This window comes from Parambassis ranga, chromosome 22 (assembly GCF_900634625.1).
Source record: "Parambassis ranga chromosome 22, fParRan2.1, whole genome shotgun sequence".
Lineage (NCBI taxonomy): Eukaryota > Metazoa > Chordata > Actinopteri > Ambassidae > Parambassis > Parambassis ranga.
In genome coordinates, this window is record NC_041042.1 from 1,122,550 (window position 1) to 1,193,362 (window position 70,813).

The 70,813-nt window shown below is 48.2% G+C and overlaps 4 protein-coding genes across 4 annotated transcripts in view; all 4 read right to left on the reverse strand.

Moving 5' to 3' along the window:
* Window positions 1-3,012: 3,012 nt before the first annotated feature.
* On the reverse strand, window positions 3,013-4,609 carry foxg1a (forkhead box G1a). Its single transcript, XM_028395549.1, is given in 2 exon segments — window positions 3,013-4,444; window positions 4,446-4,609. Coding segments are annotated over 2 exon segments (1,596 nt in total).
* Window positions 4,610-13,729: 9,120 nt separating this feature from the next.
* On the reverse strand, window positions 13,730-38,652 carry sptbn5 (spectrin, beta, non-erythrocytic 5). Its single transcript, XM_028395519.1, has 76 exons — window positions 38,548-38,652; window positions 38,215-38,443; window positions 35,930-36,016; window positions 35,715-35,822; window positions 35,553-35,637; window positions 35,338-35,471; window positions 35,039-35,259; window positions 34,763-34,901; window positions 33,969-34,103; window positions 33,805-33,893; window positions 33,560-33,713; window positions 33,254-33,457; window positions 32,765-32,971; window positions 32,518-32,683; window positions 32,189-32,325; window positions 31,894-32,106; window positions 31,658-31,810; window positions 31,368-31,498; window positions 30,990-31,241; window positions 30,572-30,647; window positions 30,274-30,485; window positions 29,627-29,882; window positions 29,395-29,534; window positions 29,192-29,291; window positions 28,721-28,891; window positions 28,473-28,637; window positions 28,276-28,365; window positions 28,059-28,195; window positions 27,789-27,975; window positions 27,600-27,709; window positions 27,307-27,397; window positions 27,113-27,229; window positions 26,846-27,003; window positions 26,640-26,772; window positions 26,415-26,560; window positions 26,214-26,328; window positions 25,867-25,977; window positions 25,599-25,778; window positions 25,318-25,521; window positions 25,081-25,230; window positions 24,900-25,004; window positions 24,630-24,818; window positions 24,395-24,550; window positions 24,124-24,315; window positions 23,945-24,040; window positions 23,737-23,858; window positions 23,556-23,670; window positions 23,361-23,474; window positions 23,037-23,158; window positions 22,791-22,953; window positions 22,312-22,500; window positions 22,089-22,166; window positions 21,839-22,011; window positions 21,669-21,759; window positions 21,444-21,590; window positions 21,230-21,367; window positions 20,992-21,159; window positions 20,804-20,892; window positions 20,473-20,659; window positions 20,327-20,395; window positions 20,093-20,236; window positions 19,789-19,985; window positions 19,499-19,703; window positions 19,214-19,393; window positions 18,980-19,135; window positions 18,676-18,893; window positions 18,409-18,598; window positions 18,155-18,331; window positions 17,970-18,077; window positions 17,138-17,896; window positions 16,993-17,061; window positions 16,682-16,765; window positions 16,498-16,589; window positions 16,289-16,405; window positions 14,747-14,943; window positions 13,730-14,593 (listed from the first exon to the last, which is right to left on the reverse strand). The coding sequence occupies exons 2-76, from the start codon at window positions 38,347-38,349 to the stop codon at window positions 14,445-14,447; spliced, it is 11,544 nt and encodes a 3,847-aa protein (XP_028251320.1). The 5' UTR covers window positions 38,350-38,443; window positions 38,548-38,652; the 3' UTR covers window positions 13,730-14,444.
* Window positions 38,653-45,303: 6,651 nt separating this feature from the next.
* On the reverse strand, window positions 45,304-60,730 carry ehd4 (EH-domain containing 4). The gene is made up of 8 exons (XM_028395550.1): window positions 60,276-60,730; window positions 57,256-57,432; window positions 55,353-55,450; window positions 50,826-50,992; window positions 50,619-50,752; window positions 50,433-50,544; window positions 48,628-48,792; window positions 45,304-47,622 (listed from the first exon to the last, which is right to left on the reverse strand). Exons 1-8 carry the CDS (start codon window positions 60,503-60,505, stop codon window positions 47,065-47,067), a joined length of 1,641 nt encoding a protein of 546 aa, XP_028251351.1. The 5' UTR covers window positions 60,506-60,730; the 3' UTR covers window positions 45,304-47,064.
* A 1,774-nt stretch (window positions 60,731-62,504) lies between these two features.
* The window catches only part of coch (coagulation factor C homolog, cochlin (Limulus polyphemus)), a 9,116-nt gene continuing 807 nt past the window's right edge, over window positions 62,505-70,813 (reverse strand). The window contains exons 2-15 of the mRNA XM_028395548.1: window positions 67,721-67,762; window positions 67,607-67,651; window positions 66,623-66,779; window positions 65,984-66,117; window positions 65,835-65,906; window positions 65,665-65,721; window positions 65,449-65,596; window positions 65,248-65,351; window positions 64,914-65,140; window positions 63,672-63,786; window positions 63,460-63,603; window positions 63,225-63,381; window positions 63,062-63,156; window positions 62,505-62,960 (exon numbers count right to left, since the gene is read on the reverse strand). Coding sequence (XP_028251349.1) covers window positions 62,788-62,960; window positions 63,062-63,156; window positions 63,225-63,381; window positions 63,460-63,603; window positions 63,672-63,786; window positions 64,914-65,140; window positions 65,248-65,351; window positions 65,449-65,596; window positions 65,665-65,721; window positions 65,835-65,906; window positions 65,984-66,117; window positions 66,623-66,779; window positions 67,607-67,651; window positions 67,721-67,754 — 1,662 coding nt within the window. The 5' untranslated portion in view covers window positions 67,755-67,762 and the 3' untranslated portion in view covers window positions 62,505-62,787. The remainder of the gene's footprint in view (window positions 62,961-63,061; window positions 63,157-63,224; window positions 63,382-63,459; window positions 63,604-63,671; window positions 63,787-64,913; window positions 65,141-65,247; window positions 65,352-65,448; window positions 65,597-65,664; window positions 65,722-65,834; window positions 65,907-65,983; window positions 66,118-66,622; window positions 66,780-67,606; window positions 67,652-67,720; window positions 67,763-70,813) is intronic.

The following is a 70,813-nucleotide window of genomic DNA, read 5'->3' on the forward strand; positions in this document are numbered from 1 at the left end:
TTAAAAACACATGTATGGAAAATAAAAGCACCGATTTAAAGCTCTCCTTTGTATTTAGGAGTATCTCTTGTGAATTAAATTAAAAATAAATAAATAAAATCACCTGGATTTATTTTTACATTTTATCAGATAAAACACAATCTGTGAAAAATGAGTGTCTGCAGGCTGAAGGTCAAGGGTCAGACCTTTGGACTTTGGGGCGATAATAAAGACACAAAATGTTTTTATTGTAATTATTTTGAAATTTAAATTTAAATTCTAAATTTCGTATGAATATATTTGGATTGAAACGAAAGGCAGCATTTTTATTTGATGTTATTTCAAATTATTATTAAAATAAATTGAGTTTCCGGAAAGAAAAGCTCAGCTGCGCCGTGGCTGTGAATGAAGATGTCCTGAAAACAAACACCCCGCAGCAAAGATCCGCAGACAAAGAAACATTTCTGCACCAAACTCTGCGCCTGTTTCATTTCTATGTGAAATAATGAATAATATTTAATTTAACTGCAGAAAGACACAAAGAGGAGCTGCGAGGAGGCTGCGGCGGCTCAGCTCACAGCTTCTCCTCAGCCCGCAGGGCCGAGTGTGAGGTGGCGACTGCAGCATCAGGCCGCAGATCAAACTCTCAGCAACAAACATCCGCAGGATCACAGAGAGAAAGCAGCGGAGCTGACAAGGAGGCTTAAAGAGCGCGATCAGCCTCAGGATGGGACTTTCTGCTGGAGAAAGACAAACACTTTAACACGAGCCGCAACACACACACACACACACACGTCTGCAGATGGAGCGAAGTGAGCCTGAAGCAGCAACAAGCCGCCAGATTCCAGCTGGAATCAGGCAGAAAATAGTCCCGCACCTGAAAGGCACAAACGACAAACCTGCGCGTTTACGGGCAGAAAACAAACAAACAGCCACCTGCACCTGCAGCACAAGAGGACAGGACGCCCCCAGCCTGACTGTGAGAGGAGAGGCACTCAGAGGAAATAAAGTCTTCACAAGACAAACCACAGAAATGAGTCCTCAGAGCCGCAGACCTGCATTCACAGGACGAACCTGCACATCTTCAGCACAAATGTCTGCAAAACGTTTCATCTGCTAACAAAAGAGCAGCCAGGAGGCCCGAAAACACCGCGCGCAGAGCCCACGGACACGCGTGGCCTCCGAGTGGGAGCGCCTAAATTCACACATGATGTAAAAACGGCGCAAACATGACATTTCTGCACACAAACCCGGAGGCCGCGCGCCTCAGATTTCACTGCCCCAACCTGAAACACAAAAAGACCCTCACACACACACACACACACACAGACACACACAGCCAGGCTCCAGCAGCCTGAACGCGACCTCTGGTTGCATCATTTGACACAGTTTTCCACACAGACGCGCGTAAATCTTCGTGCGTAAAAGCTTTACGCACGGACGCTGCGGCGTTTTTTTCCTTCCACTGTGCGTAAACAAGAAAAAACAAAACAGCCATAAAGACACAGACAGAGGACTCAGGTGGGCTCTCTGATCAGCTGGAGGTGGAATTTCATTTTAGAAAGAATTCAAATTAAAATGTTTTGAATGAGTGGGAAAAAAGACAAAGGGATTTGCGTTATTATGAATGTAACCTATTCTTTTATTTTTTATGATTAAAACATTTTTTTCTCTTTTTTTACTTTTGTAAGCGACAAACACGGGAATAAGAATAAGACCACAATAGTATCACAACCATGAAAAATTGTTTTTAGAGACGACAATTAAAGGACAATCATTCCAGTAGTATTAGATAATGAGGCATGTCTTCTTCTGTCCGGCGGGTTTTTACATTGTTCCTCCTTTTCTTTAAAGAAAAATTACAAATAGACATTTTCTCTTTCTTTTACTAATCATACAAAACATAAAATAAAAGAAGCAGCAGCGTGAACGTCCGCTCTGTTTTTTTTTCACGTTTACAGTCAAAGAATCAGATCACAGGCGGCACTGCGGAAAACATCCACACAACGAGACGTTTAAAGGCTCAGAGAGAAAAATCTCAAGAAATCCACCCAATAAAAAATGAAAGCAGAAAATAAATCCAGCTGCAGCTAAAAAAAACTAAGCAGCGCCACAAACGCCTTTTAAATTTGAGCTTATTTAAAATAAAATAAAATAAAATAAAAGCAGCGATAAAAATCTCGTTTCAATGGACATTTCCTGCAGTGGAGGCGGCCTCACCCACTCACCCACTCACCCACTCACCGGGCCTGTCACGGTCTGCAGCTGAATACTGACTCTACATGTCCTAAAACTGATTCTTTGGTCTATAAAAAGTTCATCAACAGTTCTGATGGAAAGAAAAAGCAGAAGCAGCCTCAGGCTGCGGGTGGCGTTAAAAACAAACATCTGACTGTGGAAATAAAACAAATGAGTCTTTACATGATGAAACAGACTCAGACTCCGCCGCTTCTTTCAGCCGCATGATACCTGATAATACTGCAAACATGCGGCTATAGACACATTATTATTATTATTATTATTATTATTATTTTGACCTTTTTTAAATCTCAGAATTAGACAAACCTATTTTAAATACACATTCTATAAAAGTAATGCCTCCAACAACAACAACAGAAAAAAATCAGCCTACAGCTCTCATCATTCTCTCTGTTCACCTCACATTGCACGTCGCTGACGGACAGTACTATACAGAGACACGGCCCGACACTTACAGGAACAGACAGTATGTACACAGAAAGTAAAACTGCAGGAGAAGATGGAGCAGAAGAAGAAGAAGAAGATAATAATATTAAAAAATACCTGGAAACTTCAGGGCTGCAGTTTCTCAGTGCTGCTCTTTTTTGTTTTGCGGGTTCTCCTCTTTTTTCTATAGCAGGTCGTTTATAATCATTTTTTTTACAATGTAAATGTTCAGTGTAAAATGTTCAACTTACAGGTCCAGTCATTTTCAGATTTTCACTCCTTCAGGGGTGGAATGGGAGGATGGAGGGGTGAGGGGTGAGGGGTGAGGTAAGGTGAGGGTGAGGGGGGTTAGTGTATAAGCGGGTTGGAGGTCGAACCCTGGTTCTGATGCGTAAAATAGTCAGACAAACCCCCGGAAAGTCCCGAGGAGAAGGCCGGGAGGGAGCCGGACAGGGCCGGCCTTAGAGAGTCACAGGGCAGCGAGGAGGAGGACGGAGCCTGCGGGGAGTTGGAGGCCGAAGCCCGGGCGGCCTGAAGGGAGCCGCCGCCGCCGCCGGCCTGCGTGGTCATGGAGGGGTGCGGGACGTGGGGGAAAAAGTAACTGGTCTGTCCGGCCAGCAGGTTCACCGAGCACGGGTTCAAGGAGTAAGTGGCCCCGGAGCAAGGCACGGAGAGGCCGCAGGGCACCGCCGAGGCCGCCAGGGCCGCTGCCGTCAGGTGGTGCGTCGCGTAGGGGAGATCCCCGCTGACCAACCGGTCCATGCTGAGCCCGTTGGACGAAGGGAACGACGAGTGGTTGTTGCTCATGTTCTGGGTCAGCATAGTGCTGTAGGACATGGGGTGCGCCGGGTATCCTGAGGAGGTCCCGTTGTAGCCGAGAGCGCTGCCGGCCCGCGGGTGGTGCAGGGAGAGGAAGGGGGACATGGGCCAGTACAGGGAGCCAGCCCGGTCCATGAAGGTGAGCCCGGAGGTCAGCCGGGCCCCGCGCTTGAAGGCCAGCTTGGCCCGGGACGTGGTGGAGCGCCGCCGGAGCTTCCCGGTAGTGCCGCCGATGAAGACGTCGTCGCTGCTGGGGTCCAGCATCCAGTAGTTCCCTTTGCCCGGGTCGTCGTAGTGCCGCGGCACCTTGACGAAGCACTTGTTCAGGCTGAGGTTGTGCCGGATGGAGTTCTGCCAGCCCTGCTTGTTCTCCCGGTAGTACGGGAAGTTCTTCATGATGAACTCGTAGATGCCGTTGAGGGTGAGCCGCTTCTCCGGGCTCTGCCTGATGGCCATCATGATCAGCGCGTTATAACTGAAAGGAGGTTTTTCGTACTTGCCGCTTTTCTTCTCTCCGTCCTTTCCTCCGGCGCCTCCGTCCCCGTCCTTCCCGTCCTTCTTCTCCTCCTGCTTCTCCTTCTCCTCCGGGCAGTTCTCCTGGCTCGAGGAGTCACTTTTAGGGTCCGCTTTGCTGTCCGGCTGCACGGCCGGGAGGGGAGCTTTCTGCTCGGCTTCGTCCGCGCCTCCGGGCCGGTGGTGGTGGTGATTCTGGTGGTGGTGGTTCTGGTGGTGATGCTGGTTCTGGTGGTTGTTGTTGTCGCTTTGCACGGCCTCGGGCACCAAACTGTTTATACTGAACGACGATTTAGGAATCATTTTCACCTCTTTGCGCTCTCCCATATCCAACATCACCGGGCAATGAGGGGGGAAAATGGCAACGACCAAAAGCGACGAACACAGCTGGGTCTCAATCTGTCCTGTCTCTGCCTGCGAACCAGGACGGGAAGGAAGGAAGGGGGGAAGATAGGAAGAAAGAAAGTATAGCCCAACAAACTATTTCATGTTCGGTTTGGGGAGAAAAAAGGAAACACACACACACACACAACACACATGTACACACATCGATAGGAGACAGATAGCTGCAATTAATTAGGGAGCCACAGCCACTAAAGCAAGTAAAAAACATTGGTTGGACCTTTCCAGTCCTCAGCCAACCAGGGGAACATTAGTATTAAATATTAAGGCGTCCTCTGCGCTTTCAGCCAATCATGACGCACAGGGAAACACACACATCTACCAATGCCGTGCACGCTGCAAAAAGTGCCCACCTCCAGCAGGCTATTCACGGCTTCACGAATCAGAAGGAAATCTTCATTTCATCAAAATAAAGCAGAAAGTCTGACAGCACACAGTCTGTTTGTATCGCGTCTTTAACGCGGCGGCGGTGGGGGCGCAGGTTCGGTGGATTTCTGGTCAGTTTGTCCTGAAAGTAGCGACCACGACCCACATTCCGGGCCGCTCAGGAAAACAGAAACAGCTTCATAAAAAATAAAATCAATTCATTTCGATCCTAAATATTTTTTTCAGACACGTGTGTGTGTGTTTGTGAGATTTGTTGAATGAAAATGAGACTTTCAGAGTCTTACACACCCAAACGCTGCTGCGAGGCGGACACTTTTTGCAGCGTGGAAAACACACTCGCCCCTATCAACACTCCTCTGCCTTCCCCTCATCCCTCCCCTCGCTCGCTCGCTCTCTCCCCCACCTAAACCAAAGAACCGTTGCTGGAAAACACACACCGTGCATGCGTAAACCCAAATCCCCGCCGCTCCTCATATTTACACTCCTCCGATTCAAATATTTGCCCCTTCGGCGTCTCCAAAACTGTTTACATCCCCGAGTCGGAGGGAAAATAAACAGAGGAGAGGGGATCCGGAGGGCACGCGGACACGGTCAGGACACGCGGGGCTGATTTGTGTGTCAGATCGCAGCAGAGCGCGCGGCGCAGAAAGGCTACAGGGCTGTTTCTCCAAAGCGGCTTCTCCGTGCGTAAAGTGCGCGTAAAACTGTGCGCCTGGGAGGCGTAAACACGGTGTCATGTCAGCCTGCTGCACCCAGGAAGGCTCCTGCAGTCACTGACTTCGCTCCTGGCGGAGTACACAAGTGCAGAGAGAGGCAGAAAGAGACTCAGGGAGCGCGGGCCGGAGGCCGCCTGGGGAGGCGCGACCGGGTTTACACCAAACACACGGAAACCAAGATGTGGCGCAAAGATCGTTTCTGTTACCTGTGATATTTAAGAAAACACAAATTAAATATTAAAGTGGATTTATGTCTCAGATTCTTTTGGAAAACACTCGTAGTCTCCAGGTTGTCTCAGTGTGACTGCGGCAGGGCGCGCTGAGGCCGCGCGGTGCACATTCTTCAGCCTGAGGACAGTTTAGAAATAAACATTCATTTATAAAAGTAAACACAGACACTTTGTGGGTGTCTGACTTTATTTACACTCAGTAGATTTACAGTTTCAGCCGGACAGACTCTGGCTCTCAGCCTGCGAGGAGAAATCTGTGAAATAAAAACAAAACCTAAATGAAATTAAAAATAAAACAGGATACTACTGCTGCCAAAACCATCTACTATTAGTCTGCTGTTGTGCAGCACAGACACACACAACGTGCGCGGTGACAGAGGAGTTGTGTTACAGCAGCGCGGCGGCGCAGCTCCTCACTGATTCAGCGTCTTATTGATGAAATGGATCCAAACGCATCACTGATATCAAACTACAAATAAGAAAGCAGCATCACAAACACGCGCAGGCTTCAGCGCGTCATTCCACCTTAAGTCATCTAAACAGGAGCCAAGCAAGTCAGCATGCACGCGCACAACAGTTGCTTTAACACGTTTAAGGTGGTATGAGAGGCTCCCAGTCATCCGATTCTTCATCATTTAACATCAGCGGAGCAACAACAACAAAACTGCAGCGCGCCGTGACGCAGAGGCGGCAGACCGACTTTAACCAGCCTGACATCAGACCGTTTATTCCTGAAGCGTCCTCGGGCTGTGGGGACGCGCACGGAGCCCCTCAGAAACAGTTACCTTATTTTGGAGAAAGTGAAGAGCGTGAAGCTCAGGAACATGTTTTTATTTTTATTTTTAAATGTTTCTGTAAAATGAGACTTTTAGATTTATCCTGTCTTTTTATCAGAAACGGAAAATGTCCAAGTTTACACGTGTAAAATGATCTCGTTGTATTTTATTATCACTTTGAGCTGTAAAAACCACGAAACATCCACATTTTACTTTCAGGCTCTAATAAAATTAAATAAATTAAGATGATGCTATAAAATATTTTTGTCCAATTACGAATTTGTTTCTGTGCGTAAAAACGCGTAAAATGTGCTCCCGGGACCACGCGTGGGTTTTTCCCCCGTGGCGCTTTTATTTTGAGTTGAACTTGTTTGTTTTTCTGTGACAGTGAACTAAACACACTGGTTGTTTACTGTTGTTGTTGTTTTTGTGAGGATGTGAGCGGAGCCTGGGCCGCTCGTATGTTTCCCTGTCTGTGTGCGTGGAGGTAAATTCTGCTCGTGTCTGTCGGGCTGTGAGACTCAGCAGCATCCAAACAGACCTGAGGAGGAGGAGGAGGTGGAGGAGGAAGAGGAGGAGGAGGAGGAGCTACAGAAGGAGAAAAAACTCCATCCAGCCTCACAGAGAGACAAAAAGCTGCATCAAAAAAAGGAGAAATGTTTTGTGGTTCAGAAGCATCAGAGCAGAAAAACACTCACAGGTTTCCTCCCAGAGACAAAAGCAGCAGGTGGATCCATCAGAGAGGAGAGGGGAGAGAGGAGGAGAGAGGGGAGAGGGGAGAGAGGAGGAGAGAGGGGGGAGAGGAGCTCTGCGGCTCACACACATCCACCACAGGCACCCTGAAACCAAACAGACTCCTCGGCTTCACTGACGCTCCTGAGCCACAGACCAGGCTCCGTCCATGTTCTGTTCAGCTTAACATGACATAAATAAAGACGAACCAGACTCCTCAAAAATAAATATGTCCTGGTTCACTTCCGCCTCAGCAGCCGGACTCCAAGGTCCACACACACCTGACTCCACTCACTTTCTGCGAATTTTAGTTGAAAAGAGAAATCAAACATTTTCTTTGAAGCAACAGATTAACGACCAGAACACACACACACACACACACACACACAGACTCAGACACACACACACACACAGACTCAGACACACACACACACACACACACACACACACGGAGCCAAACCAAACCATGGGTTTCGCTGCTTCACCGTCACTGCTGTTACACTGGAGTTCAGCATTCAATCTACACCAGAGCCCATTTATTACAATAATATTAATATTAATAACAATAACAATAATAACAACAACAATAATATTAATAATAATAATATTAACAACAATAATAATAATAATTTTAATAATAATAATAATGTAACATTTTGAGATCATTTGGAAAATTCAAAGCTACAAACAGGAAACTATTTTTATTGCAAACAGGCCAACAATCCCTCAGGACTGAACCGGACTCAGGACTGAACCGGACTCAGGACTGAACCGGACTCAGGACTGAACCGGACTCTGTTCATTTTCTTGTGGCTTTTAAATCATCTAGTTCCAGTGTGACTCTGATCCTCATTCAGACCCGGACAGACCGGCCTGCATTCATTCAGTTTCCCCTCACTTGCTGACAGGTGAGCGCCTCTTATTTTGGACCGGGGTTTAAAATCAGAGTCCAGTTCTTTTCTGTGGAATTTAGACTCGGTGCAGTTTCTGTTATTTTTACAACATCTTTGAATGAAACTGTGGTTTGAACCAAACAAAGGAAACTTCATTTTTGACAGAAACTATTTTTATTAAAGTGATTTAGAATTAATTCAGCAGCTGCTTTAATTTAAATACGCGACAAAGCTGATGAATTCTATAAGGAATCATTTTACATTTGGAGCCTCCAGATGTTCCAAGAAACAAATGTAATCTGCTTTATTAGCAGATCTAAACATCTGATTTAATCACTGGGTGCAGATAAGTTTGAGTGTTTTTTACTCCACACTCACTGAGAATGTGGAAGAAAAGTGTGATTTTATCAATGTTTATTTTTATTGACCTTTGACCTGCAGCAGAGCGGTTTGGAAACAAAGACGGATTAAGATCAGAAGTTCTGGGTTCTGGTCCACGGTTGTTCTAACTGTTCACACACACACACACACACTTTCCTCTGCAGCCTCTGATCAATACGGATCAATGAGGATGAATTTATTTTATCAGGAAAAAAGTTCAGCGAGGGCTCTGATACATAAAAAGGTTCTATTGGAGTAAATCCTGGTCTCCTGGTGGTGATCTAAGAGTTCTTTAATTTGGTCCTTGTTCTGGTCTTATTACTAAAGGGTCCTGTTCATGTTTGAGGGGGCTGCACAGGTCATTGATTGACGGCAGGTGTTTGAAAGGACGCTGTGTGGATTCTTTCTAAGGGTCCTGTGGTTTCAGACACTCCTCAGGAGTTCTCAGGCCTGTTCTGGGGGTTTTCAGAGGACCCTGTTTGAGCTCAGTGGATTTTAAGGTGGAATCCTGGGGCTTCCTGTGAGGTCTGTGGCATCGTTAAGATGGTTCTACGAGCTGCAGGAGAAATTCAGGAACATGCAGGAACTCCTGTGAGGGGCTCTACCCTGCAGGTCTGAGGCTCCAGCAGCTCTGGTGTATTTTAAGGGTTTTTCTGGGGTTCTAATGATATTCATGGAGGTTCTAAGGTGTTCCTAAAGGGACCTGCTTGTTGGGCTGTTGAAGGGTCTTATCACTTTATTACCAGGTTTCCTTCTTATAGATTAAATTCCCACATTTCCCTTTAAATAATCACATTTCTTGTTTGACCTCTGACCTCTGACCCAGCAGCCTGTTCTAAGTGTTTCTTAAACCTGCACACCGCCGGTAAGCTGCGGAACTCGCCGCCTCAGTCTGAATGTTTGAACACATGGAGCTTTCCCATCATCAGTGTTCCTGTCTCTGAGCTGAGCAGGAGGACAGGGGGCGCCGCCCGGCGGCGGACGGCTGAACTGCAGCTGCACAGAGCCGAGCCCTCCATCACTGATCCCGTTTGATCTGATTTGATTGATTTGGTGAAAAGTTCACAGCAGAAAGTTCTGAAGATGACGCGACGTGTTCGCGGAGTTCTAGTCCTCCTCGGTGTTCTAACCCACAAACGGCTCGCACGTGTAATGAGGACAATGCGTGATAATCAGCTCCAAACCCTGACAGAGTCTCTGTGGGCGTGCATGTGATAAACACTGAAGAAGAGAAAATAAACTTTATTTTTATGATTGAATAAAGCCTGGCAGCAGCCAGCGGCGCCCCTGAAATCTATAATTCTCACGCAGTGTTTAAATGTTCAGAAAATAATCTTTTCTGTTTAGTAAATAATTTTACAGAATTGTACTGAAGATAAATCAGATTTCTTCGATCTAATGTAATTTATTTTGAGCTGCTTAAACACGACAGCGACCTGAAATAACAGACTAAAGATTTATAAATTATCAATGGGTGATTTATGTTCGTTTAAACTCCGCAAACCTGCACCGAAAACAGCCAAAACATCCGCGCGCTGCGCGTCCGCAGAGGCCCGAACCCGTCCGTCATTTTCTGTTTATTTATAAAAATATTAAACTATAAATCTGCTAATTATGTGTTTCATCAGAGCTAAAATAAGCCGCACACGCCAGGTATTATTTTAAAAATAAAGGCGGATTAAATGTGGTCTTTGTTCTGGGAGAGTCCCCCGTGTGCGCGGAGCTGCCGGGATCCTCCAGCCCGGCTCGGCTGCGGGGCTCCCGCTGCGGCTCTTTTCTGTCACCGTGAGCTGAATGTTGAAGCGGGAATCAGACGGAGGCCTGCGGGGACCAAAATGAGTCCGGCGCCGCAGAGAGTGGCCGGTAACAGAGCACGGCTGATGGCCAGGCAGCGCATTTTTGTTCAGATCAATCCTGCCGCACAAACTGCGCCACGGTGCCGCAGAGATGCGCAAAAACCACCAATAGAACCCTGATCTGTAAAACCGGAACACTTCATGAGGACTGTTCATGTTGGGGCTGAAGATGTTCTGGTCTGGCTCCGGGCCTGCGGCTCCTACAGCCTGTGAGGTAAACGCAGCCTCTGATTGATTTCCAGCCTTTAACACGAACTCCAGCTGATCAGCAAACACAAATGAAAACATGACGAAATCAAAAGAGGGAGAAATCCCGCCGCGGGAAAATCATTAGCTGCGCAGGCGCCGCGGGGTTAATGGTTCAATCAATGTCAAGCGCTGAAAATAAACTTCTGAACCGGACAGCGCGCCGGCTGGAGGCCGCGGGTTCACGCCGAGAGGACGGCGCGGGCATTCCTGCGCCGACAGCGACACCGAGCGGCCAGCGCGGGGAACTGCACACAGGAAGAACTATAACACACCACCAGAGCTACTGCACACAGGCGGACCCACAACACACGGAGAACTACACACAGGCGGACCCACAACACACGGAGAACTACACACAGGCGGACCCACAACACACGGAGAACTACACACAGGAGGACCCACAACACACGGAGAACTACACACAGGAGGACCGACAATATATGAAGAACTACACACAGGAGGACCCACAACACACGGAGAACTACACACAGGAGGACCCACAACACAGAGAACTACACACAGGAGGACCCACAACACACGGAGAACTACACACAGGAGGACCGACAATATATGAAGAACTACACACAGGAGGACCCACAACACACGGAGAACTACACACAGGAGGACCCACAACACAGAGAACTACACACAGGAGGACCCACAACACACGGAGAACTACACACAGGAGGACCGACAATATATGAAGAACTACACACAGGAGGACCCACAACACACGGAGAACTACACACAGGCGGACCCACAACACACGGAGAACTACACACAGAAGGACCGACAATATATGAAGAACTACACACAGGCGGACCCACAACACACGGAGAACTACACACAGGAGGACCCACAACACACGGAGAACTACACACAGGAGGACCCACAACACAGAGAACTACACACAGGAGGACCGACAATATATGAAGAACTACACACAGGAGGACCCACAACACACGGAGAACTACACACAGGAGGACCCACAACACACGGAGAACTACACACAGGAGGACCCACAACACACGGAGAACTACACACAGGAGGACCCACAACACAGAGAACTACACACAGGAGGACCGACAATATATGAAGAACTACACACAGGAGGACCCACAACACACAGAGAACTACACACAGGAGGACCCACAACACACGGAGAACTACACACAGGAGGACCCACAACACACGGAGAACTACACACAGGAGGACCCACAACACACGGAGAACTACACACAGGAGGACCGACAATATATGAAGAACTACACACAGGAGGACCCACAACACACGGAGAACTACACACAGGCGGACCCACAACACACGGAGAACTACACACAGGAGGACCCACAACACACGGAGAACTACACACAGGAGGACCCACAACACAGAGAACTACACACAGGAGGACCGACAATATATGAAGAACTACACACAGGAGGACCCACAACACACGGAGAACTATACACAGGAGGACCCACAACACAGAGAACTACACACAGGAGGACCCACAACACACGGAGAACTACACACAGGAGGACCGACAATATATGAAGAACTACACACAGGAGGACCCACAACACAGAGAACTACACACAGGAGGACCGACAATATATGAAGAACTACACACAGGAGGACCCACAACACACGGAGAACTACACACAGGAGGACCCACAACACAGAGAACTACACACAGGAGGACCCACAACACACGGAGAACTACACACAGGAGGACCGACAATATATGAAGAACTACACACAGGAGGACCCACAACACACGGAGAACTACACACAGGAGGACCGACAATATATGAAGAACTACACACAGGAGGACCCACAACACACGGAGAACTACACACAGGAGGACCCACAACACAGAGAACTACACACAGGAGGACCCACAACACACGGAGAACTAGGAGGACCGACAATATATGAAGAACTACACACAGGAGGACCCACAACACACGGAGAACTACACACAGGCGGACCCACAACACACGGAGAACTACACACAGGAGGACCCACAACACACGGAGAACTACACACAGGAGGACCGACAATATATGAAGAACTACACACAGGAGGACCCACAACACACGGAGAACTACACACAGGCGGACCCACAACACACGGAGAACTACACACAGGAGGACCCACAACACACGGAGAACTACACACAGGCAGACCCACAACACACGGAGAACTACACACAGGAGGACCCACAACACACGGAGAACTACACACAGGAGGACCCACAACACACGGAGAACTACACACAGGAGGACCCACAACACAGAGAACTACACACAGGAGGACCGACAATATATGAAGAACTACACACAGGAAGAACTATAACACACCACCAGAGATACTACACACAGGAGGACCCACAACACACAGAGAACTACACACAGGAGGACCTACACACAGGAGGACCCACAACACACAGAGAACTACACACAGGAGGACCGACAATATATGAAGAACTACACACAGGAGGAACTACAACACACCACCAGAGCACTGCACACAGGTGGACCCACAACTCATCGAGAACTACACTGTGCTGTGCTGATGGGGTTATGAGGGCTTCTGCAGGGTCCCTTTAACTCACAGTCCTAAAGGTCAGTCAACCTGTAGTAAACAACAAAGCTCCTTACAAAGTTAAAATAAAGACACAGAACTGAAGAAGCCGCTCGGGGGAGTGGAGAAACGTCTTCAAAGACCATCCTTGAGCACAGCTGCTGGATTTAAAGTCTTGGAAATGACTATGACCTGGATGAATGGTCCACAGACACAGTGGATCAATCATTTTTCATGTTAGAAAAACAAATGTGTGCCTGAGTCTTTTTGCTTTTTGTGTTTGCGGTCCCTTTGTGTCCCTTTGTGTCTTTGTGCAGCAGGTCTGAGTCCATGTGGACACTGCTTTGCGTCTTTCTGCAGCTTGTTTGTGTCTCAACAGTAACAGAAGTCTGTCGACACTCATCAGTTTGTGTTGACTTGGCAAACAGCAGCAGAGAAACAGCAGCAGGACGGAAGTTGATGGAACATGAGAATATTTTATTAAATCACATCAGCGCGCAGCTGTACAGCTCAGAGCTTACAGTAATCAATAAGATCAATAATGAGGCGAACGTCTTTGTCCTGATGTCGAACAGCAGCAGATAAATGACGCAGTGACGTCAGATGTTTGTGTGAATGACTCGACTTTAATTTCATTTCTTCACGTCTCAATCGGACTCATTATTTTTAATGATTCTCTTATTGATCTGATTGAATGAGGAGACGATGAGTCTGAAGATGTTTGGATTTGTTGCTCATTAATAAATAAACCAGCTCTTTAAAGCGCGGAGCATCGTCTCTGCAGAGCGACGTCTCCATGAATCTTTTCTGTGGCTAAATGTGACAAATTTGCTTGAATTGATTTGCCGTCAATCACTTTGTGTGAGCGAGTGTCACTTTTCTAAATGGAGCAGAACTCCTCAAACTGTTTAGAGCAGATTCTCATTAGCGCTGATGTAAACACGTCATTAGCGTGGCTGCTTCAGGACTTTACAGCAGCGATGACGGCTGCTTCCTGCATCTGGACACACATCGACGGGAAGCTTCCTTCTACTAGTTTGTCTCAGGTGTCACCAAGTTTAACCAAAGAAATTTCCGTCAACTCTGAACATTAGCTTGTTGGGTGCTCGGATGAGCAGTAGGTGGCGCTCCATTCAGTGCAAACGTAAGGCATTCTGTGAAGGTGCTTAAAGCTTAATCTACATGGCATAAGAAGACTGTTAGTAAACCTGATGGTGACGTATCCACGGTCAGTCAGGCTCTACTTCTTGGTAAAAAACTTCCTGAAGACGCTCATCCTCGGCTTGTCTTTGGTGTCCTCTGAGAGCTGCTGGGTGGGGTGCCGGGAATCAGGGACAGGCGGAGGACGAGGAGACACTGATCGAGGCTGGCCGTGGCGGCTCATTCTGCCTGCAGAAAGACAAAAACAGACTTCATCAGGTCGTTAGCATGACAGCAGAGACTAAACATGCTAACATTAGTGTGCGAGAAAGATGAACATGACACCCTATTTATAAGAGCATCAATAAAGAGGAAGAGGAGGAGCTACATGCTAGTCTTCACCTGTGATCCTGCCCTCCCCTCCCTCGGGGTAGGCGTGTTGGTCGTAGTAGGTGTGAGGGGGCTTCGGCGGAGGTTGGCTGTCTGTGGACGATTGCCTCTCCAGGCTCTCAGGTCTTCTGTCTAGAGGACTGGTTGAGGACAAATCCTCCGGGGCATCAGCCAGCTTCTCCAAACTGAGGTTGGCAGATGACGCTCTCCTGAACAACAAGATGCTAATGTTAGCTTTTGTGAATCTTTCACACAAACTGTACTCAGACTCAAATCACAGTTTTGGCTGCTAATGCGCCACAAAGACACACAGCAGTTATCTTGGTTTACTATAGCAAAGCTAGTTATTGTATTTAATTGTTCAAAGCTAATTCAAGGGAAACCACACCTAGAAAGCTAGCCGGTATGCTAAGCTAGCAAACTACAAACATGAGGTGCTACAGGTAGCGTGATGCCTGGCAGGTGGAATTGTGGGGGTTTGTGATGTCATCAGAATCCAGCTGCCACACAAAGTGAGGGGTTAACTTAGCAGAAAGTGTGGAAGCTTTACATAGAATATCTTATTAGTCGGGCGTCCATCCAGCCTGACAGAACAAACCAGCTCCTGCGTGAACTCATGACTTCAACAAATAGTGGCCGCTAACTGCTGAGAAAACCACAGCGTATCCTTTTTACATTTCTATTCTAGCATGGGTTAAATAAACATACTGTGTCTGTCCTGAAAAATTCACTTCATTGCTGCAGCGCTGCAAACGAAACCAGGAGCTGAATGGACCCATAGCTGCGGCCTGCGCCGCCGTGCGTTTCTCCACCATTGTGTGCCCGCTGAATCTAATTCACCTTGTCAAAGTATCTCATTAAAGAAAACTCCTGCTGGCAGGGAGTTTCATTTCTTTGGCCTCTCGCCCACCCGCCCGGTGCCCGGTGCCCCCCCACAGTGCACAGTGTGAGCAGGTAGATGTGGAAGTCAAAGTCAAATTACCTGACGCAGTTTGAAGGAAACTGCTTCGGCCTGAAACTCTGTCAAACACGCCGCCTCAGCCGCGCTCTGTTCATTTCAGAAGGCTGAGGCAGAAATAGTATGACCACAAATATGTGCACTTGTATTCCTGCTGCTGTTTTATTGTTCACGTAAAACACTCGCGTAATGTTGATTTTAGAGGGAAAATAAACCAGAAACCTTCACATTCTACATGTATGAGCTTTTATTCAAGTTATTTATTCATGATTTTGGTATTATATACTATAATTTAGGATCTTTGTTAACTTGTTGAAAGTGGATGGCCCAATATGTGCATGATTGAAGCACGGTGCTGCTAGTTTCATTCCTGCAAACTGTTGAGTTTAACCTCTGATCAGCTGTTTGGAGAACCGCAGAACTTAGTGAGGATTCTCTGATCCTGAAGCACAGAGGTCAGACATGTTTTCTGCTGTACAGACAGGATTCATGACTCTTAATGATGTTTAAACATCTGTCTACTTGCTGAACTCGAATATTAAAAATAAGGAGGGCAGCGCCTCTAAAATGAGGAACGCTCTCCTGTCTGTGCTCACCCGGAGTCGTCGGAGTCACTGCTGGCAGACTCGGGGCAGTTCTGGAGCTTCCTCACCCAGACCAGCTGGAGCTCCCTGCTGGATGCTGCAAACAGATACTGACTGCTGTCCTGCAGACTGAGGGACACAAACACAACACTGCGTTAGTGTACAAAGAAATACCACACCAGAGAAAAGAAAGAAACTCATAAACTGATTTGGATTCTTACATCACTTTGAACGTGTTCTCCTTCCTCCTGTAGTATACGTTCTCTCTACAAACCGCTCCGGCTGTGTTGATAGGAGGCCACCTAGAGGTTCTCTGTGGAAGTGCATGACACAGTCAAACATTATTACGTGTGGCAGATGATGGAAAACATTGTTAGTCATTAGGCAGCTGAGTCAGTGTGTTGCCTTTGCAGCAGCGGTGGTGTCATTAAACAGGCTGAGAGTCTCTCCCTCCAGAACAGCAAACACCTCCTCCCAGTGTTCCAGACCCTGAAACCACAGGACGGGGACTGTCAGCTGATACTTCTGTTTTTTAAATATGACACTTTGCTGCCTTTTTTCTGTCAACTGGTAAATAAACACATAAAATAAAGTGATAAAATATGGGACCTTTGAGTTGACCCCTGTCTGTTCTTGAAGTTCAGTTTTTGAATATTAGTCAAACCTTTTCCAGCATTTTTGTTTTTGGTACCGATGTGTCACTAAAAGTCTCCCACCTTGTTTCCTCCTTGTTTCAGCTTGATCTCCAGGGTCCCCTCCATCCTGACCGGCCTGCACGCTGTCACCTGACGGTTAGCACAGCTGTGAGAACATGCGGCAGATGATAATGATTCAGATAACATGAATAAATCCGTCGCTCACCTCGTGTGCAGGGTCCTGCTCTGCTAGATCAAACTTTTGCTGCTCAGGTGGAGATGGAGAAGCATGGTCAGGTGATTTGGCATCCTCCTCTGTGATTGGTGCAGCAGCCAGTGGGGAGTCAGGCGGTGGTGGAGATGGGGAATCAGGATCATCAGGCTGCACAGCTCGAGTGTGTATCTCTCTGACTGGTGGAGGTGGTGGTGGTGGTTCAGTGGGGGGAACAAGCCGTCTGATTGGTGGAGGTGAGTCAGGTGGTGTGGTGGGCTTCTCCAGCTCAGGGTGAGGTCGGAATGTCCGCTCCGTAGGTGATATTGTGGGCTTCGGAGCTAGAGGAGGTTTGGACCTGGGGCGAGGGTTTTCAGGTGGGGTGTGAGCAGATGGGGGATAGGAAGGAGAAGGTGGAGGAGAGGAGTAAGCTGATTCTGTGAGAGGAGCATCAGGATTCAGGTTTGAGTGTCTGGTTCTCCAGGCCTTCACGGACAGGCTGGGACTAACAGGGGGGCTGTTAGATGAATCCTGGCTTATTGAGGGGCTTGGAGGGAGGCCGGCAGAGACGGTGAGACCGTCTGTCTTCTTGTCCAGCAGGGATGGTCTCACTGTTCTACCACTGCTGACTCGACGTACAATGTCTCTGGTGGAGGAGATCCGTGGTGTCCTTGGCTCTGCTGGTTTACTCCTAAGGGAGGAAACTCTGGCTGGAGGCCGTCTGTACTGGAGGTCAGTCTCCTCGGCTCCATGTAGACCCAGCCTCCGCTCCCTCTGATGAAAACAAAAACATTTAGAAGAAGAAAAACGTTTTTTTTTTTTAGATGTTGAAATGTTACCATCGAACCTGCGTTTTCTTCTTCTGCAGAGCGATGAAGCGGTCGCTCTGTGCCTGGATCATGGCCTCCAAGTCCTCCTGCCTCTTGAGAAGCTCCATGACATCAGACACAGAGTCCTGAAGGAGAGAAAACAACATTTTTTTTAAAAAGCTGTTTGCACTTCAACCCACAGTCACCTGCCTGCAGGACGTACACCGTAGTCCTTGGACATGAGTGTGTTTTCGTAGGAGTTCAACCAGCGCTCGGCCTGCTCCAGCTCCCTCTGCAGTAGTGAAATCTCCAGTTCCTCCTCATACAGCAGCCTGGTGTCCTCCCACAGCTTTTCCACTTGTAGCTCCAGTTCCTCCAGCTCAGAGATGCGCTCCTCCACCTGTAGGAAGAGGATTTTAGCTGTTAGTATCATCTGTGCTTTCTTTCACAGGTTAGACGTCCATGTGGCTCCATCACCTCCTGAGACATGAAGTGTCGCTCATCAATCAGCCGCTGCCCTTCATCCTTCACGGCCTGTGATTTGATGAGCTGCCTGTCAATCTGGACACGGTACTCATTGTGCTTTTTGATGAGTTGCTCCAATTCGCTTCCATCCCCACTGCGAGCCTCCCCTCCCACCAAAGACAGCATCTCCCTCAGCCAGGCCCTGGAACACAGCACAGGACCTTTAAAGATCTTCACATCCAGCCCACACAATGGCTTCAAAACGTTGACAGAACCTACATGAGTTCGGTCCACTGTGCAAAATATTTCTGCACATCTTCAGCCAGGTCCAGTCGCACCCGTCGCTGGGACACTTTGTTCTGGATGCTGGTCCAGCAGGCATCCAACTCCTCCAGCCACTGAGTCAAAGAGGATCGGGCCTGAGGCTGCCACCTGCTCAGAGCCCGGCCCTCCTCTCTGCTCCTTGTCACCTCCTCAGAGATCAGAACCAGGTCCCTCTGATGGGAGACATCACCCGCAGCATGAGATGTATTTCTGCCCCTGCATTCTACTGTGCTTTCAACCTTTGGTGAGTGTTTCTTACCTCCAGAGCTTCGTGCTGCCTCAGCAGGGTCTGGATGGAATGCAGGTCGTGACCCTGATCCTCAGAGTCCAGCACAGCCTCCTTCTCAGCCATCCAGCCTTTCAACTCGTCCACATCGTGCTTAAACTGATGAATCTTCCTCGCCGACTGCAGATTCTGGAAGACACATGAAAAGACCATCACTCTAACTGATTCTAACCTCTGACAGGCGGCAGCTCATCCAGAAGCTCTGACCTGTTCTCTGGTCCTGATGCTGCTGTTGAGCTCATCCCATAACTTGCCAAGTGCATCGTCCCTCCTGCGGGCCTGCCCGTCCTGCTGCAGCCCTTGGCTGAGTTGCTGCACGGAGGTCAGCCGGCTGCGACCCAGAGTGGACACCTCTGAAACCAGAACCTCCAGCTTCTTCTGAAGGACCTGCAGGTGGCAAGAAGAGACATGAGAGGATTCTCTGTAGGCAGCTGCACTACAGATAAAACATTTCCAAGAAGTTTTCCATCAGGAAATTCACAGGATACACACCTCTACATCCTCCAGGTCCTGGCCACAGTCCTCAGACTCTACCACCATCTTCTTGGAGGTCATCCATGTTTGTAGCTCTTGGGCCTCCCTCTCAAACAAATAGAGACGGAGTTGGTCTTCCAGAGCGGCGCGGCGAGATGCAGAAAGTCTAAACATTGTCTCAAATTGTTCGAGGACAGCTGGAAGAGACTCTGCAACCAGGCCGCTGAGACAGAGATATATGTTTCTGTTAAATGTCAGAATAAAAGCCCCAAGATTAAAAACCTCCAGGATGTCCTGAAACCGTTTACCTGCTGGGATGACCGAGATGCTGCAGCGATGCTCCGCTCTCCTGCAGCCTCTCCACCGTCTTTCTCTGGTTCTCCAGCTCCACGTCCACAGTGTCCAGTTTCCTCAGCAAAGCCTCTGTCGTCACCTCGCTCCTCCCACAGTCACGGGACTCCAGGCCTGCCTGCTGCTCCTTCAACCACAGCTGCAGCTCTGACACCTCCACACACAGACACACATGTTGAATACATCTTTTCATTTAAAGAGGAATGAAAGAATGCATTACAATATAAATGGATTCAGTCCAGTCAACTCATCACCCGTTACCTCAGTGAGGAAGGTGTGGATGCTGAGCGCCTCCTGCAGACGCTTCCCCTTCTTGTCCGCCTTTGTCATCAGGTCTTCATGGAGACTCTTCAGTTCCTCTAAACGCTCACGGATGTCATGAGAGGCAAAATGACGACCCCTGACCTGAGAGGGTCAATAAAAACAAGTTTCACTGAGCGTGTGCGACACCAGACTGTCACTTAAAAAACTGCCTCAAAGCTGGCGGCTCCTCACCAGACTGCGCCCTGCCTCCTGAACTGCCTGGACCAACGGAGTGCGGCCTGAAATCTCCTGCACCAGAGCCTGAAAACATAATTGATCTATTTTATTAGACAAGAATACATTAATGTTAATCTGATCAATCCTAAAGCTGTGGTTACATGGTGTTTGTGGAGCAGCTGCTGGCTGCTACTCAGTGAGCTGCCGCAGTCTGTAGCAGTGACGGACGGCAGCCTGTCGGTCATCCAGGTCACCTCCTCCTCCAGGTCTCTGTAAAACTGGAACAGAACCTGCCAGGCCTCCAGGGTTTCCCTGCGGTGCTGCATGGGATCTGCCAGACTGTTATACCTGAGTGGATGCAATGATGTTTATTTCCACTGATACATTTTTTTTTTACCTACAGTCATTGGTGTTGCAGCGGATAGGATCTGTCCTGTAAAAACCAGGCTTACATATATAGTTCATAGTTAGCTAGATTTACTCTTAACAGACCTGTTGATGGTGTGTGCAACTCTGGTCTGGATCTCCTCAGCCAGGAAGTTACCCTGAGAGTGCAGGCTCTTGGCCGTGTCCATCAAAACCTGATTTTAAAAAAAGAAAAAAAAAAGTTTAGAAATAAGCACACCTGCATAGAACATTTACACAGCGACATTTTGAGATATCACAGCAGGACATTGCACCTGGATTCGGTCTCGGAGTCCATCCACCTCGTGCTCCAGCCCCCGCAGAGCCTTCAGCAGCCTGCTGACTGACTGCAGGTCACTGCCACAGTCCTCATTGCTAAGCTCCCTCTCCACTGATCCCACACACTGCTCCATGTCATCCAGAGAACGCTGGAACTGCAGCGCCTGAAAACACAAACAACGGTCAGAGTCTCTTAAAGATACGTTAGGATACATGTTAAGAGTGAGTGTGTACTTCGTAGGCCTCTTGAAGCCTGGTTTTCTTCTCCTTGCAGTTGTGGATCAGGGTGTCCCAGCTGTCTGTCAGCTCTCTCAGACGTGGTCGAATCTTTATTTCAACCGACCGAGAGTCTGACAGCAGCTTCTCTCCTTCCTGTAAAAGCATACAGAGACACATGGAGGGTCAGATGAGACACACAGGTCCAGTTTAAACCTCACAGAACACCCACCTTGATGAGGCCGTCCACTCTGTAGCGATTGGCGAGGATCTCAGCCTCAAAACTCTGATGTTTCAGTAGTTTGGCCTGAAGGTTAGTTGGTTCCTGCCAGCTCTCGTCCAATGCCACTGCATTACGCTCATTCAGCCACACACATACCTGGAGAGCACACACACATTTAGACCTGAAGAACAACAGACGGACTGAGGCGTGGATAACAGTGTAGCAGGGTAGTACCTGGTAGCTGCTGGATAAGAACTGCTGCAGCTGTAAGGATTGATCCAGAGCTTTGTGACGAGTTCTGCTCTGCTGCTGCAGCTGACTCCACCTGCACAGGTAATGACACACACTCACAGTGAGACACACACAATATGTTTTCCAGACTGTAAAGTTAGTGTGCCTTTTACCTGGTGGCGAGTGCTCTGCTCTTGTTTCTGATATTTGCAGCGTCATAATGCTTCTGTTGGATCATGTTCTGGGCCAGTTTGTCTACCTGGTCCAGCTGGTCCGCCTGAGCCTCCAGAGCTTCCTCAAACTGAAGCTGCTTCCTCTGCAGAGTCTCCACCTCCATCACTGAACCCTGACAATACAAACACTACTGTTTAAAATGGTTTTTCACAAATGTTTTCACACATCAATCAATAAAATCATCTTTACCCCCAGGTCCTGATTAGCCAGAAAAGCTTCGCTGTTGCCGAGCCAGCTCTCACACTGCTCTACTGAAGCCAGGAAGACCTGCAGGATGAAGAGAGAGCAAGTGTGAGGGGGTAGGTCAGTGTGAAGGTGTGTTCCCATTAATCCTGCAGAGGTGTTATGAAAACAAGATGTTTGAGGATTAGTCAGCTGTATGCATGTATTCAAGGTGGCTTCTGAGTGTCACCTGCAGGAGGCAGGCCTGCTCCAGGGTCATGTTGCGGTGCAGCCAGGCTTGGTCTAGTGTGGCTTTGGCTTCCTCCAACTGGTTCAGGGCCTTCTGGATCTCTGGGTTTGAGCCGTGACCAGAACGGATCAGACCCAGACCAAAGTCCCGGACGGAATCCATGCGCTCAGCGCGGGCATCAATCTCCGTCTGGGAATAAACAACAGAATCTCTTACATAGTTTACTGTTTAGTCCTCTGTTTTATCCTTCCAGCCTGCAGGTGGAGCTAAATATTCACACCTGTACTACATTTAACTTTGTACATCTGATTTCTATCTGAATATCTGTGTGATTCTGCACAGACATATCAGAGTTCTCTCTGCTTGTAGCCATGATGATGCCATTTGCCCAGAGGAGCAGGACTTGCAGTGATCAGAAGGGAAAATTTGTCCTTATAGTTAAGAGGGTTTACTTTCCTCAATTCCTCCATGATACTCACCTTCCAGTCCTGATGTTCTACCATAAGCCGGTCAGCCTCGGCTCTGGTCTTGGGGAGTCCCTTCTCTGCCATCTCTGTGCTCTGTTTGACACCCCAATCCAGCAGGAGGCGCTGGTTGGCCTTAAAGAGCTGCAGCTGGTGAGCCTCCTGCAGTTTCTCCTTTCTAAAAACAATAGCAGTTCCCAACGTCAAGGAAAGATTCATTTTCACACAAACTATTAGAACATTGAACATTCAAAGCACCACCGTTGTTTGACGTCTTTGTCCAAAGTCTTCACAGCGTTCTGCACCTCCTTCTGTTTGTCCGTTAACTTGTCACTCATCACGGATTCAGCCTTCAGGTGAGCGGAGACGTCTCGCTCCAGAGACTAGCGAGGTGGGAGTGGTCATACTGTTACTCATATGCAAATGAAACAGACTTATTTTTATATTTTAATGTCTTCATTCTAGTTAGAAGATACAGCGGCATCCCTCTTTGTGCGTGGTCACCCTAGTTACAGTTGTTATTATAACAAACCCCAAAAAAACAAACTGCAAACACATCTGACAGGACGTGTCATGTTTGCTCACCTTCGCCCTCTCCTGGATAACGCCAGCCTCTCGCTCGGTTTCCTCATGGCGTCTGATCAGATCCTCTACAGTCTCCACATCAGAGCCACAGTCCCGATCCTGTAGCAGCAGCATCTGAACACAGAGGAGAGAAGAAGGGTTGTTATATCAAATATAGACAGATCTGCAGCAGGACGTTGGTGTCTGGTGACTGACCTTCTCGTTCGCTCTGTCTCTGACCTCCTCCAGCTCTCTGATGAGACCATGCACCACTAACGCTGCCTCCAGCTTTTTCTTGTAATCACTGAGATCTCCATGAAACTTGCTCCACCTGGAAGAAATGAGACCGTTAACACAGATCACTGAGAGAAAACAGAGATGGCTGTGAAAATGTTACCTGTCGTTGAGCTGCTGCCTCCTCTGCCGCACAGTCAGCAGCTCATCAGCACTCTGCCTCTTCTCCAGCCGGCCTGCCAGTCTATTGATGGCGGTGATGTGAGCGTCGTCCACTGTCATATTCTGCATATGACATATTGGCTGTTACTTTTTAACAGATTGCTTTGTGCTTCTAAATACTGAACATGTTAATTCCGTGACTTACTCACCCCATCTGTGCTTCCCCTGAACTCGCTGAGCTTCTTCAGCAGCTGGACTCCATGTTCATAGTCCTTCCCAACATCTCCAACATTAATCATCACCTCCTGAAACACAAAGAACAGTCGTTAGACAGTCCAACATATTCAGACCCAGATAAATCACTGTCCTCTGTCCATCCATCTTGTACCTTATGTCTTATCCATGCCTCCACCTCCTCCACCTTCTGAAGGAACTCCAGGAAGTCTCTGTTGTCTTCCAGAACTTTCCCACGGGCGGCCACAGCCTTCTTTAGTTCCTCCCAGTGTAGCTCCAGTGCTGCTGAGCTCCTCTTTACCTCTTTGGACCTCTGGTAGTGGAGGGAGACCAGCTCGTCCCCAGCCTGGGGTTAAAGGACAGACTGTCTGACTGAACAGCATTTTGTCTGGAGGTCAAATTGTCATGTGTTGTTTCTATCTCACCTGCAGCACTGAGCTGATGATCTTGCTGTGAGCCAGGATTTCAGCCTCGAAGACCTGGTGTTTCTGCAGGAGCTTCATCTTGGTCTGCAGGTTGCTGAGGTCGGCTTTGCTGTCCTCTGCCATCTTCTGCATCCGCTCAGACACCCACTCCTCCGCCTGACACATGCACAGAAGCAACCAGGCTCAAGGTGTGATGTAAAAAATCAGTTCTGCTTTGTTATTTTGGGAAGGTTACCTGTGCGACATCTCTGTTGAAGATGCAGAGGAGCCGGGAAAGTTCCAGTTCCCGTCTGCGTTGGACTGACAGGTCTTTGATCCTATCACGTCTCTGGAGGAGAGCTTTAAGCCTGGACTGGACCTGCCCACTCTTCTCTCTGCTGAGCTGTTTCTTCAGATGGTTGGCCAGCTCTTTTAGAGAGGACAGCTGGTCCACACACAGAGAAAGATTAAACATTTGCAACGTGTAAAATATACAGGAGATTTTTAGAGGAGGAAAGCGGCAGACCTTGTCCTCCTGTGAGCTGAGCACCTTCTCAAAAGCTTCATGCCTCTTTATCAAACCCTCTGTCTCATCCACTGTGTTTCCCAGAGTGCTGTTCTGCAAGAGGATCTGAGGACACACACAGAGGCTTCATCACAGTGACACAGTTGTTGTGCAGTCTTTGAAAAACAAACAGAGAACGTACCTCTTGTGAGCTGGACGTTTTATCCATGCTGTTTAGATCTCTGTAGAAGACTTGCTCTAGGTGGACATTTTCTAACCAGCTCTGTTTTTGCTTCCACATCTCCTCCAGTTTGTCCCTCTCTGCTTGCAGAGCTTTCAGCTTCTCAGACACCTGGAAGACATCAGGTCACACCAAATTGTTTTGGTAAATCTCAAGAAACTTGATGGAGGTTTCCCAGTCCTTGCAGCACATCCTCACCTCCTTTCTGTTGCTCCTGTCCTGCATCTGCAGCTCTTCTCCCATGTCCAGAGCCTGCTGGTAGGTCTCCTGTCTGGCCTCCATCTCAGCCCACAGCTGCTGGTGCTGAGCCAGCTGGATGTCGGCACCTGACACATCACTGATGCTCTCCTCAGCAGCCATCGCACCAATCAGCTGGCTGCACCACAGGAGGTAGTCTTGTGCCTAAAAAAGAAACAACAGAAAGATATGAGAAGTTAAATTGCTAATTAAATGACCTGCGGACCTCTGCTTGTGCTCACTGTGTTGAGGAAGAGGTATCGCTGGCAGGCCAGTTTGAGCTCCTCCTCTCTCTTCTCGGTGTAAAGTCGTAGCTCCTCCCACCGATCCACCACTTCCTGCTGCACTCTCTGAAGGCGGAGCTTCAGCTGAGGTGTGCAGAGGTCCAGGACAGCATCAACAGCGTCTAGCTGCTCCTGCAACTGTAGAGGAGTTTCAGCCATCATGAACTGAACTCTCAGACTTTTTGGTAATAAAATGGCCTCCTCCTTTTTAACCACATTTTGTTACCTGCTGCTCTGTGGTGGCTAGCTCCTGTAGCAGAGCCTCATGCTTCTTCAGCTGTGACATCACACCTCGCCAGTCCTTTGCCACATCATCAGGAATTCGTTTTTGTCGCTCCTACAGAGAGAGAGGCATCTTTAGGGCTTGATGGGAATATGAATCACTGAACTGTGTCCAGCAACTTGTTCTCCCAGTAGCACCACAGAGTGGAGCCTCTTTTTAACACAGGGGTTCTCAACCTTTTGCAAGCCAAAGCTGGTTCAGGCCTCCCACCTCTCTGTGTCACCCAGGGAGAGTGTCCCGTTAGATGACAGTTAGATGTGTGTCTAACTCGATCGAGAAACGTTGGATACCTGGATGAGTGTCAGCGCATCACTCAGGTCTTGATAAAACCGGTGGCATTCCTCAGCTCTCTGCAGTTGATCCTGACGCTCCCTGGCCACACACATCAAGTCCTCCCAGTATGCACTGCAGAAGCATAAGTTTATAAAGGATGAAGGAGGATAAAAAACAACCTTCAGCAAATAGAGAACTTTGTGTCTGTACAAATGTACTTTAGCTGCTGCTGCGTTTTCCTAATTGCGGAGCTCTGCTGGTGTTTGTCGCGGATTAGCCGAGCAGCGAGGTCGCTGCAGCTCTGCAGTCTCTCCTCTCCAACCTCCAGCTGCTTCAGGAAACCTTCAAACTTTCCACGAAGCAACTGTAACATCACACAGACACACAACCTTACAGCTGTCTTCATCTATATACATTAACACTGAATCAGTGCGTAATGAGACCTGAACATGTTGGTAGTCGTTGCCCAGATCCTGGGACTCTGCCGTTTGTCTCTGCTGGTTCATCCAGTCCTCTAACTCTGTAGACTCTCGTGTGAACTCGTGCAAATGAAGGACTTCCTTTAACCTCTGCCCCCTGACAGGAGACATGTGGACAGTTGGACACACAGGCACATCGACGGGCTGGAATGGAACTGAAACGTGTCTACCTGATAGCAGCCTGGTGCTGCAGCTCTTGGTTCAAACTGCTGAGGCGGCTGTAAGGTCTGTTCAGCTCCTCAAGGCTCCAGTTGTGAACAGCTTGTTCCACCTGATCTCCCAACTCCTCCACCTCCACCTCCAGCACCTCCAGCTGACCCTCCAACACCTGCAGAACCAGTAAGGGAGGGTTTACTGAACCTGCCTCTAGACCTCATGTTTTGTTTTTGATGTGTCTTGAGCTATTAATTAGGCAAACCACTCAGCATGTGCCGCACCTGGTGTTTTGTGATGAGGCCCTGTGTGGCCAGCTGATCTTTGCCAAAGTCTTCAGTGTTCACCAGGCCAAGCATCTCTGTGAGTCTGGCCTCCAGCTCCGAGCAGTCCAACAGCAGCTGGAGACGTTCAGAGAGTGTTACTAAATGCAGTTCTTACAGGCATAAATAAACAGCTTTGTCCACGTTTGTCTCACCTGCTCCCTGGTAATGGCCTTGCTTAGGTGAGCTGCTCTCCTGTTGCAAGCCTCCTCAAGCTCCTCCCACTCTGCACTGAGGTGGCTACACCTGCGGGTGTGGAGCACAGGAACTAAACATTCAGTCAAGGAAAGGCAGTTTTGATGTTTCAATATCTGAGGAGCTGACTGTCCTATAACATAACATACACTGTGGAAAAACAGGGACAGTCGACTTTTGTTCATTAAGTGGAGTCTGATCATTACAATCACTTGTAATATCAATAGATAGTATCAAAGAAAAATTCTGGCACCTCTGAAGCACCTCCTCTCCATCAGATCTGCTTGACTTAGCCAGGCTGTGACCCTTCTCTAGGACATGGTTCATGTGTTTCCGGTGAGCGTTTACTTCAGCCTGCAACTCCTGCTCACACACACACACAGACGTTAGCTCTTATCTAGGGCACCGACATGTGAGTAAAAAAAAGAAATCCAGCTGGTACCTTGTGCTTCTGCATGAGGCTGATAGCTCCAGCCAGAGATTTGTCATATCCTGTAGATCCAGAGGCAGGAAGGTGTTCAGAGATCCAGCTGAGTTCCAGGTCCACATCATGAAAAAATCCAAACAGCAGCACCGATGCCTCCAGCTGTGCTCGGCGCTGGTCCAGAGGTTTCTGCAGAGATTTGAACCTGCAGCAAACAGCTTGTAAGGTCAACATCAGCCAGAAAAGTCAGCAGTTATTACAACACTCCTGTCCTGCAGGGTAACTTACAAAGTGAGGTACTTTTCCGTCTCCTGGAGGATCCGGTGGGAGTCAAAGTGGTTAGAGGCAATGTGTTTGGCCCTGCTGACGATGGAGTTGATCTTCTCTGCCAGCTCCTTGGCCTCCTGCTCCAACTGCTGATGCTCCTGTCCACACAAGCACAGATGATGCCCACGGCTGATTCAGAAACTGAAGCTAAGGTCTATCAGTGTTCAGCAGCCCTTACTTTCAACAGCTGTCGGCTGGAGCGAAGGTCATGACCTTTGGCTGCGTTGTTTAGCATCCACTGGATGGTCTCAATCTTGAGCTTTGCATCCTGAGATGGAAAAAAACTTAAATATATCAGCATCATCATTATGATCATTAAGTGAGCGAACCCGCTGGTCCTGTGTAATTTAAACTATATTAGGATGGAGACCTCACCTGCAGCAGCTCCATCAGCTGTTCCTGCTGTCCTGCCTGCCTCAGCTTGTCCCCCCTGTCGGCCATCTTCTCCTGCAGTCTTCTCCAGTGACTGGCAAGCTGAGACAACTTCCTGCTGATGCTCCGACTGTTGTAGTGCTCTTCAGCAACCATCTTCTCTCCCAGCTGAACACACAAGCAAGCATTTCAGGGAACAGCACACTAAAGTCCTCTTTAGGTGGATAAGTCTTACTGCTGCTGCGGTTTACCTGAACTAGTCTGTCCAGCCGGACCTGGTTGGCCTGCATCTCCTTCTCTGCTGCCTCGTGTCTCTTCAGCTTTCGGAGGATGTTGGTGGGGTCGCGGTACGACTTGTCCTCAGACACCTTAAACTTCTCCTCCATCCACAGCAGCAGCTCGTCTGCATCCCTCTCAAACTCCTGCAGCACAAAACAACAGGACATTAACGATTCTGCCTCAGAATCAACTTCAAAAACTTTAAAATATGCTCTTTTGAACAAGTCCATCAATAGAATAGAATAGAATAGAATAGAATAGAATAGAATAGAATAGAATAGACCGTATTAATCCCTTTGGGAAATAGAAAAAATAGAATATAGTATAATAAAAATAAAAGATGAGAGGAATTATGTACAGACGTTGCACACCAGCATAGATGGTACAGATGGATTATTGATCATTGGTCAATTGTCACATTGGTGTGAGGATGATAATAATACCTGGTATTTCTTAGAGTCAAGCAGCAGAGTTCTCCTCTGCCTGCTGCTCTCTTTCAGTTTCCTGCTGCCCTTGTTGATACTTCTGCTCCGCTCCATGATGCTAAAAGAAACTCCAGTGTTTTAGAGGTAACCACCTGATTTTTTCAAAAAATGTACAGTTTGGAAAAGCCTATGTGAAATAAAGTTCCTGTGGTTTTTCTCACTGTTTTGCTGCATAGTGTTGCTGGTCAATGAGCTCTCGGCCTCGCTCGGTGAAAAGATCCACTCGTTGGTCCAAAGCCTTCAGGAGACCCTCGAGCTCCTCCTGTCGGCCCAGCAGGCTGTGCACACTGTCCACAGAGTCCTGCAACAACAAACGCTTACAAAGTTAGCACCTTCACCTTTTCCAAAAACACGACCTCTGGCTGAAAACAAGCAAGAGATGAGAGTCTTTACCCCGACATCTTTGACCTTCAGGCGGGCTTCGTGCCCGGACAGCGTCGCTTCAATGCGGTCGCCCTCCTGGTTCAGCCGCTGGAGCTCTACGCCCTGTTCCAACCGCTGCTTTTTACTGGCCCAAAGTCTGCCCAGTTTGGACCAATCAGCACTGAGTTCATCCAGGGTTTTTTGGATGTCAATACTACCCATCTCCATCTTTCCATTGGAGGAACTGTGCAGAAGGGATTCGCCCAATGATTCAACCTCTTCCAGCCTGAAATACAAACGCAGGGAGGAGTTACAGATAAAACAATATTTATTATACTGATTAATAAAAACAATGAGTAAGGCAGCTTAAATAAAACATCCAGCTGACATCTAATGTACTTCATGACATCAATAAAGGCTTTTACAGCAGCTTAAAAACAGCATGCATTCGAATTATTCAATTGTTTTTTATATGTATAATTAAAAACCATGCTATTCAAATGATAATATCAACACAGAATTTTATGTTGTAAAATTATTTTTTTTTGTAAATTTCAAACATCAGAAAATGGACTGAATGTCAGCTTATTTCACAGTTCTTATTACTACTGATTATTAAGTATGTGTATGTTCAGTTTTGATAATATGTTATATATATATATCCTCCTTCCCTTTACCTGCTCCTCTGCACCTCCATTTCAAGCCGGAGTTCCTCATGCTGCTCTAACAGAGCCACTGCTGAGGCCACGTCACCAGCTATTTCCTCCTGCAACAGGCGCTCCTGGACCAAACCTGCCCAGTGCTGCAGCTCCTTGGCCTGCTGCTGGAAGTTCTGCAGTCTGCGGGCCTCCTCCAGGAGGCGCTGTCTGTCCCCAGCCTGGCGTTTAACCTGAGTGACGATATGACAGAAGAATAGTTTCTGGGTTTCCTTTATATCCTTTAGATTTTATTCCTTCACAGCAGATCAAACCTCACCTGCTTCAGCAGAGCCTCCAAGCCTCGAACCTCCTGCATGATGGCTGCGCTCTCTGCTGGACTGCAGTCCTGCTTCCTGCAACACCAGAAATGACATCAGGGAGTACATATGCTGCATTCAAGGCAGATTTTTCAACATTCTACTTGAACAAAGTCCAATCAATAGTGACGCCCTTAGACAATCAACAGCTATATAAAGGACAGCTGCCAATATTTAATCAAAATAATACAATTATAGTAAAAAACAAGACGAATCTCCTGTTTTGGATAAGAGAACATCTCCCCACTGCCAAGCTGCATGGGATCCCCATCAATACTTTCTTAATGAACAAGAAAAATACAGAACTACGTCTGAGGAAATATGTGGGGAGAAACATTCCGATAATACATTTTTACAGTGTAAAAATAAGAACCGCACATCTTGGCAACGCTCTTCAGGTAGGCAATCTTTCCCTCCAGCATCTGGATGTCTCTGAGGGCATGAGCCTGGCTCTTCTCCCCGGCCAGCAGGGTGAGGGAACTGCAGTCCACCTCCACAACATTGAGTTGGGACAGCTGACCCTGGAGCTGAGCTTTAGCCTCCTCACAGCTGTGCAAGAAGGACTGGACGTCCGCCGTGCTCAGCAGCTCATGACCCTTCTCATCCTTCAGCTGCTGGATTCGATCCCATCTGCAGGACACAAAGATCCAGTTTATCACAGAGATTTAATCTTCTAATCTACGTTTATTCAAAGGACAGCAGGAGGCAGTGTCTGTCTGTCGTGGGGCTGCTGTTCTGTTGGTATTTCTTTCCTACCTGTTGGAAACTCTCCTCTTTTGGGCTTGGATCTCTTTCTGCTTACTGTGTCGGTTCTTCACCAGCTCCTCTGCCATTTTGACGATGTCATCCAACTGACCCCGCCCGCTCGCCAACTCGGTCAGGAAGTTCTGAAACAGAAAGTCGCCTGCCTTTATAAAATATTAAATTTAAAGTATCAAAACGACACTACTGAACAACACAGATGTGAGAGTGGATCCATCTAAACATCTGTCAGAAAGAGAAGAAAAAGGAGGATCATTTCTTGTGTCATTCAGGGAAGTCAGCACCTCGTATTTGGCCTGAACCACTCCCAGATTGTCGCCATCAGTGTTGAAGGTGTTTAAAATGTTCTCCTTGTCCTCCATCCACGACTCAAATTCCTGGCAGCTGTTGTAAAATCGATGGAAATGCAGTGTCTCCTCAAGACTCCTCGTCTTCGTCTGAAAACACAGTTTCAGACAACAAGTTGGACTTCGAACACAAATCAGATTTAGAGACATCTCCCACGCTGCCCCTCGCTCACCTTCACCAGGTTGTACAGGGAGTTGTATTCCTGGTCCAGGCTGGCCTGTGTGCTCTCCACCGTTTCTCTCTGGTACTCTGGGTCTGGCAGCCATGTTGTTTGGATCTCACTTGTGCCGTGGCGCATTGAGCGGCTGCGCCTCGGGTGATTTGGCTTCCCACTCTGGATTTCTGCCAAGCCATTGGTGGAGACAGGTGGGATGGCGGGAGGAGCCTGGAAAGGGTGGTTCAGAAAGGTTTTCTACTTTCATGCCATGAATTTCTGATGTGACTGAAATGTTTGTTATTGATCATACAGTGACTGGCAGCAGAGTCAAGTAGGTTTTGGGGATGAGCTGTTGGTTTCCTCGACTGTCTCTGGCCAGAACTCGATCCTCATCCGACTCGGTGCTTACTATGGTCACAAGCTCATTGCGATCCCATGGAAACTGACCTGAAATCAGTTCAAGTTAAAGGTTGTTTGAATTGCATCCGGTACAGTTCTCAAACAAACACTTTTATCATCATCATCTTAACAGGTTAACAATAAGGCACACAGAGATTTCAGACACTCAGATATGTGTGGCGGTTATTTCCCATCATGCATGCTTTCAATGATGATGCACACAGAGCGCACCTCCAGTACCTCTGCTGTATCTGAAGCGGACTTTGGCCATGTTCTCCACCTTCGGAGGTGGGGACCTCACAGAGCTCCCTTCACCCCTGACACTGGGTGGTGATGTTTGCGACCCCGCCTCCTCTTCCTCAGAGGATTCACTGTATTGGACCATCTTACTCTGCTGAGGCTCCACCTACACAGGAAGAGAAAACATTGTTTTTACAGCTCAGATATACAAGACCAATATCTGTGTCTGTGGTGAGTCTGAACTCACAGTGAGAGCGGTGAGCTGCGCTGCGCTCCTCGCCTGTTCTGACAGTCTTTTTATCTCAGAGGCAAACGCCGTCATTTCCTTCAGCAACCACAGGTGGCGCTGCAGCAGAGCCGCCGTGCTCGCATCATCCTTCCCATGATCCCCGCTGGTCAGGAGCGGCTTTCTATCCCCCAGCCAGGAGTTGGCCTCAGCCACGTCTGCAAAGTACTGATCAGAGGAAAAGTAGGAAATGAAACAGTCTCATACTGAGGAAAGTGTGTGTCAACAGGGACACGGCAGGAAAATTAGCTCCATGAATATCTGCAAATATCAGTTCTGGTCAAAGAAAAACTTTGTTACCGTGTTAAAATAAGGAGGTCTGAGGAAAACTGTATCCACTAAACCATAGTAAGACTGAAGCATGAAAGTGCTCGCTAATAGCTTTTCTACAATGCTACCTCGTTTGCTAATTAAACTGAACTATTAATTTATTGATCCCTCTGTATTCACCTGCTTTATGGTGGCGGCAGCCTGCAGCCTGTTGCGGCGTGTGGCCACCTCCTCGGTCAGGTGACTCCACTGCTTCTTCAGGGTCCTGATCCACTTCTGGATGGCTCGCTGATTGGCCTGACTCTGCTTGGAGACCAGATCATGCCCTCGACCCAGAACGCCCTGATACAGCGACTCCTGGGCCTGGAGCTCCGCCTCCAGCACCTGTCAAAATATAATCAGATTAATTTATAAACCCGATTAACCTGATTCACTTTGTCTCTAAAGGCAACCATTGTTGTTTACGTGCACAGCTGTGCAGCTCACCTTGTGCTTGTGTTGGGCCAGCTGGATATGGTTGACATCTCGTCCAAGTCCTGCAGTCTGCACCCTCAGCCAGCACTCATACAGCCAGGCCTCCAACTCCTCACAGTCATGGAAGAACTCAAACAACCTCAACTGAGCCTCCAGCTGCCTCCTCCTGACAGACAGGACGGAAAGAATCACATGGAGGTGTACGGAGTGATATAAGCTGGACGTCTAAAACCTGAGAGAAGAAAACTAAAGAAAACCTGTTGCTGCTGAGAGACACCAGAGATTTGTACTGAGTGTCAAGAGCTCTCACTCTGCTCTGAATCTGCTGAGCGTCTCTGACTTTTCCCTGAAAGACAGAGGCCCAAAAGAGTGATTAAAAAACAGTGAGCGTGTAGGACATGAGCAGGTCTCTTAATCATACCTTCAAAGCTGTGCTGCTGATGGCAGTGATGGTTTCACCATGAGCAGAAATCTGAGCTTCCAGGAGATCCTGCTTCTGAAGGAGAGACTCCACCTCCGCTAGCTGCTTCCCCACTTCAGCGGATCCTGCCTGGGCCTGCAGACAAGGAGAGGCTTTACTCGTCTTGCTAGCGTTCTTTGAATGTGTTTCGCTGCTCCTTGAAGCACAGCAGCTGAGGTCTTTAGCTACATTTAACCTGCAAATTCCACCACACGCTGCCTGGAGGAGAAGTGTAAAGACTTCAACAATTCTAACACGTCTATTTTCTGCCCAAGCGTTTAAATCAAGGCACCTGGACACAGCTTTTTGTGAAGATGAGTCGCCACTCCCACAGGTGGCTTCATCAGTTCTGCCAGACGTCTCTAGATATTTCCAGGGTATCTGGGTAGACATTAGCTTTAAAGGTTTGTCCAGCCAACATGGTACATTGTGATTTTAATGGAATTTTCTATGTTACAGAACAGTGCAGAGTGAATACGAGTGAGAGTTTCTAACAAGATAACATTTTATTCATGAGTGCCATCAAAGGACACTTTGGCCTGTGTAAAACAGAAAGAGTCATCCTTGCAAGTTACACTTGTGTGAGCACATGTGAGGAACAAAGTGAACAGGTGAGTCTAATGTCTCTGCACGAGGGACCAATGTATAAGCACAAGAAATCACGTCATCTTTGTGCATGTGCCAGCAATGTTGTGCAAAGTTGCAGCTGATCACAGTGGTTGTACTGTATGACCGCAGCTGAGAAATGGACTCACCTGTAATTCTTTGAGTTCCTGGGAGATAAGCTCAATGTCTCGAAGGACGCTCAAAGTTTGAACTACATTTCCCAGCAGCATTCTTTGCTCTTGGATCTGATGGAGCAGATCCTTCCATCGATGACTGATGCTCTCCTCCCTTAGAGACACAAACACTGTTTGACAGAGTCTCATTTTCTGGTGTTGGCAGTGAAGCAAACCACCAATTTCTCAGTAACAGAAAATGTCAGAGCCACACTGTTTTAATGTTCTTTCCTATCAGTCATGTGCTCTCACCTCCTGATGACCTGCTCCTTGCTGTGGTAGTTTCCCCTCTCGATGGATTTGGCCATGTCTTTGAGGGCTGTGAATCGTGGCTCTCTTGCCAGAGCATCAGTGGCCAAGGCCTCCAGACGCCGTCCAGCTGCCTGGGCCTCCTCCAGGGTGGACAGACCTCGGATGTCCTGCCTCCGGAGAAGACGCAGAGTGTCCTCCAGATATCCTTCCCTCAGAGTGGCCTGCAGAGCCAAAACTGACCGTTATAGTTCTGGATATGCACAGATGTTTTTCAGTCAGAAGAGCTCGGGTTTTTTTACCTTCCTGCCAAACTTCTGGGCGAGCTGCTCAAGGTTCTCCAGCCGCAGCAGCGCCTCCTGCAGGGCTCGCTCACGCTCGTGTTCAGCCCTCTCTAGCAAAGCCCAGCTTTTCTCAATGTCACTCAGGGTTTTTCCTTTGACACACATAAAGTAAAGCTGTAAATATGGTGATAATATACACTCTGTGTATTGTGGAGATTAGACATGCTCTGTACCCTCTGGAGGGTTATAAGCCCATTGGTTGTTGGCAGCCAGGTGGGTCCTCAGACTGAACAGGTGAGCTTCAATAGCCCCGCGCTCCTGGAAAAATTACAACATGAAGGCTGAGCATTGAATCATGGCAATGGCTGAATTAAGTCTGGTGGGACTTGTCTGACCTGATATTTGGGAGGTTTCTCCACCGTTCTGTATGTCTTGAAGGCCGTCATCAGCGTCTGCATCTCCCTCACAGAGTTTGGGAATCTTCTGTCATTCAGCTGCACCACCTTCAGTCACACACACGGTCAGTAAACAACACAGCAGCACCTACCTGCTTTCTTTTGCTCAGACTCACAGGTGAACACATGTTGTAACTGGTGTTTTGAGTTATTACCTTGGATTTGATCCAGCGAAGCAGATCTGACACCATTCGCTCATACTGAAGCTTCATGCCATCCAGCTCCATCAGCAGCCCAACAATCTGTAGGAACATTCCTTTCATTTTTCAGCCTCTAGTTGTACTGAGGAATGCAGAATGTTTTGTCTTTAAACAGAATCTTGTTCGTGCAAACACTTTATCATTGAAGATTTCTTTCATGGAGACATGTAGAATATAGTGGTTTCTCTGTAATGCAGCTTCTTAAACTGTGTTATTTGATGTTTTAAACATAATATAGGTCAGAGGTTATTACAACGTATTAAAAACAGCGGTTGTGGAATCACAGTGAGTTTTGAGTTATTATCTATAGTTATGGAAGGTATTGTTTATTTTAGTTTTGTGCCTGTAACACAGTTTCACTAAAGCCAGCTCTGCTCCTGTATTAAATACCTTGTGGTAGGAGGAGATGGAGGATTCTCTCCTGTACTTCATCTTCACCCAAAGCTCACTTAGACTTCTTCCTAGTGACATCCTGCCACCCGTTGTACACACCCTGTATCACCTTAGATTTGTGCTGACCCTCAGAAGCACACATGGCACACACTTGTCCAGGTTGGTGAAAAGGTTTTTATCTGATTTATCAACCATGAAAACATCGTAACCACAGCGTTGTTAACACCAGTTCACACCATTAACATACAGTATGTACGAGCCACCTGAACCATGCGTTTACAAGCTTTGACCTCACCGACAACACCTGGTGCTCAAATACAAAGACACTGCTGATGTCTCCACACACTTCGGAAACACCTGCCCTCTCACCAACTACACACATGTACCCATAATGCTCCAAATCAACCATCATTATGTGACCCCAGGTAAATCACTTGGCCTGGATCTACCTGCATCACCGGCTGCAAAAACACAAACAGCCAGCATTGTTTGAACCCCAATCAAAACAGCACAACATTAGAAAGTCCGCAAGTCCATAAATCTATAACATGAAAGAGGAAATGGCTTCAAAAAAATCATCGTGTTCACAACTAAAGCAGGGATGAAAACCAGATATAATACAGAGACCCTGCTGAAGACGGCTTACACCAAAACAGTCTGAGATGTTGGGAGTCCACGACTTTCCACTCAACACAATTTGTTTTTTACCATCTGTCAATGAAGAGTCACTCTCCCTTCTGCAGCCACAATCTTCAGAACACATAAATAAATAAATCTTACCAGAAACAACAAAATAGAGAAAGAACTGACAACAATTATAAAAACCGACTGCTCTGAAATCCTCAGTTGTTCTGTGTTGAAGTAAATCAGGGAGCAGCATGCAGACAGCAGGTGCCAGTGTGTACGCGTTTGCTGCTGCCTCCAGCAGCGACTCAGTGTGTGTGACCTGATCTGATTAGCTTAGCGTCTGTAGCCCCTCCTACAGTGAAGTACAGCAAATAGAGAGGTCAACAACATGCTCACCTGAAACTCTACCAGCAAACTTTAAGTGTTTATATTGACTTCAGTAAAGTTCTTTCTTGAATTCTGTTTAAGTGTAAAGAGCCTTTGTATGTCTTTTACAGTCTCTGAGGTTGATTGCCTTAGTTTTTTAATAGTTTTATGTCTTTTACAAGTACTTTACAACTATAGCAATTTAAAAAAGGCAAATTAAATAATCACATGAATGATGAATGATATCCAGATTTGTGTCTCACACATAAAGAGTTCCCTCAGGTGTGTTACCGTAAACAGTGTTGTGTCCGTTCTGTGTGTTGCAGCTCTGCCTGCAGGTGACTCCCTGAATCTAATCCACCACTAATCTACACTGAAGAGGCTAGATTAGAGCAGGATATAATGCAGTAGTATCACAAACTGCCAGCAGAGGGCGGAACAGTCCATGGTATAACAGCATCAAAACTGTGAGTTAACAGTTTTACAGTGGAAACACTGACAAAGAGCCGGCAGGTATTCATGTAAAGAACTGGGTCTTTAATATTGTTGTAGATTTTTTTATGCCTTATTTCTTATTATTCCTTATTATTCCTTATGTATTTGTCATTGTATTTTTGTCTAAGTTACTAAATGAAAATCTTTATAAATAAAATGTTAAAAAAAAAGAACTGGGTTCAATTAAAGATTATTGTCCTATATTGATTTGACTAATTTATCAGTGATTTGTTTGGTTCATATATTAGACAAAAAAAGAACATGGCACAAAACTTACTTAAATTCTAAGTGATTGATCATCCGACATGTATTATAAGTAAGATAAGATAAGATAAGATGTGTGAGGTGTTGATTCAGACCTTTGCAAGCCTCTTCTGGATTGTCTGTCCCTGCTTCATCTTGGAGAAGTAGTGGTAGTACAATGACACGTAGGTCATGATGGACTTTTCATCAGGATGAGCAACCACCATGTCGTCCACCTCGAGCAGTTGCATGATGCCAAACTCCCGCTCCGCCAGCGTGAAGGCGTGCTCTAGGTTACCGCAGGGGTCGTCACCATGGAGGCGGCGGTAGTCAAAGAGGTCAGGCCTAAAAAAAGAGCCAGGGAGACATGAAGCAAAGTAATGTTGGACAGAAATACTGCACCTGTGCACTCTGTGACACGAAGGAAGAGAAGTATAGGAGCATGTTACCGGTGGGCGTGGATGAGGGCATTAAAGGCAAGTCCATCCCTCCAGCTGGAGGAGAAATCCTGCACATTAACATCATCATAGCCTGCTGTTTTTCTCTGACACCAGATCAGCAGGGCCTCTTTCGCTGAGCGATGAGCCACACTACCTCCGCCCGACAACTGTGAGGAGGAGAGGAAAGAAAAGGGGATTACATTTTGTAAGCCAGCAGCTGCAGAGATTATATCACTGATTCTTCTGTGGGTTCGGTTCCTACCTCATCCAGTTTAATAAACCCGATCTGAAACCTGAGGATGATGATCCACAGCAGACCAAGGATCAGCTTGCGGTCACCGTCCACAACATTCTCTGGACCGATCAGATCCACCCGAATCTGACGCAGTGGACAGAGAGTAGCATGTGAAAACAAACATTATTATCATTCGACAGTTCTCCTGGCTCTGAGGGGGGGTTAGCTGACTCACCTTGGTTTTTAGAAAGCAGATGGCGATGCTGTTGTTCTCTAGACAGTGAACTCTCAGTTTGGGGCGGCTGGGCCGAGGCAGCGTCTCGCTGGAGATGAGTTCAAGGAGACGAATCAAAACGACTCCGGTCTTCAGCTCCGTGTAGACATCAGTCAGCTCCACCTTCTCCTGCAGAAGTCCAGGGAAGTTCAGTTATAACGCAAACCTTTGTTCAGTTTGAGGAGACGGAAGTTCACCAACCTCCCAGTAACTGTCTGTATTATTATTGTCAGTCAGTTTTGTTTTGTCTGTATACAAAGCTTAAAAAAGCTGCTGCAGATTCAAAGTTCACTCTCAATCTTTCTTGCTGAGCTGAATAATCTGTTACTCTGAATGCTTTGATAAATATTCTAGGAATAAAAAGTGCCAAAAAAGGAAATATCCGAGTAAAAAAACACAAATATTGCAGCTGCAAAAATAGTTCTTGAAGCACTGCAGTAGTCAATTCCAACACAACCAGGATATTAACAGGCACAAAACACACACCCATACCTTACACAACACTGAACCAGCATATTGTGACAGCAAACATAATTTAAGTGACCTCATCCTGTTCTGTGTGTTAATGTGCAGTCAGGTTCAGGACTTCCTGGTTATCTGGAGGTCAGACCGCAGTACACCACGCTTCTTACAGATGTGCGCACATCCACGAGAAGAGGAACGTCTACACATAACCTGACTGTCGGTAGCCAGCATATAAGTCACATCTTTAATTATCTTTTTGTCCCAGTGACAGCCCAAATCCATATTTTGTTCACTAACTCAAAAAGGGGAAGCTGGACACTCATCAAAAAACACGTCACCAAGCCTTTCAGCAGAGAGAGCACCGAGTGAATAAGAAGCGGTTTATGCTAGGTTAGCATGCTGCCGACTATAAAATGCAAACGAGAAGTTAGCTAAGTCACTGAGCTATGGCTGAACGTTCGCTCTCAGCCGGCGGAGATTTATTTCCTTCATCTCTAAACAACATCACTCCAAGCAAAATCACACAAAAAGGTTTAAACACAAACTATCGACGTATGAAAATAGGCGGATCGATAAACGCTCGATGTATTGATGCTAATGCTACATAACTGTTAAAAGTGTGTGTCGGCTTTCATGTTTTTATACATTTCAGTACGTGACAGGGGTAAAGACACGAACTCACCGAGAAGAAAGTGGAGTTTTAGGCCACTCATTAGGCGGGAAGTGTGATTTTACGTAAGTTCATGGTGACGGTGCTCACCGGCTCACCGCGGCAGGCCGCCATTTAATTTAAAAACTCTTCCTCGCTGGCGGGTCGGCTTAGCAGCAAGACTCAGTGCTGCCACCAGTGGCCACAAGCTATATCACAACAACATTTTCACAAGTATTTAATCTCCATTAATGTGTTTGTAGGGTAGTCATTGAAGAGGATTAGAATTATTTTAATAATTTATTATTCAAAATTGATTAGATGTGCCTTTAAATTATATTATTTATAATATAAATAATATAACTGCCTTACCAGTGTTGATACAACACACGTGCAATAATCCATCTGTACCATTTATGCTGCTGTGCAATGTTTGTACATAATTCCTCTTATCTGTTATTTTTTAATGTACTATATTCCATTTTATTCTATTTAACTCTTGCTCTGACTGTCGGTGTTGTATTGCTGCTGGTACCCAAATTTCCCTGAGCCTTCCTTCCCAAAGGGATTAATTAAGTATATTCTATTCTATTCTATTGTGACACCTATTGACCAACAAAAAACAAACAAACATGCAAACCACTGATGAAAATGATGAAAAATAAAAAGTTAAATATTTGTTTTATATATATTTATATAACAAATGGGGATGACTTCTGACTACATTTTAATATTTTACTTTTTGTACAATGACTGTCAGAAGTTGTGTCAGATGTATTGACAATACTTCTTCAGCTGGAGCTTTATGATGAAATGGGAACTTGTCCTGAGGGTTTTTTGTGTGTCAGTTACTTTAAAACAATAATTATTTTTAGGTATCATCTATAAATAACATAAAGTGAATAAAGTGAAACCTGGGACGTCTGGGCCTCGTCTGCAGATGCTCGACTCCCAGGAACCATTACTGTACATGTCTGGGTTAAAACAGCAACATTTTTCTGTGCCTGCTGCAGAAATCCCAGAAGAATCCCAGGAATGAAGCTCAGCAGCAGGACTCTGTGTTCAGCCAACAGCTGGCATAGTTATCAGAAAGAGAAAACACATGAAATCACAGCAGGTCCTGGTGGGCTGACTGGGATCCGTTCAGAGCACATGGAGACTCCGTCCAGCAGGTGTGGAGTGTAAAAAAGTGTCACTAATGGTGATTAATGTGTGTTTTCATGTGTGATAGAGGGCAGCTTATAACTGGTTATCAGGCAGGAATGTGGCTCACAGCGATAACAGGAGGAATCATACTGACATCATACCCACAGAAACAACAAGCCAGGAAGAGTCTGTTCCACTGTGCTCACCGTCTCTGCAGCTCGCTGATCAGCCCGTGAACAGACTTTTCTCTGACAAACTCACTAAAAAGCTTCTTAGGACTGCAGAGTCAGCTTGAAGTTGAATGTAAATGTACTGAGTTACCTGCATTAATGTGACTCAGCTGCCTGCATGTTTCATCACTGACTCAACAACAACCGACCAGCATGGAAAACAAAACACACGTCACTTCAGACCACTGCTGCCCAATATCTACTGCATGGGACAAAAAGTGGACAGTCAGGAAATAAAACCAGAACCATGGAGAGGAGTGGCTGAATGTTACAACAGAAAAATATGTCAATAATATGTCGAAATGATGAAACATTGTGTCCTGGGTCACCGTGGACATTTTTACCAAATGTCATAAAAGAGATTCTGTTCATCATCTGTAAGAAGGGAAGTGATTTACAGCCACTGGAGGACGTGGAACATGTGCAGCTCTGTCACCAGATCAGCATCTCACCCCGTTCTTGGAGAAGACGCTGTTCATCCACTTAGTGAAGGTTTTCTTCTGGACCGCCATCCTCTGCTCCTGCAGCTCTCGCACTCGCCCGGCTCCATCCTCGTCCGGGTCCATCCTGATTGGCTGGAAATACACAGCATGTGTCAAAAAAGCTCATCTCTCTGTGAACACACCAACATTAAATCAGCTCCTGTAAATGTTTATAGATTGTTGTTTTGTCTTATTGTTGCATCTCAGTGCTGCATTAACCTGACTGTAAAACTGGGCTGGACACCCGGATGCAGCACTAAACTGGGTTCAGTCTTCACAAACATAACGTACTTGGAGTTGATTGGTAGTTACACATTAGGAGATGGCACGTGGAGTTCCTCAAGGCTCCATTTTGGGCCCTCTACATGCTCCAATCAGGTGAGATAAGAGAGAACAACTGAGTACCTAAACTGTGCAGGGGACACACACTGTTCTATGATTATGTACACATGCACAGAAAGCAGAGGTTTAACCCTTAATGTGTAGGTATTTGTGCTGCGACCATGTGTGTGTCAGCTGACTGGGTGAACTGAGCTGCCAGTTAACTTTCACAGAGTCAGCAGTATAACAGGACGCATTTTATTTTCCTTCATGCTGACAGGAGCAGTTACACCTCCAATACAGCACTGCTGTAAAAATTCCTGAGCTGCCATAACCACACCCACCATCGCTGTCATCGCTGTGTGTGTGTGTGTTGTTTTAATAGTGCTATAACTTTGCTGATCTTTGATTTCTTGGAGCGACACCAAACCTCAGACGTGCACCTTAACTTTCAGTCTGACTGAAGGAATCTGAGCCACAGATACATGAATGAATGACTCAGAAATACTCAGATATTTCACAAATATATAAATAACACAACAGTGTCAACAACATTCAATCATAATTAAATGATTAAATCCAGCCATCAGCCATTAACCCGCTTCGTCCTGCAGTGTGAATTTAAATCTTGAGTTTATGGGTAAATGATCTGGGAGCATTAGCAGCTTTTCTAGCACATTATTATTTCTGTTCCCACAAAATATTCATTCAAGAAAATCAATTCTAACCAAGTCACAACAGATAAATATAGATGTGATCCTACAAACAAATAAAACTGAAGGTTTATAGATTCATTCAAGAGCTTGAAGCAAGTCAACGGAAGACGTTCGGCTGCTTCATCAGGTCTGATTGGTTGGTTTATTTGATCACACACACATCAAACCTGTTTCCAGTCTTTATGCTAAGCTAAGCTGACTCTGACACTAGAGCAGGATCAGTCTAATATAGCCCTGCATGGTCCTGTAGTGCTAACAGTTAGCCGCACCGTCGCTAAAGTAACCTGCAGAGAATAAACCCTGCAGAGAGCTGCACAAGGAAACGTCTTCTCACCTCTCAGTCCGCTCGTTTACCTCAGACCGCCAGAGAATAGAGAGTCGCCTCCTGATCCGGAGAGCTGTGACAGAGCTGAGGTCACCCAGCCGTGTGTGTCCTCATGTGATGTGTGTTACAGGGACATAAACCTGACCTGGTGCACTGTGGGGACTTTCACCAGCTCTGATCAGGTGTGTCACTCAGCGGTGGAAGGTCCACTTTATGTCTGCAAGATATGAATGTAAGTCACTGCAGTGTCCTCGGAAGTGGGTGAAATGTGTGTGTGTGTGTGTGTGAACTTTGAAGCCATTGGATTTACAGCATGAACAGGTCCGCTCCTCTGACAGCAGCCGGCGAACAGCGCTGACAGAATGGACAAAAATAAAGACGCCACTCTGTTTCATTTTTAAACTTCACATTTTGTGGATTCACCATGATTCACAAAGAAGCCACACACAGGGGGCGCTGAGGAGACAGGGCTGTACATAAACACTCCGAGTCTGACCACTCCTGACCTTTGACCTGGCCTCAAACCAGGAAACGCCATTAACTTTAATGATTTACACTACAGTAAGTAGCAACATGACTTCAACACACACACACACAGACTTCCACTGCTGTTATTGTTGGGGCGCGATGGTCCTCATCGAGTCAACTAGGCCTGAAAGACCACCAGTCTGCCCCAGTGACCAATGAGAACACACTGACTGATCATGTGATTTTTTTTATAATTCTCACATTTGTAAACAAACCATGTTCTGCTGTAATGCTACGCTCTGCAGTCATACATACGTGGGTTGTTTTCATGTTTGAGAAGAGGAAAAGAGAAGAGATCCAATAACAACAGTGTGTGTTTCCTGTCTGAATCATAATTAATGACACACATCCATCGCTCATCCTGCCAACACAACCTCCCTGCAGCTCTGCAGGGAAACAGGATGTTATGCAACAACCACCGTTTGTCCTGGAAGACACACTGCAGACAGCGTCCACCGCCGCAGGAGAAAATAGTGCCCGAACCAGAAGAGACTGAACGAAGGTGCATCAAGGAGGAGGACTCAGCTTTAAGGCAGACATCAGTCACTGAGGGCGTCAATAAATGTGCTGTTTCTAATTCCTTCATGCTGGGTGGGTGAGTGAAAATCCACCCAGCATCCACCCATCATCCAACCATCCATCATCCATCCAACCATCCATCATCCATCCATCATCCAACCATCCATCCATCCACCCATCCATCATCCATCCATCATCCAACCATCCATCCATCCACCATCCATCATCCATCCATCATCCAACCATCCATCATCCATCCACCCATCCATCATCCATCCATCCATCATCCATCCAACCATCCATCATCCATCATCCATCCATCCATCCAGCATCCACCCATCATCCATCCATCCATCCATCCATCATCCATCCATCCATCCAACCATCCATCCATCATCCATCATCCATCATCCATCATCCATCTATCCATCCATCCATCCATCCATCCATCCATCCATCATCTAACCATCCATCCATCATCCAACCATCCAACCATCCATCATCCAACCATCCATCCATCCAACCATCCATCCATCCATCCAACCATCCATCATCCAACCATCCATCCATCATCCAACCATCCAACCATCCATCCATCATCCAACCATCCATCATCCATCCATCCATCCATCCATCCATCATCCAACCATCCACCCATTCATCCATCATCTAACCATCCATCCACCCATCCATCCATCCGGTCACAGAGGGGCTGCAGCCTAAAGGGGGCGGGGCCATCCTGAACAGGTCTAAGAGATAATTGAATATGAAACATGACAAAAGCACAAAATGGTCACATGACCTGGAAAATTGTTCCATTAAAAGTTCCATGAAACAAACTTTAGTTTAAAATACAAGAGGCCCTGAGCATCCAGCATGTGTACTGAATAAACTTTATTAGCTTGCAGCTCTGCTAACAGGACAAGAGGCGGAGCAACATCAGAACAACAAACATGTTCAGGTCCAAAAATAAAACATTCGGACAAATGAAAGTGTCATGGAATGTACAGTCACACTGAGAGACGCGTGTTTACTGCAGGACAGACAGGAAGGACGTTACACGAGTTCCCTTATGAAGAGACGACAGAGCGTCTCCCTTAAAATGACATTTATACACAACCAACAGAGAAGAGGTCTGACTGGATCAGGACACGATGTGTTAAACATATGAAGCTGTGTTCAGGCATCACTCATCCAGGTGTCCAGAGGAAGTGAGAGCAGAAACACACACCAACTGCTATTATTGCAATTTAAGGCTCCAGCCAACACAACACATGAATCTAATAAGATGGTTACTGCTCAGCTTGTGCGTTGAAGGCACTGACGTGAAGCGCTGCTGAGTCCTCGAGGACGAGCGCCGTCCCGTCATTGGATCAGAGGCTGAACTGAGAAGACGGGAGAGTCCCTCAGCGTTCAAATGAAAAGGCACCGCTGTGGAAATGTAGCCTTTGTCTTTCCTTCAGGAGTCTGTCCACCGTGGAGACACAAAGATACTGATGCTTCTGGATGTTTCCACATGGAGGAAAGTCTGCAGGCGGCAGAGGTCAGAGGTCACGGGTCTCCTCCTCACTGCTGCCGTTTACAATGTGAGGAAACCCAAACGAGCGGACACAGGAGCGTCCACCGTGACGTCTTTTCAGGACGCTAGCTGTCCCCTTGGACAAATTAACAGCGGGCTGCAGCCCCTGACCTTTGACCTCTCTGCAGACTGGCATGGAACTACACTGAATAACAGGTTCCTGTTTCCACACCCATGTGTGAGAAACTTGAAAGTATCATTTTAATTTTAAGACCTAAAAATATTTATGTATTCTTACATAACTCCTTATTTTACTTTCTTTTATTTAAACTGTGAGAAAAAATATAAGTGCTTCTTTTTTAATTTTCAGAAGTGATTTGTTTCTGCTTCTATCGGAGAATTGAACCAAATCTAAGCTTCAAAAAAATTAATTACAATTAAAAATGCTCCAGAAACAAAGAGTCCACTCCAACCAGACTCAGTCCAAACATAAAGTCCTGTCCTCCTCAGCAGGACGCCATGATGGAGTCACTGTGAGCAGCAGTCACATGACCAACACTCAGAGTCTCTGTCTGACCTGCAGCTGATCTCTGTCTGAACACCTGAGTGATTCTGCACACACACTCTGACTGCAGACAGGATGGAGCTGACCAATCAGAGCACTCTGGCTGATCATGTGACCGGACCTGCTCATAGTTTGAGTGCATTCATAGATAAAGCGTGATTTTCTGTGTGGCTAAAAGCAGAAATATGTGCAGATTTTGACACATTCTTGAGGAAAAGTTTGCATTTTTTCATCACTTTCTTGATTGTGGTAACATTAAAGCACAACAGGACAAGCAGACGAGGTACACAAGGCAGGAAGTTGGTTATTTCTCATTGCCCTTTCAAAATAAAAGTCTCAGAATGTGGCTACATTAGGTAGTAAAGTTGTCACTTTTCTTCTTTGGTGCGTTTGAAGCAGCTGAATTGTTCAAAAGATGTTTGGTGTGTGCGATGAGCTCCTGTCTGACCTTTGACCTTCAGCTGAACAGCAGCTGGGCGTTGACCTGTGCTGTTTGTTTTACATTTGGACACCCTCCCGCTCCATCAGTCTCCGGGGCGCCCTGTCGGAGCTCTAGTCCTCGGTGTGGTTGTACAGGGCGTCTGCGGTGTGGTTTTTGCGGTGGCCCGGCGGCACCAGATGCTCGGGCAGGTCGGTGGGCAGCTCGTAGCCCTCCAGTTTGATCTTGATGAGGTGCTGGGCGAGGGCGAACTCCTCGTCGTCTAGCATGCCGTCGTGGTCACAGTCGGCCAGCTTCCAGATCTTTCCCAGCACGGTGTTGGGCAGCCGCGAGTTCATCATCTCCTTCTTGGCGTTGACGCCAGTGATCTTGCCATTGACGGGCATCAGAGTGTAGAAGATCTCGTCATAGCGGTGCTTGTCGCGGCTGACGATCCAGTCCTCAGCATCGGCCCCGGCACTGATGCCCTCACCGTAACCCTGCCCGAAGGGCCCGTCCTGGGAGCCCTCGAAGGCGCCGCCGGACACCATGGCTGGAGGCTGCTTGGACTCCTCCTCCCGGATCATGGCCATCAGGACGGCGATCTTTGTGGCCAGCATCTTATCCACCGACTCGATCAGCTTCACCTTCAGAGACGGGAACTTGCTGAAGTCGTAGTGCTGCAGCATGTCCTGCAGGAGAAGAAGAAGAGACTGATGAGGTCTGTCATATGCTCAGCTCTCAGCAGCCAATCCTCTCTCTGCACTGCATGTCTCTGCTGGACCTCTGCTCTGATTGGTCATTCACCTTTTGTCTGTCTTAACGTCAGACCTGGGACAAGCTGCAGTTCCTCTCTGCTGCTGACAGAGGGCGATAAGAAGCTGACTGGCTGAGCTAGACCTCCTGCTCGCTGCAGCTGGACGCAGCATCCTGCTGACCCGAGCATCAGCACAGCATGAGTCTCAGAGTGTGTGTGTGTGTGTGTTGCAACATAAGACTTTTAGTACCACATTAATGTAACTTAATGGGTTGAAAGAAGGACTTCCTGTCACTCAATCCTGTAGCATTTACGTTTTCAGAACAAATGAAAAATGAAAAATATGACGTTTAAACAAAACTGAAGGATTTTTTCATGAAAACTCCTTAAAAAACTTAAAAGTTTAAAAATGAGATGATAATTCATCAAATTTGACTTGAAAAAGTGAATGAATGCAAAATAACAACAATAATCTCAGTTACTAGTGATAAACATCGGCCTGTATGTGACCCTGACAGAAAAACAACTGTTAACTGAAGTCACAGATAAAATGTGTTTGTGTCCATCCCAGCTGAACACACACCTCACCGGGGAACGGAAAAATCTCACCAACACGCCAATAAATACACACACACACACACACACCTGCAGAGCAGCATCTCTCTGCAGGCCTCACACTCCAGCTGCAGAGCGGTGCACTCTGTCCCTGACGTCAGGAGAACATTTCTTCGTGTTGTTTTCTGACAGGAATCAGATCTTTTTATCATTTTTCAGCCTCTGTGTCATCATGGCCGCGGAAACCGAGCACTCCCTGCTTCTGTCACATGTTATCAGGCATACACGGAGTTATTGTTGGAACTGATTTGTTGCCGTCAGTGGTGAGGGCGTCTGAAACCTGTTGTGTGTTTGTGTGTGCAGCGCCCCCTGCTGTGACGTGTACCTGCATCTTGCCGACGTTGGGGAAGTCTCCGGGGCTGATGTGATGCTCCCTCTGCAGGATGGTGTAGATCTCCGGCAGCCTCATGATCAGCTCCTCCTTCTTCTTCTCCCGCCCAAACAGAGACGGCATCTCCTTCTTCAGGTAGCTGATGATGTAAGCGTGCACCTGTGGGGGGCGGAGTCAGCACTTTAAAATGTGGCGGCAGACAGGAAACCTCACTTCTTCACCTCTTATTGTTTTTATGGACGGAAACACTCGACAGTTCCTCGAAAGGGAAGAACACACACAGACACAGACACACACACACAGACACAAACAGACACACACAGGCACACACAGACACACACCTCCTGCCGTGTGTGTTCCGTTCAACAACATTGTTGTTTATACAAGAGTTTCCTCAATCACTGAGACAGGAAGGTGCTGCAGGTTCGACACAAACATTCCAGCACCTTCTGTCTCGTGACTTCAGACCTTTATCGATCGCTCTCTGTCTCAAAGAGGACTTTTTATATTGAATCATATTTGCCACATTTTTTAATTTCTTCATTAGAAAGAAATCTTATTTGACTGAATTTGTTATCGTCACATCAGTGCTGCTGTGTCAAAGCTCATATAAATGATGCAGTTTTCTGGCTGCAATAAAGCTTCTATACTGACGGAAGCTAAAACAAAACACAACAGGTCTGAGCAAAATAAAAGGAAAAATAAAGTCTGGATGATGATTAGTGCAACAAAAACAGGAGGAGGAGGAGGAAGGAATGCCAGAGTGCAGGAGGACCGTAAGCTCTTCATATAAGGCATGATGGGAGGTGGAAGGAAGGGAGGGGCTACAGATGGAGGGTGTGAGGTCACTCACGGTGCCACAGAACCTCAGGGCCAATGATCAGGGGTTGATCCAGGGAGGAAGAACAAAAATAAGCTGTGATTTATGAGCGGGGGGTGAAGGTCGCTCACGTCGCGTCATTTTTAAGACGTTTGTTTGTCAGAAACCAAAAATATCTTCTGTTCTGTACACAGTGTGTCAGAGAGCTGGGTGACAGATAACCTGACCACACCGAGGGAAGACTCCACCTGACAGCAGACTCACAACACAAAAAAACACGACACAAAAAAGAAAGCAGCGACCTCTGAGGCCAAACTGCAGTGCCTTTAGTGTCCACCAGAGGCTGGCTCCATCCACTCCTCCAACCTCACAGCAGATATAAAAGTTCCTTTTTATCACAGCTGCTGCACCTCTCAGCTCCACCTGCTCCACCTCTGTCTCTGTGCTCGGATTAACAGGAGTTCAGGTGGATTCAGGTTCTGCTCACAGGACGCCACAGCCTCACACAGACTGAGACCAGCCCTTCATCCAACTACTAAACCTCTGAAGACAAAAACCAACGTTACACCATGAAAACAAGAATAAAACCCTCACATGCTGCTCTGCAGAACTCTGCCCTGATTCTACTCTTCGGGACATAGGTCTTACTGACATGAAACTAAAAATGTCTTTTAAAAGTCATTTGCAGGTTTCCTGCTCCACCCTCACAGCTCCAAACATGACTGACATACAGAAACACACAAATTCACAGAAGCTGGACTCCAGGATCTGACTCAGACTTTAAATTTAGTGGCACTTCTGCTTCCTGACTCCTCAGAAAAACATGAAGGTTTCGATTCCTGACCATAAAGGCTCTGCTTCCTCCTAACACCTTCTAATAATCTCCAGATCCCCTGCGACCGATCAGATATCACCAAACATTCCCACAGCGGCGGTCCGAGAGTTAACTCCAAACACAACACGCGACTTCCTGTCTCACCTTCGCCAGCCTCGCTCTCTTGATGAGGTCATTGAGTTTACGCAGGGCGGCGTTCCTGGGAAGGCTCTGGATGTCCCGGAACAGGTCCTGAGACTCAGCCTCAAACAGGCGCCTGAGGAGAGGACGGTGAGTGAGTGAAGTGAGGCCATGATGAATCACATGATTACACAGCTGAGCGGCGCCGACCTGTTCTCCGTGTTCTGCAGCGGTTTGGCCCAGAAGGAGCCCAGGTAAACCCTCGCCACCTCCGGAGTGTTGATCACCTTCCCCAGCGACCACATGAGGGCGCCGTACACCCGCATCAGCTGCTGTGTGTCCACCTGAGGGCGCAGGTGAGCAGGGGGTCAGACTGACTCGGGCGGGTGCTGTTCGCTGCGTGGCGGTCGGACCTACCTGGTCGGCCTTGTTGAGGACGACTCGGATCTTGTCGTCTTGTCCTTTGAAGGCTTTGATGGCCTCGGAGAACTCGTCGGAGATGTCCAGTTTGTGGGCGTCGAACAGCAGGATGATCCGGTCCACCCGCTCCCCGAACCACCGCAGCACCTCCGAAAAGTCGTAGCCTGTCAACAGGAAGGACAGAACTTATTTTAACTTGTTTGTATCGACTCATGAGGATGTTTGGTGCCTCTACTGAGCATGCTCAGAAAGCCAAATTACACACCCTGTAAATATGAAGCTGAGCTAAAAATGTAAGTAATGGAAAATTACAGAGCACTGTGCAGACTGTGAAGCTAAGAAGAAGCACACACAGACACACACACACGCACGCACGCACACACACACACACACACACAGACACACACACACATGCACACATGCACGCACGCACGCACACACAGTGCATATCAGCATATCAGCTGCTGGACTATGACTTTAAATTGAGTGTGTGTCTGTCTGTGTGTGTCTCTGCGTGTGTGTCTGTGAGTGTGTGTGTGTGTGTGTGTGTGTGTGTGTGTGTGTGTGTAAGCTGATCTGTGGCAGTCTGCTCTGGGTGTGGTTCCTCTGAAACTGGGTGACACAAAGGCTTTAAATCTGGAGGAGGATTTTACTTTTACTTCATCCTGTCCTGTTACAAAGTTTAACTCACAATCTGACCAGGACATGGGGACAAAACAACTTAATTTAACCCCTTGTTTTTTCTCGTGTTGATCGACTCTCACTGTGAAGCAGGATTTTAAAGATGTGGTGATGAATGGAGCTGTTACAGCCAAGATATCCCTCAAAAAGCAGCACTTGAACGCAGCACAAGACGAATGGCTGACCAGCACCTGTGTGAAAGTAACTCTCTGCACCAGCAGGTGGCAGCAGTCTGAATTTGGTAGGGAAACAGAGGTCAATCGGCCAATCAGAAAATAGAATTTCTTGTTGCCGGGTGAGGTCTGAGGTCCATGAACATGCTGCGGATGTCAGCAGCGACGCTGCACTGAAACCAGTCTGGTCTTTAATCTGACCTTTAAAATCTAGAGTTTACACTGCACACACACAGACACACACACACACACCTGATACAGGCCGCCTAGCGGAACACACACACAGAAACACCTTCAGCAAACACACACATGTTCCAAACGGGACTCTAAAATATCAGATCTGCTGACGACGGCGAGGCCAACCCGAGCAGCACGGTGACCCCGCAGTGATGAAACAGTCCTGCATCACCTCTCTGTGCACAGTCACAACACACCTGAGTGTTTGTGGACACAACACACACACACACACACACTGATGCAGCGAAGAGGCCAGCCTCCATTCTTTAACTCCGAAAACACAAAGAAGCTGCAGACGAGCTTTCATTGATCGACTCGTCCTCACAGCCTGGACTCCAGTCCTTCCTGCTGTTGGACTCATTCCAGCCTGGAAAGGTCTGCTCATGAATAAATGATGGTGCCAGCACAGAGATCAGAGGAGTCCCCCACCACCACCACCACCACCACCACCACCCACAGCTTCAGGTTTCATGACAGCTTCAGGTGTGTGGTTCATGTTTGTCCCAGGACACGCAGCGCTGAGCGGTAAACACCGTCATCAGCCGGGAGGTTTCCTGCACCTACGAGACTCGTCACAGCCACATGATGATGATGAAGAGTCAGACGGACAGAGACAGGCGGACAGGTCACCTGAGAGACAGGCGGACAGAGACAGACGGACAGGTCACCTGAGAGACAGGCGGACAGAGACAGACGGACAGGTCACCTGAGACACAGGCGGACAGGTCACCTGAGAGACAGGCGGACAGAGACAGACGGACAGGTCACCTGAGAGACAGGCGAACAGAGACAGACGGACAGGTCACCTGAGACACAGGCGGACAGGTCACCTGAGAGACAGGCGGACAGAGACAGACGGACAGGTCACCTGAGAGACAGGCGGACAGAGACAGACGGACAGGTCACCTGAGAGACAGGCGGACAGAGACAGACGGACAGGTCACCTGAGAGACAGGCGGACAGGTCACCTGAGAGACAGGCGGACAGGTCACCTGAGAGACAGACGGACAGGTCGCCTGAGAGACAGGCGGACAGGTCACCTGAGAGACAGGCGGACAGAGACAGACGGACAGGTCACCTGAGAGACAGGCGGACAGAGTCAGACGGACAGGTCACCTGAGAGACAGGCGGACAGGTCACCTGAGAGACAGGCGGACAGAGTCAGACGGACAGGTCACCTGAGAGACAGGCGGACAGGTCACCTGAGAGACAGGCGGACAGAGTCAGACGGACAGGTCACCTGAGAGACAGGCGGACAGGTCACCTGAGAGACAGGCGGACAGAACAGCCTCCTGCTGGGTTAGTGGTGGGTAATTCCTCTGATACGAGCTGCGATTGTTCTCTGCTAATATCACAGGAGTCTGATTACTTCACGGTTCACTTCCTTAAAGAAGGAAATGCCTTCAGTCCAACAATGCGGCTTCCTCTGCCGCGCGGCGACAGGCTGGACTAAACCCTCAGACCAAATCAACAACTGCTGCAGGGGTCGCCATGGCAACACTCTGCCGTCTGACGCCACCCTCTGACGATGGGCTGGCAGCAGATCAGCCTGAACGGTTTGGGACCAGAACCAAGCGGGCAAACAGCAGCTCCACCCTGCAGCTCCACCCAGCAGCTCCACCCAGCAGCTCCACCCTGCAGCTCCACCCTGCAGCCACCAACATCTGCCAACCAAACATGCTGCTGTGGTGACTCCATAAACAGCCCAAACGCCACATGGTACCGCAAACACAAAGAAGTTAACCGGGAACATCTGTGCTGTAAACAATCAGACTCACTCACTCTTTAACTTCACCCAAAATTATTATAGTGTTAGAAACGTGCCCGGTAAGGTCCAGACCCATCAGCGTCCTCTGTGGCTTGTCTCCTCTATCAGCTGATTGGTTGAAGTGTAGGTGGTAAACACGCCTTCCTGTGATGGCCTCTTACTGTGTACTGGACACCAGTCTGCAGAAAATCATCCACAGAAACATGGATGCTGGTTGGTGTTTGGGAGGCGTCGCACTGAAGGAAGTTCTGAATCAATCAGAACGAATCCCTCTGGGAAAGGATCGACAGGAGATGTGTCTTCAGTGCACTTCAACATGATCTCACATGCAGCGGATCAAAACAAACATGGAGGCCGACGTGTGTGCGCAGCAGGCGGTGTGTGTGGAGCAGCTGCAGAACACACAGCATCAAGATCAGATGAAGCATTCCTGAGCAGCAGCGCTGATCTCACCGAGCTTAACCGTCAGCGACGTGTGCGTCTGTGTTGAGTCACAGCTGGCACGTCCAGCGTCTTCAGGAGGAATTTAACCCTCAGCTGAGCAGCTCTAAACGCTTCCAGATGGAGGGAAAGCACCCGCCGCACAGCAGAATCCTCCATCCATACGTCCAGCAGCCGCCCAGCTGAGGCGCGCAGCTGATGGCGTCATCCGTCCAGGCTGACTCAACGCGAGGGCAACGAGGACACAGAGGACACAGAGGACACAGAGGACGGTTTCTGCAGCAAACGTTTGTTTAGTTTGGATTATTTGTCCATTTAAACATCGGCTGCACGCTGCTGCTTGTCCTGTGAACAGCTTGGTGCTGCATGCTGCCAGATCTCCCTCCACAGAAAGACTCTGTATCTGAGCATCCATCTGTCATCGACCTCACAAATCTCCTCCGTCCTCCCCCCCTGAGGGAACACTATACGGGCTCTTTATGAGACCGTCGTACAGGGAACTTGAGGGGACCTCTGATGGTTCCCTGAGGGACTCCTGCAGGCTGGTTTGTGAGCAACAGGACTGTTTCCCACAGAGCAGTGACGACAGGAGAGCAGCGTCAGGAAGCTCAGATTGTAGTCCGACTTATGTAACGGTGATGGTTCAGCTCCACACCCAGCATCTTACACAAAACCCTCAACAAGGTCCCAGACTGTGTCAGCTACACAACTCATCGGAGTTAGTCTGTTAGCAGCGTCCATGTGTAAAGAAGACCTAAACCCAGATGGTCCTCATCCCGGTCTGTCCACTGATGTTCCAGAGTCAGCTGTTCAACATGTAGTTTGTACGTTTTACACGAACAGGAAGAGGAAGTCTGAGCGTCACTGTACACCAGTGACCGTGCAGATGTTTAACTGTTACTGTGGAGTTCTCCGTTTCACATCTGCATTTATAAACTGTGTGGTTTCACTCACGGAAACAGGCCGAGGGACAGAACAGGAAGTGAGACCGAGAGAAAAAAAAAAGAGTCAAATATGTCTCATGTGGTTTTTCCCCTCTATAGAAATCTCTGAAAAGTCGTTTATCAGACTCTCAGCTCAGCTTTGAACTTGACTGTGGAGGTCAGCGGCTCTCTGACTGCTTACAATGTGAGGAAGTGAAAGAATCTCAAGGACTATTATGCAACTACACTCGCACACACACACACACACACACACACACACTGGCACACACAGGTTTCATACCTCTACTGATTCGTTGTTTCTCTCCAGACAGGATACCCGGAGTGTCGATGATGCTGATGCTCTGCAGAACCTGATTGGGCATCTGAGAGCAGATGAACCTGAAACACACACACAGACACACACACACACACAAACACAGACACACACACACACACACACACACAAAAGAAAAGAGAGTGAGGATCCATATTTCAGTGTCTGTAACATGTCAGGGCTGCATCCATGCAGAGCTGTTTAAATCATAGCTTTAGCTCAGAAACCAATCAGCCAGTAATGACCTCACCACCCAAGCTAAGCTAGCTAGCACCAGCATTTATCTGGGGACTTTTTAATGTTAGCCTATTGCTGTATTGTTGGTCTTTCAGCTTAATTAGCCCTCCAGATCAATCCCAAGAGTGTGGAGCTGCTCAGTGTTAGCAGCTGAGCTAACGACACGGAGCCAGGAGCTGCGACTTCACTGCAGCCCCAGGCTGAGGACGCCCTCTGTGACATCACAGTCTGGACACAGTGTTCAGAGGGACATAGAGTTTCCTGCACTCTGCTTCAGAGAACATGTTGTAAAACCTCCGTCACCTCAGAGATACATTTAGCAGCAGCTATAAATCGCTTCGGTGCGTCGGCTCGACGGCTGGCGGCGGGAAAAAACAAAACCAAGGCACTGACACACGGTGACGCACACACACTTCCTCCTGGAAACAACAGCTTATTGTGGAGGGTTCCTCCTTCTACTGGAAGATGGTTTAAGGAATGGCAGCACAGGTACACACACACACAGACTCACACTCACACACACACACACAGACTCACACTCACACAAACAGTTCGAGGGTCGACTGTCCGTCCACTTCCTCCCTGCCGCTGTCAGAAATATTTCTGGACAGAGGAAATATGTTTGGAGCAGAGTGTTTTCAGCTATATTTAAACTGGAACCTGACAGGTTCCTGTGTGTGTGTGTGTGTGTGTGTGTGTGTGTGTGTGTGTGTGTGTGTGTGGGGTGAAGGAGGTCACTTCCCACGTTGTAAATGTTTTGAGGAAAGCAGTGACAGCAGAGGAGGTGAGGGGTGCTCGTGTGCAGATAAGGAAAGGTCTGGTTTTAGGCCTGGGTGGAGGTGGTGGAGGAGGTGGTGATGCTGAACATGATGGACTATAAAGTGTGGGAGCAATAGTCGTGTTCAGAAATATTTAGGTTGGACGATCATCCAGATGTGTCACACACCTCTGAGCATGCTCAGATGTGCTGCTCCTACTTTCCACATTTAGTTGAGTGTGTGTGTGTAGTACCACACTCTGTCCACTACACCACAAACAGCACCAGCTAGCGCTAACATAGCTACACCGTTAGAGGGGGGGGTATTTCTCAGTATTTAGCAGTTAGCAGGTGGCTAACAGGTAACTCGAGGCGCACCTCTGACTGGCAGGTCAACGACAGCGAGGCGGCCCGGCGAAGGCTTCGTCTGATCCTTGTGGAGGAGCAGAGGTGGAACACACCTCCAGTCTGTGTGGGAGGGGCCTCTGACAGGAAGCTCAGAGTGGCGGGGAGGTGAGGTGGCCCCAGTGCACTCTGGGTGTTACAGTGTTCGGTCCCTTCTGGATTCTGGCTGACGGAGCTGTGGGTGTGTGTCTGAACCGTCTGCAGCTCCAACATGCATCATCAGAAAAACGACCTGAGTGGAATTATGGGTAAGGGTCGAGGTGTGGGCGGAGCTCGGAGGCTTTTAGTGTCACATCAGTCGGTTTGTTCCTCCTCTGTGTCGGAGTCAGATTATTAAACATGTCTGAGGGTCAGCGGGGAGGTGAAGGATCAGACTTAACCCTTCACAGACCTCTGCATCGCTTGAACCTGCGGCGGCTTCACTCTGCACGCCAGACGCTCGAGCAGCCTGAAAGCGGCGTGAGTCTTTACCTGTTGAGGAAGGAGTTTCCAAACGCGTTCAGTTTCCTGAAGGGCTTCTTGGGGTCCACCACCAGGGCGTTGCCGGGGACGACGCCCTCGTTCTCACCGTACATCACAGCGATAAAGCCGTCGGTGGTCGGCTCCGGACCAATCCGCATCCCCGGAAAGTCCTGCTCCAGCAGATACCTGACAGAAAGAGTCAGCAGCATTTAATAACTGGTCATAACATTTTAAATTAATTCTTTTAAAGGTTGAGGAAAAGTTCAGGAAACGTTCGGTTTGTCACAGATTTTTTAAAAAGTATTTCTGACTATTTGGAAAATGAGTTACTGAGAAAAACCTGGAGCTGTTCTGGGTTTGAGCCGGAGGGTTTTCTGACAGATCTGGATCATGGAGCTCTGTTGATCTTCCTGCTGGGTTCATGGACCGACTGCTGCTCTAACATCAGATCTGTGTCTGAATTGCTTCCACAGGAAGTCACAGATCTGCTGCCAAAACAAACCCTGAGATGATCCGACACAAACAGACGGGCCGCCTGTCAGGGACGAGCTGCGCCTGCACAAAACGCCTTTTCCTCCGCTCTCATCTCCACACCGACCCCCTCGTCCCCTCGCCGTCAAAGAAGTGAGAAGAGGAAGGAAGGGAGGGAAGATGGCCGCCGAGCATCTCTGTCCTCTCACTTCCTGACTTTCAGAACGGCAAAGACATCAAAGAGGGGACGAGGATGGACAACAGCCGCAGAGCTTGTTATGATATGAAGCCTCAAACCACACCTGCCGCCATTTGACCACTTCCTGATTTCAGACACCTCAGACAGACTCTGAGTGTTGGTCATGTGACTGCTGCTCACAGTGACTCCATCATGGCGTCCTGCTGGGAGCTGAGGAGGACAGGACTTTGTGTTTTTAGACTTGGTTAGAGGCACCTCAGACACATGTGGTCAAATAAGGCAGAGATTACTGGAGTCCTCGAGGTGTTTACGCAAGAGGTTTCACTTCTGTCAGAGAGGAAGGAGAAGAAAATAATGTTGACTCTGCAATTTACTGGCAACATGTTCCCATGATTCATAGCTTTCCTCGGGGCTGGGCTGTCTTCGCAGGAAGAAGCACCTCCGGCTGCATTTGGTTAAATCCACAATAATCCCAGCGCAAGACGACCGGGTCTAAATCTGAGCAGAGTCTCACTTAGCTTTAATAGAGTCTAAACAATCCCTGACACACACACAGACACACACACAGACAGACACACACACAGACAGACAGACAGACACACACACAGACAGACAGACACACACACAGACAGACACACACACACACACAGACAGACAGACAGACAGACACACACACACACACAGACACACACACACACAGACAGACACACACACACAGACACACAGACAGACAGACACACACACACACACACACACACAGACACACACAGACACACACACACAGACACACAGACACACACAGACAGACACAGACACAGACACACACACAGACACACACAGACAGACACACACACAGACAGACAGACACACACACACAGACACACAGACAGACAGACACACACACACACACACACACACAGACACACACACAGACAGACACACACACAGACACACACACAGACAGACACACACACACACAGACACACACAGACACACACACAGACACACAGACACACACACACACAGACACACACAGACACACACACACACACACACAGACACACACACAGACACACACACACAGACACACAGACACACACACACACACACAGACACACAGACACACACACACACACACAGACACACAGACACACACACACACAGACACACACAGACACACACACACACACAGACACACACAGACACACACACACAGACACACACACACAGACACACACACACACACACACACACAGACACACACACACACACAGACACACACAGACACACAGACACACAGACACACACACACACAGACACACACAGACACAGACACACACACACAGACACACACAGACACACAGCATCCTTCTGTGTGGATGCCATGATGTCACTGATAATCAGGAAGTGCTGAGCAGAGGCGGCCTGTGTCAGTGATGGCGGACAAACCGCACACAGGCATTAACAGAGTTATGGTTATATTAGAGCGACTGATCGGCCGATCCTATTGGCTGAATCCAGCCTGGCTCCGCCTTAAATCAGCTGTAATGACAGCGTGATGTGAGCAGCTGATGTCTGACAGCTCAGAGTGTTTTCAGGCTGTGCTGTGGACACATGCAGCTAACGTGGCTCAGCTCAGCCACAGCCTGTGTAATAACGGAGCCGTCAAACGAGGCAGCTGCAGGATGTTTGCTCCTGGGGCTGCTTCATGCTCCGCTGCTCAGACTCAGACCCACTGAACCAGCAGCAGCTCCTCCACAGCCCCGTGAAGCTGTCAGATTACTCCACCTGTAATCTGACTCGTCATCTGTAATCTGCTCTCTGTGTCTTTTAATCTGGCTCTGATTACAGAAAACTCTTCAATCTGAATATTGTTTTGTTTAAAAATAATCTGATAACAGAGAGAGCCAAGTGTCCCTGAACGCACCACAGATTAAACAGCGTGAGCATCAGCAGCAGGGACTGAAGGGTTGCTGGTTCGAATCCAGTTTACCTCAACTACAGCTCATTTAAATCATCTTGTGGAGACTCAGCCACACCTCAGCACATCTGACCCAGTCAGCTCGGCCCCTTGGTTTCCTGGTGACCCATATGATCTGTGTGTATCTTCCAAACAAAGGAGCTTTGGTGAGTTTGGAATCAGACGAATTTAACAGCAGCCTTCATCCGTGTGTCTGACGTGTTTCGTTACTCTCTGCGTTACTTTTTCCTCCGGTTTAAAAGCATAAGAATCAAACGCGTGATGTTTCCTCTGCGGTCCGGCGTGTTTCTCTACAGGCGGTTTAAAGAGCCTGACCTGGCGCGGCTCTCCGCCCTCTCTACACCCCCTGACAGGGATCATCGGCTCCGGGCTTCCTACCTGATGAAGGTGGTCTTTCCGGTGGAGTACTGGCCGACCAGCAGCACCATGGGCTTGCTCTGGAAGTCGGCGGCCTCCAGCGCCGGGGAGTGGAAGTCATGGAAGAGGTAGGTCTCCTCCAGCGGCAGCAGCTTCTTGGTGTAGAGGGTCTGCAGCCCCTCCGTCACGGTCTGGTACATCTCTCCTTCCTTGTTGCGGCCGCCCTGCTCCTGTTTGACCCAGCTGAACATGATCCCCGCGGCTCTCTGACGCGCTGCGCACACTTCCCTGTTTCGATGTTTCCAAATGTTTGCGGCTCTGCGCGCTGCGTCCTTCAGCCTGAGCGGAGGGAAGTGTGTGTGTGTGTCTGTGTGTGTGTGTGTGTGTGTGTGGCACCTGGGAGTCTCCGCTCGGGACACACTGCCTCCTCTGTGCGCGGCTGCGGGAGGGGTGTGTGTGTGTGTGTGTGTGTGTGTGAGCGCTGCTACCTGCGGGCACCGCCCTTCCCCTCCCCCCAGCGACGATGCAACACACACACACACACACACACACACATTAAACCAATAGAAGTATTTACAGTATTTTCATTCTGCGACTGCGTCACTGGCTGATCCTCGTGCTCAGGGGCCTCGGGGCCAGCGCGGGGCCCCTGCTGACCCTCACACATCAGTTCATTCTTCAGGCTGTTGCAACATGCAGGCGGCTGTAGAGGACTGAAACACGGTCTGTTCTAAGTGAAAATACCTAAAAGCCTCTGCACCGCAACAGATGATAAAACACAAAAACTCACATCAGAAAATCAATTAATTACAAAGTAAACACGTCAGCAGCCAACAAGAAAAACATCCTCAACAACATGCTCAATCATAAGTCCTTATTGACTGTAAGTTTAGAAATGGATTAGAAAAATGATGCCTTCAGAGACTGTTAGGAATCATTTCTAATTATTTAAAATCATCTGAAACCTGTTGTCTGATCATTATTCATCTGTTCATCACATGCGCCTCCAATCTGATCTGTAGCACCTCCGTCACAGCAGCAGTCACTGATGCTCTATGTTAACTACTGACCTCTGGCGCCCCCTGCCTGTTGGAGTCTGACTCTGACAAATATATCACTATTACAAACTGCTTAAAGGTCCAAGTGTTCTGCTGCAGAGGAGCCTGAGGACTCCAACTCCTCCCTACTCACTGTTGTGTGTGTTGGGCACTTTACCTGCACTGCCTCCGGTGGACTCACTGGTGTATGGCGCTCTTTGCTGGGCTGCCTTAAGCACTTTCCCCATTGTGGGACTAATAAAGGTTTCTTAATTAACCAGCTTCATCCTGTAGAGGGCAGTCTACAGCAACCAGCAACACACAGATACACACACACACACACACACACACAGACACACACCCATATACACACACACACACACAGATACAAACACACAGCCAGATACACACAAACACAGATACAAACACACACAGATACACACACACACATATACACACACACACAGATACAAACACACACAAACACAGATACACACACACACAGACACACACACACACACACAGATACACACACATATACACACACACACACAGATACAAACACACACAAACACACAGATACACACACACACAGACACACACACACACACAGATACAAACACACACACACAGAGATACACACACACACACACACACAGAGATACACACACACACACACACACAGACACACACACACATCCAGATACATACACACAGACACACATCCAGATACACACACACAGACACACACACACACACAGACACACACACAGATACATACACACACACACAGATACACACACACACACACACAGACACACACACAGATACATACACACACACACAGATACACACACACACACACACAGATGCATACACACACACACACACAGACACACACAGATACACACACACAGACACAAAGACGCCACAGTTTCCAATAAAAATGTGTTTGGAGGAGAAATGACGGCTGTGACGCTGCTGCAGAAATCAAAGACATTCAACAGTTTATTAATCAATAAAAATCTGATTGATAACACAGGAAGTGATTCTTCTGTCCAGCTGTGCTGCTGATGGAACGTCCTGCTGAGCAAAGACCTCAACATTTTAAATACACACTGCTGCTCGTCTCTGGCTTTAATAACGTAGCTGAACTCTGACCGTTCAAATATTGAAGCTTTGATTAAGACGTGTGTAACTATAATAAAGAGTATTGAACCTACATGGCTGTAAATATATATAAAAACATGTCACCTACACATTTCATACTCACACATTAGTGTTCTCAGAATTCACAATTACACAGATTCGTTTCCTGCCTTCATGTCCTTTTATTGATCACAGCCCCTTTCTGTCAGTGGTACTGATCTGACGGATGATGACGGATCATTGAAACTTTTAAATAGAAGAAAGTGTTCAGAGTCTTTTATGTACACGTACGAGTGGGTACAGTATATACACAGAGTGTGTGTGTGTGTGTGTGTGTGTGTGTGCCCTCAGTTGTTCTCGGTGAAGTCTCGGCAGATGCCTCGGACCAGCGGCGGGATGAACTCGGCGAGGCCGGTGAACTCTCTGGTGAAGAAGGTGTGGCTCTCCTTCGGCTCTGATGACATCGCTCTGAGGTCGTCCATCGGCGCCCACGCCATGCCCACCGAGAAGATGGTGACGCCTGCCAGTGGGCGGAAGAAACACGTGTGACACAAACTGCTGACATGTTAATGGAGCTGAAATGGTGCCACCAGTGGTCACTTGTGGTATTGCACCACACACCTTGTCTCTGTGCAGCTGTCGCCGGGCCTCTGACGTCGTCATACGATTGACCGTCTGTCACCACGATGAGGAAGTTGCGGCCGCGCCCTGCTTGTCTGTTGCAGTGAAATGAGATTATAAATCAGTAAAGTCTTCCGACCACTGAACGCTTCGCCAGCGTTACCTGAACAGGTTCTGCGTGGCGTAGCTGATGGCGGCCCCGGTCGATGTCCCTCCACTCATGTAGGAGATCCTCCTCAGGGCGCTGATGGCGTCCTCTTTGTTGGAGTGCTCGAACAGGCCGAACTCCAGCCTCTGGTCGTAGGTGAACTGCACCGCACCTGCACCACCAACACAGCCAGTCAGCCAGCCAGTCAGCGCCTCAGCCAATCAATGCCCTGCATGCATGTGAAGCTGACCTACGCGGGCGCCCACGTCTGAGATGTCGAAGCTGCGGGCGACACCCGCCAGGAAGTCCAGGACCAGCTGGAAGTTCCCCTCGCCGACGCTGGAGGAGCCGTCGATGAGGAAGCCGACGTTCACCGAGTTGTAGCAGGTTTTACCTGGAAGAAGCACAGAGTCAGTGAGAGGCGGCGTGCGGCGCCGTCAGCTGGCCGCGGGCGTGGCTTACTGCAGAGCAGGCCGTCCAGCGAGCAGAGTCTCTGAGTGAGAGGCCGGACATGTTTGGTGGTGCTGAACCAGCTCGGGATGGAGTAAGTGAAGAAGCCGTTATCTTTACACACCGCCTGCAGGGGGGGGGGTTAAACCAGTTCACATGTCCTGATCTGAACAGATGTGAACACAAACTCATTCTGATTCATGGAAGTCACAAATCTGAAGCTGCACATGAAGCAGACAGACACACACACACACACAGACACACAGACACACACACACAGACAGACACACATACATACACAGACACACACACAGACACACACACACAGACAGACACATATACATACACAGACACACACACAGACACACACAGACACACACACAGACACACACACACAGACACACACACACACACACACACACACACACACACAGACAGACACATATACATACACAGACACACACACAGACACACACAGACACACACACAGACAGGCAGACACACACAGACACACAGACACACACACACACAGACAGACACACATACATACACAGACACACACACAGACACACACACACAGACACACACACACACACACACATACATACACAGACAGGCAGACACACACAGACACACACACAGACACACAGACAGACACACATACATACACAGACACACACACACACACACACACACACACACACACAGACACACACACACACACACACACACACACACACACAGACAGACACATATACATACACAGACACACACACAGACACACACAGACACACACACAGACAGGCAGACACACACAGACACACAGACACACACACACACAGACAGACACACATACATACACAGACACACACACAGACACACACACACAGACACACACACACACACACACATACATACACAGACAGGCAGACACACACAGACACACACACAGACACACAGACAGACACACATACATACACAGACACACACACAGACACACACACACACACATACATACACAGACAGGCAGACACACACAGACACACACACACACACAGACAGACACACATACATACACAGACACACACACAGACACACACACACAGACACATATACATACACAGACACACACACAGACACACACAGACACACACACAGACAGGCAGACACACACACACACAGACAGGCAGACACACACACACACACACACACAGACAGACACACACACACAGACACACAGCTGGGTGTTTGCACCTTTTTCATGAAGTCTTTGTCCCGCACCATGCCCAGCTCTTCAGGTGCCGGCTTGGCCACAGACACCAAGAACACGTTGATGCCGGACTCTCTGGCCAACATGGCCGCCTGGTCCAGGTCGTCAGACGGCCAGCCGTCAACCAGCACCACCATCACCCGGGGGTGACCCCGCCTCCCCCCCTTCTCCTGGTTGAAGAAGGTCTCTGCTGTGTGCATGATGGCTTTACCTGAGGAGGAGGACACAACACAAGATCGTGTGTCCTCTGTGTACTAAAACGTGTGTGTGTGTGGCTGTGTGTGTCTGTGTGTGTCTGTACATGTGTGTGTGTGTCACCTGTGTTGGTGTCTCCTCCCAGGTAGGCCAACTCCTTGATGGCGAACAGCAGCTCTTTGGGCTGAGTGTAGTTAGTCAGGAGGAACTCGGTCTTGGGAACATCACTACTCACACACACACACACACACACACACACACACACATTTGTATTATTATTATTATTATTATATTCACTTCATAGTCCGGTAGTCCAGCACCCACCTGGCCTGTATCAGGCCCATATGAGGCCCTGTTTGTCCCACTCTCAACATGGCCGCCAGTTTGGCTACAAAGTTCTTCTGCAGGTTGAACCTGCGCTGCCCGATGTTGTTGCTGCTGTCGATCACCATGGCGATGTCCATCTGACAATCTACAGACACAGATCAGCACGTTGTTCAGATTACAGAGGCTGTGCTGACCCTGCAGAGCGCCGTCTACCTTTGTTTCCACCGGTCAGAGCCTTCTTCACTGACGGCTTCTTCAGCAGCTTCTTCACTGCAAAACACACACACACGTGTCTGTGTGAGGACCTGACAGTGACAGTGTGTCATCACCTGAGGCCCAGGTTTCAGTGTGTGTGTGTGTGTGTGTGTGTGTGTGTGTGTCACCTGGGGGTCCAGCTGCAGGCAGAGCGGTGGTGCTGGTCTCACTGGTCAGCTCCAGCGGAGCGTTAACAGGTTCTGGTGACACACAGTGAGTTATTATAGAAGAAGAGAAGTGTGTGTCTGTCTGAACGACATCAAACAGCTCCACCTACTGGTGAGGCTGAAGGAGGACGTCCAGTGAGACAGGGCCTGTGAGTGGATGCCGTGGGCGTACGAGCTCAAGTAGTTGTGTCGTCCCTGCAGCTTATGGACCCTGATGGGGCCCCCGGATGGCCCCAGGATCCCCCTGCAGGGGCCAAACAAAGTCCCAGCAAACATCAAACTTTGACAATAACAACAAATAAAAGGAAAAATAAAAAGTCTGAAGACAGGACAGGAAGTTAACGATGCAAAGGAGAGAGAGAGAAAACAGCAGATATCTGTGAGGGACTGAAGGGGGACTGAAGGGGCAGAGCGGCCTCCTTCAGTTCTGCCTCTTGGCCCCTGGAGGCCCTCAGCAGAGGCAGGAGGGGGTCATCCAGGGTTGAGAGCTTAATCCCTGATTCCTGCACATTCCTTCATGGTGCTGGTGTTTTGGTTCAGCAGGACTCACAGTGCTCACTGTTATGTCAGCAGAGTCTGATCCACGTGCCTGAAAACCTACATCCAGGAAGAGAAACCCTCCACCCACCTCCACCCACCTCCACCTTCACAGAGGCCCCTCCTGCACTGGGCAGCGTCCGATAATACCCATAAAAAACCCATAAAATAAACATGAAAATATTGATCACAGTCACATAAGAGAGGAGAACCTGTGTACGGCGGCTCCACAGACGGATGAGACGGCGGCGTACACTCCCGTCCCAAACACCGTCATCCTCCACTGCGCGCAGTCCGGAGGACATAAAACCACCAAACCGTCCTCCATCAGGTCGGCTCCACGGGTCACGCAGGTGACCGGGTGCAGCACTGAGCAGGAAATAATGAACAAATAAACAAACAAATACATTAGCAAACAGTTGAAGAGAAATAATAAAAGGTAATATCTAAAAAAAGATTGAAGAAACGATTAGAACCAAAGAAAAAAACATGAAAATACTTAACAAAATAAAAACATTTGAAAAGTACAGTTCTAATAAAACTAAATGTAAACATCATTTATTTTTTCCTTTTAAAATATTAGTCCTGAAAAAAACTTTCAAACTCTGGATGCTATGGAATTTTGCCGTTGCCGTGGCAACAAAGTCATCAACTGGTTCACAGTTACAAAAATAACCAGATCACCTTTCACAATAATAAAATAACTCTGACAGTGGGAACGCAGCGCTGAGAGGAGCGTTACTGTCACCAGGCAGAAAAACAAACATCTGGTCTGTCTGTCGGAGCACCGGCGGCTCATTTAATCCTCATTTATATGATTCAGGCTGAAGATCCACAACAAGCAGCAGCACCCGCAGAGGACGGGTGTGTTTATCATAAGTACTGCTACAGCCTGCTGTGAGCAGAGCGGCCTGTAGGGGGCGCGAGCCGCTTCAGACTAACCCTCCTCCTCTGTTTTTGGCCTCAGTTTGAGTTCATTCCTTCAGATCAGTCTGCACACACACACACACACACAGACACACACACACACACCCTGCATCAGTAACACAGTACAGCAGCGGGTCCTCAGGTGGCAGCACAGACCAGCTCTCCACAGACGTGTCTCATGTAAAATGGATCCAGCACAGCTGAAGCATCGCTACTGTTGGTTATAGTTTGTTTTATTGTTATTGATATGAATAAAGACGTGAACTCACCGGTGGATCCTGACACGACCTGTGAGGAGATCAGGAAGAAAAGGCCTGAAGGAGAAGAGACAGAGGTCAGAGGCAGGAAAGAACCAGGACCAGGAGCAGAGGAGGAGATGGTACCTGTCAGAGGCAGCAGGACGGGCAGCGCAGGCATCTCTGCACCTGAAACACAGCAAACACTCCTCTGAAGCTCCCAGTCACAGAGACAGCCTGGTCAGCTGCTGGAGGACAGCCAGCCCTCCAACCACAGCGCCCTGACAGCCAGAAACCCCCCCCCCCCCCCCCCCCTGGAGGTGGAGCGGACTTCACCGGACACCTGCTTCAGTCAGCAGCTAACAGATGATCACATCAACCAATCACAGCTCGGGTCGATCAATGAGCCGCAGTTCAAAGTGAGCAGACACTGAACTAAATCAGAGTGATGCCTCATCCACCAGCTACTGAGAGTAAAGCAGCTGACCAGAGACAGTCAGTAAGCAGCATGCAAATCAGTCACATCCAAACCAACCAGTACACATAATAAACTACACTCAACCAGCTGAACACTAAAACCCAGCAGGTGATACAGGCAGTAAACCAGTCAGCAGGAAGCTCTTACTGACTGTTTCTCCAGCAGACGGCTCGGATTATTCCCTGGAAGAAGAAGCAGCAGGCGGGAAGCTGGCGATGCTGAGCTGGTGATCGCCTGGCGAGAGAGCGGCAGCCCCTTAAATAAGCTCCCTGTCTCACACACACACACACACACACACACCTTTCTGTGGTGACATCAGAGGGGGAGGAGGGAGGGTCACCCTGACAGAGAGAGAGAGAGAGAGAGAGATGAGTTCCCTGACAGAATAAAGTTTATTCAAATTGTGTAAGATCAGTAACACACTGACAAAAGCTGCAATCAAACAGCAGCATCAAACTCTGCAGTTCCTCAAAAGTCCACTGGAGGCAGTGCCCACAGACCTCCATGTTAAAGAGTCCAACTGTCTCCCAGACATCAACATGTGTGCAGCCTGAAGCAAAGACTGCTCCGTCCTGTTTCACTATAAGTCTGGATCCTGGTCCTGGTCCTGGTCCTGGTCCTGCTCGCTGCTCGGTCAGCTGTCGATTCGTTTTGTCTTCTTGATAAATCGGTGAAGACGAGCTGTGAGCGCGGTCAGCTGACCTGACACAAAACACAAAGGACGAGGAGGATCACACAGGTCGCACACATCACCTGCTGTCCCTGAACACGTCAGCCTCGGGCTGGATTTAAGAGCAAATATCGTTTTTTATGCAGATGATACAGTTGTCTCACACTTGGACTATTTCCCCTTTAATTAAACCATTGAAAGCTTTTTGTGCAGTTTCAGCCGGTTTAGATGGATTTCTGGAATCAACATTTTAAAATAAAGAACTTTTAGGTGAAGTTGTGATTTTTCTTGACCGAAACTCTTTTGACAGAATTGCTAAATATGAAGCCAGTCTCATGGGGCCGTGTGAATGAAAGACCTGTTTGCACCTCCAGTGAAGGAAGGCAGAACAAAGTCCGGTCGTTTTTCCGTCGTGTGCTGCCGGCTCGTAGCCGCAGGACTCTTCATGTTAGCCTGGTTCCGTCGCCCCCGAGGCTCTGCCTGTTGTCGGGCCGGGCGGAGTTCAGGGTGGACTCGGTAGTGTTACCTGTGTGCAGGTGGACAGGCGGAGCCGGCAGCAGCCGTCAGGAATTCAGCTTGGCCAGCTCCCAGCATGCAGCTGTAAAATGAGAAGGGCGGAATGTTTGAGAGAGGAATGTAACCGGAGGAAAGGTGAAGGCTCTCAGACTCATGCAGGTTTGAGTAAAAACAGAGCGTGGACAGACAGACGTGAGGCGGGACTGAGTGATGGAGGCATCACACGGTGTCAGGGGGGGACAGGTTTCTGGACGTCAGGGCGTATTTTTCTGTCTGTTCTTGGGCCTGATTAAAGGTTCTGCTTCATGTGATGGAAGCTTCAGTCACAACAGTCCTGTTGCCAGGCAGATTTCTGGGCGATCAGAACGATCCGCAGCTCAGACCTGCTGACGTATGACAATATCATTTTTATCTAAAACAAACCCGAATACTGCAGCTCATGAGTGGAAAGTTCAGCTAGCATCCAAGCTAATGCTAATCTGATTCCATCATGGAGGTCATCCAGGAAACTGTAAAGGACATGTGATTTCCAAAGAAACTCAGCAGCTGATTGGATGAACCATCCGTCACTCCCCGTCACAGGTCATCAGATCAACGAGGAAACACTGCTGCTGAGGAGATTTGAATGCTATCTGCTAACAGTTAGCATGTCTGCAGAGGATTCTGTCGTCTTCATGAACACAGAGGACAGTGAACTAACCGCAGCGAGGAAGGAGGCGGTCCCGTTCGGACCCTCCTCCTCCTCCTCCTCCTCCTCCTGGATGTAATGGTCTGAATAACTCACCTGCTTTAAAGGACCTGGCCTGTTTTCCGGGTGAGATGCAGCTTCCAGCAGAAAAACGCAGCCGACACCTGATCCATGTGTGTTAGAGTGCTGCGGAACAAACGGGTCTTTGTGTGGACCTCCATGTTTTCTGTGTCCTCCTAACACTGATGTTACTGTGAGACATCGGGACAGGACGACAGATTCGAACATTTACACGCTTCAAATGAAACATCTGATGGTCAGCTGAGGTCACGACAGGAAGTGGACGCCAGCCAATCAGATCTAAAAAAAAAAGGTAACATGATGATGTGTGATATCAGATCTGTGGGTCAACAAAAAAAATTAAAACTGGGTCGAGTCAGACCAGGGAGTGGACTAGCCTGGACAACAAAGAGCATCATGGGAACCTGACAGACCTCAGGTCTCCTGTGGGTGTGACTGAAACACCAAACGCCACAATAAGTCCAGAAATGATGAAACGATGTGAGAAATTTCAGCTGCAGTTCCGATAGTGTCCACTAGAGACCACAGACTGTGTTGAAGTGAATGGAACCTGCAGAAACACTTCCTGAAGTAGAAATATCATGTTGTAATGAAGACATCTGCCCGTAGGAGGCGCTGCAGAGTCCTTTAATCCACTCCTAATTAAAGCCCAGTGCTCTGCGTGCTGATGTTCAGGTTTAACAGCCTGGAATAAGAACATTACGGTCAGGGAGAGTTTCTGGAAATCTCCTCACACAGGAGATACAAACTGGACCCGCCGCCTGCAGGCTGCTGACAGTCACGAGGAACACCAGGAATACTGTGTGC

What these genes read in the sequence shown, in the direction of transcription:
- sptbn5 (XM_028395519.1), bottom strand. Translation starts at nt 38,349, where the DNA reads ATGCAACTGCTCGAGGTGGACGACATGGTGGTTGCTCATCCTGATGAA. An exon ending in AGGCAGCAGCTCAACGACAG is followed by an intron (nt 23,671 to 23,736) that starts GTAACATTTTCA and finishes CATTTCTTCCAG; the next exon opens with GTGGAGCAAGTTTCATGGAG. An exon ending in GACACTTCATGTCTCAGGAG is followed by an intron (nt 18,332 to 18,408) that starts GTGATGGAGCCA and finishes CTCTTCCTACAG; the next exon opens with GTGGAGGAGCGCATCTCTGA.
- ehd4 (XM_028395550.1), bottom strand. Translation starts at nt 60,505, where the DNA reads ATGTTCAGCTGGGTCAAACAGGAGCAGGGCGGCCGCAACAAGGAAGGA. An exon ending in GGAAAGACCACCTTCATCAG is followed by an intron (nt 57,433 to 60,275) that starts GTAGGAAGCCCG and finishes TCTTTCTGTCAG; the next exon opens with GTATCTGCTGGAGCAGGACT. An exon ending in CCAACGTCGGCAAGATGCAG is followed by an intron (nt 47,623 to 48,627) that starts GTACACGTCACA and finishes CTTCTCCTGCAG; the next exon opens with GACATGCTGCAGCACTACGA.